At 60.7% G+C, this 70342-nt stretch overlaps 1 protein-coding gene across 1 annotated transcript; it reads left to right on the top strand.

The window, feature by feature from the left end:
* The first annotated feature begins 42067 nt into the window (after positions 1-42067).
* Positions 42068-66571, top strand: ADGRA1 (adhesion G protein-coupled receptor A1). The gene is made up of 5 exons (XM_028119894.1): positions 42068-42189; positions 43530-43653; positions 47917-48062; positions 64692-64790; positions 65374-66571. The coding sequence occupies exons 1-5, from the start codon at positions 42140-42142 to the stop codon at positions 66569-66571; spliced, it is 1617 nt and encodes a 538-aa protein (XP_027975695.1). The 5' UTR covers positions 42068-42139.
* Positions 66572-70342: the final 3771 nt, after the last annotated feature.

The following is a 70342-nucleotide window of genomic DNA, read 5'->3' as shown; positions in this document are numbered from 1 at the left end:
GATCCTGTCTCTGTGCAGCGCACCCCTCCGAAGGCATCACTGCCCAAGGGTCGCCACAGAGTGCACTTGAATCATGTGGTTCTTGTCCCACTGAGAGGGAGATGCACGTAGAGGGTGATAAACGACTGTCCAGGGACTTGGGGGCACACATTCTGAGCTACAAGGGTCTGTGGAGGCAGAACGTGCCCAGTGGGAGCTCTGACCGAGGGAAGGCCAAGGCCCAGGCTGTCACCCCCAAACCTAGTTTGGTCCCCACCACTTGCTGGCTCCTGCATTGACAGCAGAAATCCCTCCTTGGCTGTGCATCCCGAAGACATTTCTCTCCGGGCCTCACGGATGGGTCGTGGAGGCGCTGACCCCAGGTCGCACCGCACCCCAGCATAGAGGTGCCCACGCCGTGGCGCTCCCACAGTCCACAGCCTGAGGTCCCCTTGAGCCTGTGGGGACCCCATCAGGACCCCTCGGCCGAGGGTCCCGGAAGAGCAGCTGGGACTGAGGGCAGGTATGAAGTCAGGGCCAGGCTGGGGGCGTGTTTTCAGTTTGAGGTGAGGCGTCCAACACAAACATCCCCCGCACTCAGTAGACTGAAACCACCACCATGTCCATGGCCCATGGTTCCGGGGGGCTCGGCTGGAGGCTCTCCTGTCTCTGCCGGGCTCACAGGGGCTCCTGTGTCCAGCCTCAGCTGGGACAGCTCGTGCCCACCACGCAGGCTCCCATCCCCTGGGGACCGACTCAGCTGAGCTCCCACGGAGTCCCAGGCTCCAGACAGCGGGCCGGAGCTGCATGGCACCGAGAGGCCCAGGCCAGAACAGGTAGCACATCGCCACCGCCACAGCCCATTGGCCAAAGCTGGCCACAGAGGAGCACAGAGTCAAGGGCAGGAGAAAGCAGAGCCGAGGCAGAGACACACGGACCAGGGAGTGACCGGCCTGTTTCCACAAACAACCCACCACAGCGGGCGAGGGGTGGAGAGGTCGATCCTGTGCCGGAGCCCTGGGCAGGGAGCCTCTGTGGACTGGCGGCCTGAACGGTCAGAGGAGGCCAGGGGCACCTGGAGCCCGTCCATCTCTAGGGATGGGGCCTCTGCCAACCTTTGTCCCTCCCATCAGCATTCAGACCAACAGCCTCCAACACTTTCAACACAGTTGCCCTTGACCCCATATGCCCTGCAGCCACCCCTCCCTTCCTCCCACGGCCAGGCCCCGCAATCTCTGAGGCCAGGTCCCACTGGCCTACGTGGGACAAGGCACCGTGGCAGAGAGGTGTCCAAAATCCACCTCAGCTTTCTGAAACCACTCTCGTCTGGACAGCCACCAGAGCCCCAGTGGGTTTCAGCAGCCAGCCTTGCCCTGCCGTGGACACGTGGGGCCACGTCCTGTTCCCACGCAGTGTGTGGTCTGGCCCCTGCTCAAGCAGGTGGCAGGTGCGGGGTTCACAGGGCACCTGTCCTATCAGAGATGAGAACATGGGCCGTCCGGTTATGAACAAAGTGTGGCTACAGGACTCAAGGCAGGAGCTCCTGGGGCAGCTGGACCCGGGGATGGGGTGGAGGGAGTGTGGGCGAGACCTGCGCAGCCCCACTTTGTGCTCAAGCCCGCGTGACCAGAGGCCAAGCTTCTCCAGGCCTGGCTCGGGCATCTGGGCCGAGGGCTGGGAGGCCGGCCACCCGAGTCAGGCTCTGGGCCCTGGGAGGCTGACGGGTCCGTGGGAGACCAGGAAAAGCTCAAATACCGTGCCCGTGAGGGAGGGGAGCAGGGGCTTGGGGGCGCAGCACTGTCTGCTGAAACCGTGGGTCTTTTCATCTGAAACAACTGTCCTGGCCCTTGATTTGGTGGATCATCAGGAATTCTGCGTGCACACCTCAAGTCCTGAATAATGAATCAAACCATCCTGTGTGATGGATTTTTTAAATGAGCCATTTGCATATTGTGATTAATCACACTGTCCCTTGGGGCTGGAGCTAGAGGAGCGCTCCTGTCAGAGGCTCCGTGTCCTCCGTCCACCCCTGGGGTCAAGGAAGCAAACATGCCCCCAGGGCAGCTGCCCGGCCCAGGGCCCTAGGGACGGGGCGGACGCACGTGGAGAGCCAGGGCATGGCCACGAAGCCTTCCCGCTGTGCTGCCATTCCTGCCTCTGGACGTCCCTGCCGTGGGGACAGATGTCCAAGGCCTCTCAGGGCCCCAGCAGCTCCTAGAAGAAAGCCTCCACTCTCTTCCCGGCCCCAGGCTGGCACTGGTCTCCAGGCCCTCAGCCCAGCTGCCGTCGAGGCATCTCCCAAGAAGTTCACGGGACCCCAAGACAGACATGGCTCCAGGCGGCTGAGCTGATGGCACCTACACTCATCAGGAGTCCCCCCGGCCTAGGAAGCCTGGAGGCCACGTCAACCTTCAAGCGGCTGATGCTGGACAGCTGTCCCCAAGACATGGACCAAGGCCAAACACTCGGGACAGGAAGGAGCCAGGGCCCGGCCACAAGTGGGGGCAAGTATTAGGGAAAGAGGGCCCAGTCAGTGCTGCGAGAACCTTGCTCCCGGACCCAGCTCCCCCTCATGCCTCCAACCCATGGGTTGGAGTTCTAGCAGAGTGTGGCCACCAGGAAGGGGCCTCCTTCACAGCAGCCCCGCCCCGCCCCGGTCCTGCTCACCTGGGGCCCTAGGTCACGTCCTGTGGGTGAAATCGCACCACAGTGTCCCCACGTGGGCGGGTGCAGGGCCAGGCCTCTCCCCTGGGCGGGTTTCCACAGACACACGGGGTCCCAGCACCCACCCCCGGCTCAGGGCCCATGGTGGCATCGGTGCAGAGGTGTGGGTGGGAATCAGGTGGCTCAGGAGATGTGCGTGAGCCTGAAAAGCCCCATAGCAAAGACACCCAAATAGACATATTGGCACATTTAAAAAACATTTATCAAAGCAAAACACTGAAAAATACCCGGGAAGTCTAATTTTCCCTTCCACTGAGCACGTCATTAATCCTAAGCCTCACAGTGGAAGCTGGGTCACACCCAAGAGACCCTGATTTAAGGGACGTTGGCCTGGAGATGCCCAGCTCACATGTTCCAGGGGCGACTGGAGGGCCTCCTGCATCCTGGGAGAAGCTCTCGGGGCCTGTGGCTCAGCGGGAGCACTCTGGGGCCAAAGGGACATTTCTGCATGCAGAGCCCGGACACCAGTTGAGAGACCAGCCTGGACGCTGCCCTCGGGGGTGCCGCACAGCCTGTGTGAGGACAGCGCAGGATTGCGGGGTGTCAGTCGTGGGCATGTCTGCGGGGTCCTGACAGTCGGTGCCGGGGGCTCTGGCCCCGAGCCAGGAGGGTGCTTTGAAGAGGCCTCTGGGCTCAGGCTTTGCTGGTAAGTCTGCAACCAGCTCCCAGGTCCTGAGCTCAGGAGCTCAGGGGACAATGGTCTCCTTCACACACATTTGCCGAGTGTGTCCTGGGAGCGGGTGAGGCCCCTGGCCCACCTGCAGGGTCTCCCATAGTGGGAAACAAATAGAAAGGTGGGGCACATGCAGCTAAGGGAGGGGTGGGCTGTGCTGGAGAACCAAGGGGTCTGAGGGCCGAGAGCTGCAGACGTGCATGGGGTGGCAGAGACAGGATGTCCTTGGGAACATGGTGGAGTAGAGAGGGCCCCCAAGCCTCCCCTCGCTAGGCTTCGGGGGCAGCAGGACTCACCCCCTCACCCCCTGTCGCTGTGTCCACCCATTGCAGGTCACTCAGCCATGCCACAGCCTCGGTGACTCCTGTCACCAGCTGCAAGGTGGAGGCCTTGTCCAACTGCGTGGGGATGTGACTACACAGGAGCTGGATGGGCTCAAAGGTCTCCTCTGCAGGCCACGGTGGGCTCAGTCTGGGACCAGGGCCCATGATCCCTGCCCACCACCATCCAGGACACAGTTTCAATGGACCCCCGTCCCCTGGCCATCATGTTGTCTTTCCCTGGACTCCGCCCCCCCGACTCCAGGGCCAGGGGGTCTCATGGACCCCCGAATGACAGGGTGGTCTTGGACCCAGGAGAGCAGGCTGTGGCCCAGCCACCTGCTTGTGCTGGCTGCCTGGGGCACAGAAGCTCACCTGAGCCAGCCGAGACTCCTAATGGACGACACTCCCCGCCCCTGACTCTTCGGCCCTTTGCCTTGGGACGTTCTCAGGTTTACTCATGAGATATTTTAGGAGCCGTAGCATCTCAGAGGCTGCGGAGTGCTCGCCATCACCTGGTCCAGCACCAGAGGTTGGAACCAGGACGCCTGAGATGGGACCGCGGCCCAACTGCCCGCTCCGGCCCGCTCCTCGGTGCTGACCTGAGATTCGCATTTGTCATGAGCGAGTCATAGATGGGCCTGTTTCTAGAACTTCTCTCCCTTCCGTGATGCGTCCTCTCATCCACAGGTCGAGCACATGGCTCTGATCGATGTCACCTGAACGTGCCTGGGTCTGGCCTGCCCAGCGGCCGTCACCCCACTCCTACCATCTGCCCCCCAACTTCTCACGCAGGCTGTGACGAGCACACAACTTTGGGGTCAAGTCAGGGTTCAAATGTCGTCCTCCCCCTGCCCACTGAGTGATCCTGTACTGAGTCAGTGAACTTCTTTAGGCCTCAAAAATGTGGGGGAAACCCCAGCATCAGCTGTGACGCGGGGGTGACACCCAGACGCCGCGGATGCAGACACCACATGCCTGTCCTGGCCTCGGGGCCACCCCTGGCGTCCCCACCACATCCACCTCCTTTGCAGCTCCAGGTCACTTGCCTGCGGCCTCGCCCAACCCGCAGCACGCCAGACCCACCTGCACACCGAGCAGAAGCCCGCAGTGATGCACCGTGATGCCCTTCAAATCATGAAGCCGTGCCTGCTCTCCAGCCCCTGGAACGAGCTCCAAACTCTGACAACGCCACCATCGGAAGCCACTTACGCCAGGTGTGGTCTAGGCTCTGGCCCTGGTGGGTTCCTACAGAAGGGCTTCCAGGAGCCACGACCCCTTTACAGGCGAGGATAACGTCGGCGAGGCCCCCAAACCGGGGGCTTCTTGAGTGTTGTCGACCACATGACTTGGTCGCCGGGACTGCAGCTCCCAGGCGCACCTGACGCAACCGGGCAGGCGCAGCGTCCTCCTTGTGGGGAAGGGGACGGGAGCCAAGCCCAGCAGGGGCAGAATCTCCGGCTCCAGTGACCACCGCTGGCTGAACGGAGCCACCCAGCTTTGAAAGAGTCAGGAGGGCTGAAGCGTTCCTGGTGCTCGCGGGAGGCCGGCGTTTCTCAGGAGCACTGAAGGATGGGAGGGCAAACGCGTGGCGGCTCCTGTCCCCCTCCCCACCCCCGCAGAGTGCTGCTGTGGCTGAGCCTGTCTGCACACCCGGCCCCCTGGCCACGCTGGCTGTCCAGATAGGCTTGCTAATGCCAGAGGGCACTCGCGGCGGCGAAGCGGGACACGGTGCCCATAGGTCTCCTCCCGCGGGCCTCACACAGGTACACCTGGGGACAGCGCTGTGACCCCACGGCCTGGTGCACACTGGCAGCTGCAGTGAGGCCCTCGATTCCCCTGAGCCTTGTCCCTCGCCCGCGGGGAGAGGCCTCCAGAACTGCTGAAAGCGGTTAATGGAATCTGCTGCAAAACCACTAGTTAAATGTGCGCTGATTAAATCTCCATCCACACACGGAGACGGGGCTCTGTTGGGACCCCTGCAGGGGGTCTGGCTGTGTCCCCCGGAGGGCTGCTTGCCCCCCGTTCCCTTCGGCTCACCCGCCAGATGTGCCAGCCTCGCCACAAGCGTATTCACGTCACACAGACAAATTTAGCCTTTTTTCTTTTTTTGGTTTTGCTTTTTTGATGAGAAGAGAGCATCTTCAAATGAAAACGGCTTTAGCAAATTAAGTACAAATCAAGGGGAAAAACTTGAAATTAATTTTTTAAAGTCTTCTCTGTATTGTTGTTCAGTACCCAGACTAATGGGATTTGCAGTGACGCAGTCGGGCTCACTGATGACCACGGGTGCGTGGACAAGCCAGCAGGAAGGAGCGCTGTGCCAGCCGGCCTCAGACAGACCCACCTCGGGGACCAAGCACACACGTGATGTCCAAGGACGCGGTCACAACAGAGAGCCAGCCCTTCTTGTGTCAGAGCACAAAGGTGGTTTTCTCCTTGGGAGTTCAGTCCAGACGGGTCTGGGCAGAGCTCTCTGGGCAGCATTGAGCTGCCCTTGAGGAAAGTCAGTTTACCCCTGGGAGCCCCCCTGCAGGAGCCCCCCCGGTGACCCCCAGGTAGCCCTCTCCAGGAGCACGCTTCTCCACACTCCATCTGATTGACGTTCTTCCCACCAGCTCTGTCTGGACCAGCCGGTACATTCCTGTGGTCCGAGAGCCATGGCCAGATGCCCGCTGGTCGGCCTCCGCCTGGGCTCCTGCAGCTCCCCAAGCTTCCCGCACAAGTGGAGCCTGCCCTGTGGACAGTGCTCTGCTGTCAGAGTTGGGGTGGTGCCCCTGACCAGCCCAATGCTCCAGACGCTGGACACACCCCGGGCCTGCACGAGGTGAGGCTTACGTTTACTTACATGCCCCACCAACAGATTGCTGGATAACTTCCTTCACACCAAAGACCGACTGTGTTCTGGTTCCACCACTGCCCACTGGGCCACGGCCTCGGTCACGTGGTGCCTCAGCCTCATTTATGCTAATGGTTTCTCTGGGATTTGTGCTCAGACCTCTCTGAGTGCGCTGAATGTGTGGCTTATCTGTGTGCGTGAAAAATATTCTGGAGAGATTGTGACAAGAATGTTGGTAGTCGTTGACAGAGCTGCTCACCAGCAGCATGTTGTGATTTTCGGGCTGTGTGTCTCAGGTCCCCAGGGTCAGCCCGCTCCTCCTGCCTTCCCCACGCAGCTGCACGGGGCTTGCCACGTCGCCCGGGCCGCCGGCTCTGTCCAGAGTTTTCTCGTTTCAGGGAAACAACGTAGAGGCCACTGGGTTGGCAGGAGAGAGAAAGTGCGGTCCATCAGGTCAGGGCTGTGCATTTTCTTACCCGACCTCTGTAAGTGATGCCAAACCAAACGCTCCGGGCCACTCACAGTGCAGGGCACACACACAGCAGTGCTGTGTCTCAGCACTCCAGCCGCGTACGGCTCGGAGCCCGGCCCTTCTCTGCTAAAATCCATCAGGCCCCCAGGTGCTCTGGGCAGGTGGTCAGGAGCCGCACCATGCCCAGCACCCCACACCCAGCATCCCACACCCAGCACCCCACACCCAGCATCCCAAACTCAGCATCCCACACCCAGCACCCCACATCCAGCATTCCAAACCCCCACCTAGGACCCCTCAAACCGAACGTGGCACCCCATACCCAGCACCCCAACCCCAAGACCCCACACCCCATGCCCCACACCCCATGCCCTACGGCCCCCATCCTACCTCCCTGTGCCCCCCAGAAGTGCCTCTGAGGGTTCCTGGGCTCTGAGGCGAGGGCCCCACTCACAGCGCAGCCCTGCCACCAAGAGTGTGGCCCCTCCCGTTGGCCCTCCCTGCCTCCATCAGCTGCTTTTTCTCTTTGTCCCTGGTCACGTTTGGAGTCGCCCAACCATGGCTCTGCTGCTGATACTCCCATCTTCACTCTGAAAAACATTTATTAGCCTGTTTTCCGTTCACTAATGTGCTCTTCTCCTGCCTGAAGGCCCAGGAGGGACCCCTCCCTGGGGTGTCCTACCTCCCAGTGCGCAGCTCCCCCCGCCACGCCCAGAACAGCAGGGCTCTGGGAGGCGGGGGACAGCAGGGGACAGCCCGTCAGAGGGGCACCTGGCTTTCACAGCCGTGAGGTCAGCTCGGGTGGGGACGGCAGGCGAGGGGGCCAGACGGTGCCTGGGACAGATGCACACCCACTGGGCTCGCCCCACAGACCCTGCCGTGCCCTGACCCGGCCTCTCCACAGCCTGACTCCTGCTGCAACCATGCCTCAGAGGACCTCCGTCAGAACCCGCCACAGCCTGGCCCCCAACACCCTGCCCACAGGGCTCGACCACTCAGGACCCGACAACAGACCCGACAACGTCTCCCGGTGTCCTCAAGCCTGGAGGCCATCCTCAGGGGCTGGTGGGGCAGCTGGTGGGGCAGCATGGAGAGCAGGCGTCCTGCCCTGGGGGCCACAGGGAGCGCGGGCTCAAGGGACCCGCCACCGCCCATGCCCAGGGGAGCAAGCCCTCACTGGGGGGGGGGTCGAGCTCCAGGTGGTGAGGCCCAGCCCAGCGAGCACAACAGGGACCACCTCAGGCCAGCTCGTGAGGGTCTCTGGCTCACTGACCCTTGTCGGGGACATTCAGGCCCAACCCACTCCGCCTATTAACTGAGAAGTCACGAACTTACAACCGGCCTTCGAGTGTCCACCAGCTGTTGGCAGTGAATGACGGATGCATGGGCAAAAGCAGCCTGCCATCTGTCTAAATTTGGTCTCTGTCCACAGAGAACAGGACCTGCTGAACTGTGATTTGTGGCCGTGGTGTGGAGGTGGGGACAGGGGTGGGGTGGGCCCCTGGGAGGCGGCAGCCCCCTTGGGCGGGAGGGCAGGGGTGGCCCGGCCAGGCTGGCCTCTGCACCACCACGTCCACACTGAGCTGGCACCCAGGGCTCCGGGCCCCTCCCGTGGGCCTGAGCCAGGGCCGGTTGTGCCAGTACAAACATGAGGTCAGAGGTCACTTCCCGAAAGCTTTAAGGACTGTGTCTCCACCCCAAGCGCCTGATTGTGCTTCCTCAGTTTATGGAGAAGTGATGGACGTGCATCACCGTGTGTGTTTCAGGGGAAAAGCACGGGGTGTGACGTACACCGGCCATGACACGACCTGGTAGGCCCAGAGACAGGACAGGGGGACGGGAGAGGACCGTCTCCCGTGAGTGACGCTTGGGATCTGCCAGCTGGGGGCCACTCCCGTCAGGACCTTCCAGATCCTCCATGCGCTGATGCAAAATGCACAAGCATTTTGGAATCTCAGGAGCCCTCTTTGCACCCGGGTGAGGACAGCTGGGAGCACGGTCCTCGCAGAGCGCTCCGGAGAGTGAGCACTTCTGCAGGGTTATGTGCTTTCTCGTGTCAAACGTTCCAGATTAGCACGTGGGCAGGAATCACAGGTTTTGCGGTGAAGGCGTGCGAGGAGGGGAAGGACGGGTCTCCTACAGGCCACTCACTCACAGAGCAGGGGCACCTCGCAGGCCCAGCTTCGGGCTTGAACAAAGTTGACACTGTCATGCTGACGAAAATGGTTTCCCTCACATCTCAGGCCTTCAGAGAGATTTTCTCCCACCGTGTGTCCCAGTGGGGGGCGTACTGACCCGCCAGCCCCTCATCCGCCGCCCTCCCCACCCTGTGGACCCTGCCTGGGTCCTGCTGGCCCTCCCAGACTCACCACCGCTCCCCCACCCAGAGGGGCAGAGATGACCATGGGGCCCCTCTCCTGGCCTGCGTGGAGGCAAGGACCCTCTGGGGAAGCCTTGTCCTCACCTCCACCCCAAGCCTGCTGGGAAGGGGGCAGGATGAGGCCTCCACCGGCCCCCTGAGCTCAGACCTGACCCCTCCCAGCCCTGAAGACCATGCATCCCAAGACCTGGAGGGCTGCTGGTGGGCTCACTGCCCCCAGGAGCCAGGATGAAGCTTTGTGAAACACATGGGAAAGGTGAACATCCCTGGTCTTGGCTCAAAGCCCACCCCTACCCCCAGGAGATACACCTGCACAGCTGGAGACCCCCGGGAGAGGGCTCAGGAGGGCCGCAGGGCTCCCTGTGGGAAGACAGGTGGGGGTGCAGGCAGGCCAGCTGGGCAGTGCTGCACCCCCTACCCCACACTGGACAGGGTCTGTCGCCCGCCCATCTGGAAGCCCTCCCACCGCTGGTGGGGACACAGGGAGGGCCTGGGTGACCCGGTCTGTGTCACACAGCCCCGTGTCTACAGATTCCTGAAATGGCCCTAGCAGGGCATGTGGCTCCATGGTAGAGATTGGTAGAGCTCCCGCCCAGAGCACGCTTGCCATTCTGGGCACGCGGACCGCCACTCAGTTCCGCAGCGGGTTTTCACAGCCCGCTGGGGAAGATGCCCCCGCAGTCTGGTCGCTGTGTAAGCCAGTGGGCTCGGACCACTCGGACACATGTCCCAGCAGGAGTGTCCCAGTTGGGGCAGAGACTGCGCCTGTCACAGTCCCCGCTCTGCCCGCATGGCCGACTCCAGCACCAAGGTCAGGATAAGTTCCATCTTCGTTGAAATGCAGTTTTGGGATGGAAACCAGGGCTTGGCCTGCCTTGGGGATGTCTGCCCTGCCTCATCTCCCCACTGCAGGACCACTGGCCTAGAGCTCCCCTGTGAGGAGCAGCTGTCGTGAGCGGAGCAGGAACGGGACCCGACCAGGGTGAGGCGGACGTGGCACGGAGCCCGAGGGGGCCAGACCGCCAGGCCCTGTGCCTGCCGGGACCTGAACCAGCACCATGTTCCCTGAGCAGCCTGGTAACGGGCTCACACCATCCTCCGTGTTGGTGGCACCTACTGGGACCATTGCCCTGGTGAGGAGCGTCCACCATGAACCTCCTCAGGGACCACAGATTTCCTGTGGCCAACATGGCTGAGCAACCGGAGGCGTGAACAGGACACTTGGCTACCAACACTTGTGATGGGGGTGGCCGGTGCCTGTCATGGCAGAAGCTTGAGGAAGGGCCCAGGGCGATCCGCCTGGACTCCTCCACCGTGTAGATCCTCTGGAAGGACCACAGCTGCATCCCCGTCCTGCCTCCCGAGACCTCACAGCACAGAGGGCCAGTGACTCTCGGCAGCATCCCTGGCATCAGCACAAGAGGCTAACGCAGGAAACAAAACCACGTGTGTCACCCGAGTGGAGGGCGGCCCACATGCAGCGGGGACACAATCCCAGCATGACTGACCCACTGTGTCCACTTACACGGCAGGGCTGAAACACCGCGCCGGGCTGTGACGCGGCCCCGCCTCCTCATGTCCTGTGCTCGGGCTTGTTTATGGACCCACTTTCCTAAGGGGGACACCCATAAAATTTTCTGTTGCTTTGTTTCAGAAAAACCATGGGAATTAGGGGCTTATGCTTAGTGTTCGACCCCAGCCAGGACCACAGTCTGAGTGGTGTCCCAGCCCGGCATCACTGGGGTCCAGCCAAGGCCAGAGGTCTCCCCAGGCATGTCGCAACAGACAAGCCACCTGAGTGACCCTTGGGCCTCGTGGGCTGGTGGCCATGGGGACCAGAGACCAGACCACATCTGGGTCCAGCTGAAGCAGCTGGAGGCCGGGGAAGGGCTGGGGTGCAGACCAGCTGACACTATACAGAGGGGACCCCACCGAGGCTCTCCACGCTGTCCCAGGGACCCCAAGTGCAGCCCACAAACTGTTGACATGACCGCACAGAACAAGACACATGCCCTGGGAACAGCAGGCGCACCTCCCGCCTCCCCACCGACCTCACCGAGAGCAGACCGCCCATGTCCAGGGAGTGGCTGGGCCCCCAGAGATCATCTCGCTCTCGCCTCCCAGCACGTCTCCCTCCTGAACAGGAAATTCCACAGGACCCGGTAACACGAACCCATCTGGGGACGAGCCAGGATCTGGGCAGGAGGGAGAGCCAGACAAAGGGAATCACCGCAGGGAAAGCCGAAGGAACCCCATGGGGGCGGCCATCTGCGAGGTACATCCCCAGGGGGTTGCCCTCAGGATCCCACGCCCTGAGACCACACCAGCGTGGCCACCGTGGCAAACACGACTGAGGTGAAGACGCTATGTTGGTGAGGGTGCCAGGCGTGCGGCACCCCAGGGAGCAGGCCCCAGGCCCCGGCCCTGCAGCTGTGTGCCCACCCGGAGGGCTGGAGTGTCGGGTGAGGGCTCATGGAGCACCTGAGGGCACGGTTCTCTGCTGATCACCTCACCAAGACGGGAGAGAGGCCGCCCTCAGAGCCCCGTCCCCAGGCCACAGCCCACAGCCTTGGATGGCTGGGTCTGACGCCCCTGGATTCAGAATGGGGTGCTGGCACGGCGGAGGGCTGCACTCCACCTGAGTCCTGACTTTGTTCTGTCCCCTTCTTTGTCCCTAATTTGTCCCCAAAACAGGTGCTCATGTCTGCATTTGCCATCTGTCCATCCCTGCAGGATTTCTGTGGGCATCGCTCCTTGCAGAACGAGGCCATCGCGGACACACAGACAGGGCTTCTGCCAGGACGACCCCGTCACCCAAGAAACAGACAAACCTGCTGGCAACGGTGGGCTGAGTGCCACGGGCGCTGCCACCCGGGGGCAGAGGGGCGTGAGTCCAGAGTCACGTCATTCTGCCAAGACATTAGAGAGAAGGATGGAGGGTACCCAGGATGGTTGCTTCCGTGGCTGGGTGGGCTCAGCACTGCCGAGCCTACGGCAGCCAAGCACAAAAGGGAGCAAGGCCCGGCCCTCCACACCAGGCCCCTTCCAGAAGGTCTCCGGGACCCTGCCCCAGGAAGCATCTCTGAACAGCGATGAGCAAAAGGTCTCACAGGAGGAGGACCAGAGGGACTCTGGCTTCCATGGCAAAAGCCACGAGAGGGCCCCTCTAGGGTCATGCTGTGGCCTTCCCAACCTTTCCAGGGCCTCGGGAGGGGCTACAGGCCGAGTGTGGCACAGGGCTTGGTCAGAGGTAAGGAGTGCTGGGCACTGCCCCGGGCTCGCAGACCAGACGGGGTCCCTCAGGCACGGGTGCCCAGCACGGGCTGGGCGAGCTCTGTCCCCACACAGCTGCTCCAAGTCAGAGCCGAGACCAGGCCAAACACCGGCCCCCACACAGGCCGGGCTCGCTCAGAGCTGGCTGGGCATCCCCTAGGAGGATGGGGCTGCAGTGGACTCACTGTGCACACGGGGCCGTCCGCCGCACACCGGCGTCCACACTAGAGGAGACCGAGCAAGGGCAGCCTGCAGGGGTGGCAGGAGCGGGTGGGGATAATGCCCGAGCACAGAGCCCATCAGAGTCCCAGACCACGGCTCCCGGGCCATCCTTGCAGAGGCTTTCAGGGAAGAGGGCTAATTTAGAAAGAATAAAATAAAGGACACCAGCCTTGGGGAAAACCTTACACAGAATAACCTTCCCGGCTCATGGCCCTGGGGGATCCTGGGGCCTGTGGGGAGAGCAGGGCCACTTCCGGCAGAGGTCCGTCCGTCTGTCACAGGCTCCGTGCAGCTGTTTGGGGGACAGCACAGGGAGCAGATTCACGGAGCAGGTGGGACGAGCGCTCCCTGTCTCCCAACGGCCGCGTCATCACACGGGGTGGATCTCGGCCCTCGGTCACCATGCGTTCCCTGTGCCCAGCAGGCCTGATGGGTGCCAGCAGGGGTGGGGGTTGGAGGAGGGCCGGACAGGAAGCCGGGTGGGGGGCAGCCCCCCGAGCCAGTGAGGAGCCCGCCCTGAAGGAAGGGAGGCAGCGGACACAGACGGGGGTGCTGTGCCTCCCACCGGAACAGGGCTCCTGCAGGTGTGGCCAGTGCTGGGGGCTGCCCCTTCTCACCTGCAGCGTCAGGCGGGGCAGGGAGACGGTGCTGCCCCTCCAGACAAGGCTCCCTGGCTCCAGCCCCCAAGTTATCTAAGTTCCCGGTGCCAAGACGCTCAGGTGGAATATTTGAAAGGTCCAGTTCAGCGGCCAGCTCCCGGCAGGTCCCCAAGGTGGGGCGGAGGGTTGTGGTGCACAGCAGGTGCTGAGGCCCCGCATGAACCTCCCAGGGGAGGAGGCCGGGGCAGGCCTGACCTCCGCTGCCCCCCGTGGTGGTGAGCGGGTTTCCCTGGACCACACTCCTGTACCCTCAGAGATGCACGTTTCCTCCCATCCGTTGCTGACACCTGCTCTGTTTCTGAGGGTTTGCTCCCTGTGGGGTGCCCCAGTCAGACGTGCATGTCCTGAGCTGTCCGGGGGGTGGTCCCCCCCAGTGGGCCACCAGCCACTGGGATTCAGGCCGTAGCGTCACGACCAGCCGCCCGTCCTCGGCGGTCCTGGCTGACCAGGACCTACATCACCGGAAGACACAGAGCGTTTTCTCCGGGAAGAGTCCCCTCATGGGATGGTGGGGCAGCCCTCTGTGGGCTGGGCCCTCGGGCACTGCGCAGCCAGACGAGGAGCGCCAGCCTGGCAGGAGTCCTCTGCCCGCCCGGGCTTGTGCCTTCCCTCTGCCCTGGCCCAGTCCCCAAGGACAGTCAAGGACAAAGCAAGGGAGGTAACGGGTGACAGAATGGAGGCGGCCCTGGGCCTCAGCAGCCCATCCGCCTGTGCTTCCTGTGGAGCCTGCGGCTGACCAGGACAGGCTCCCTGGGGCTCCCGGCCCAGCGGGTAGCACAGACGGCCCCACAGCTGCCCATCCTCCTGCTGCCCAAGGCCGGGACCCCTGCAGGCCCCACCTGTGGCCTCTGCACATCCCACGCACCTTCCCGTGGCCCCCGGGACCTGCACTGCACGCCTGTGGCCTCGGCGGGGACTGTCCCAGCACAGTGAGCAGGGAGCTAACTGGAGCCCCAGAGTCCGGGGACTGTCTCTGGCCCGCGGGAACGCCCCCAGCGCTGCCGAGGCTGCGCGTCACACCAGGGAGAAGCAGCCAGCCTTTGAAAGTCACCTCACAGCCCTGCATCGCGTGCAGACACGCCCCGAGCGGCCAATGGTTTCTAAAGGTTAAATATGATGGCACTTCTAAAATAATTCTGCGGTTTAAATTTAGGGCACCGAGAAAAGCTCAGCCGAAGAAGGCTCTCTGGCTCCAGGCGGTAACGTTTCCCCCCCACAATGAGTCAGACGCTCTGTGTCACCTCCGGCCTCAAGGTGCTGGCGCAGGGACCTGGCTTCCACGTCGCCCCCCCGGCCAGCGCAGCCCATGACCACATCTGCCTGCCAGGAGTGCTGACCACCTCCCCGCCTCATGGCACATCTCCTCCTTCTCACGGGAGGGGTGCTCTCTCCTCCAGGAACCCATCTGGAGGGGTGGGTGGGCCCTGACTTGGGGGGTAACACACCCACGATGATGTTCCATCTCCAGGGTGTGACCCAGGGCGTGCAGGGGCGTAAGCACCGCCTGTGGACACATCCCGGTCAGGCCTGCCTTGGGGATGCCCTTGAACCCACAAATGGAAGTGTCTGCTGACTTCCTGTCCACGGTGAGATGCCTCGGGGGGCCCACCCACACCCCCTTTTAGTGTGGTACCTCCTGTGAACACACCACAACATAGCCGTTCCCCCACCGGTGAGCATTTAGGTTGCTTCCGATTCAGGTATTATGAGCAAGAGCACAAGGAGCATCCTGTGCTTTAAGACGCAGTGCTCATTTTTCTGGGTAATTCCCAAGATCAGTGTGCTGGGTCACAGGGCATTCGCAGCTGAGCTTCAGCGAGCACTGCTGTCTGCCCTGCCTCACCCTCTGCTGGCCCAGGGGACAAGGAGGTGACTCGGGTGGAAGCGGGAAGGCAAAGGATGCTGCAGGGCCCAGGGCCACCTCACAACACGTCATGTTGAGCAGAGCCAGGAGACACGGGCATGTGGCAGAATGGGACGCGTCTGTCAGGCTTTCCTTGAGGAGTGATTCATTCCAGGGGCCCTGGCAGCCCCAGCGCCTGAAGACACTGGTGGGGAGTGGCTAACTGGTTACAGGTGACGGCTGGATCCCAGAGCAGAGGTGAGGACCACGGTTCTGGGACCTGAGTGGCCAGGGTGTGCACACCACCTGGCTGTGGACAGGCAGAGGGGAAACGCCTTGGGAGCAGCTATTCCCTGCGGGGGGTGGGGAGGGGTGCTGTCTGACCCCCGAGGCCTCACAGGTCTGTTGGGGGTGTTCTGTCCCCCAGGAGGGGGCCGGAGGTCACTGGAGGTCTTCATCAGACAAAACAGCCACGTGACAGGTGCCATCTGCCTGAGGTTGGAGTCCTCACGAGAGGAGCTGCCGTGTGGACCCTGGGAGGGAGGGGTACGCCATGGGGTTCTGTAGAAATTCAGCGTGTAAAGGGCACTGCGAGCACACGGCATGGGGCGAGGGAGGGGCTCAGACTCAGCACCTGCCAATGCTCCAGCCTGGACTTTTGGCCGGTGCATGGCCTTGGGCCTCAGTTTCTCCCCTGGGGTCAGGGATGTCCAGGTGAGACTTTTCCTGAAATGTCAGGATTCAGCCAATGCGTGGCCAGTAGGAGATACCAAGAGGCTTAGTAGAAGGAGTTCCTCACGTCGTGAGGAGGGCTGACTGATAGGTCTTGGACAGGACAAACTGGAGCAATGTCTTCTTCCCAACGGGTGTGGGGAGCACTGGGCGGCGCACGAGGTGGAGGTGGGGCAGGGGCTTGAGCAGGTGGGAGGTGGTCCAGAACATCATGTGTGAGAGAGCCAGGCTCAGGGCTGCCCTGGAGGGGAGTGCTCCTGACCCCAAACCAAGGCAAGTTTGCCTTCTGTTGGAGGGGCTCTGCCAAAAGCCCAGCAGGTCTTGTCTCCCTCCCTCTGCTCAACAGGAGCAGACCCCTGGGTCTCCAGGAGGCGGTCCCCTGACCCCCACCCCAGGCTGAGGTTGTCAGCTTTCACTATCCCCTGGGAACAGCCTGAGGGGATTTTGTCCCAGATTACCTGCGGGCATCTGTCAAGTGCTAACTTAGGCCACAGAGCTCCCCACAGGGCCTTGCCCATCACCACGCCAGGATATGCGGGTGGCCTCAGGAAGAAGGACACTGTCTAGGGGCTAGGGGCAACCTGGACCTCACTGTCCTGGAAGTGGTGACCCCCTATCACTCTAGACACCAGAGATGGGGCGTACCCTGCAAGGTCAGACCATTAGAGAAGGCTCTTCTCAGCATATGGGAGCCAAATCCTGCCCCATCCCCCTAGGCCCTGTTCCCATAGTCCCACCCCAATAGCTCTCCACACAATCCCCTCCACCAAGACAATCCACACAGGCCCTCCACACAGACCACATACCCTACACCCAGACCAACCACATAGACCCCTCCACACAGACCCTCCACACAGACCCTCCACACACACCCCCCACACAGACCCTCCACACAGAACCCTCCACACAGACCCACCACACACACCCCCCACACAGACCCTCCACACAGAACCCTCCACACAGAACCCTCCACACAGACCCACCACACACACCCCCCACATAGACCCTCCACACAGAACCCTCCACACAGACCCACCACACAGAACCCTCCACACAGACCCTCCACACAGACCCTCCACACAGAACCCTCCACACAGAACCCTCCACACAGATCCTCCACACAGAACCCTCCACACAGACCCTCCACACAGAACCCTCCACACAGACCCTCCACACAGAACCCTCCACACAGACCCACCACACAGAACCCTCCACACAGACCCTCCACACAGACCCTCCACACAGAACCCTCCACACAGACCCACCACACAGAACCCTCCACACAGACCCTCCACACAGAACCCTCCACACAGACCCTCCACACAGAACCCTCCACACAGACCCACCACACAGAACCCTCCACACAGACCCTCCACACACACCCCCCACACAGACCCTCCACACAGAACCCTCCACACAGACCCACCACACACACCCCCCACACAGACCCTCCACACAGAACCCTCCACACAGAACCCTCCACACAGACCCACCACACACACCCCCCACATAGACCCTCCACACAGAACCCTCCACACAGACCCTCCACACAGACCCTCCACACAGAACCCTCCACACAGAACCCTCCACACAGAACCCTCCACACAGACCCTCCACACAGAACCCTCCACACAGACCCTCCACACAGACCCTCCACACAGACCCACCACACAGAACCCTCCACACAGAACCCTCCACACAGAACCCTCCACACAGAACCCTCCACACAGACCCTCCACACAGAACCCTCCACACAGACCCTCCACACAGAACCCTCCACACAGAACCCTCCACACAGAACCCTCCACACAGACCCCCCACACAGAACCCTCCACACAGACCCTCCACACAGACCCTCCACACAGAACCCTCCACACAGACCCACCACACAGAACCCTCCACACAGACCCTCCACACAGAACCCTCCACACAGACCCACCACACAGAACCCTCCACACAGACCCACCACACAGAACCCTCCACACAGACCCTCCACACACACCCCCCACACAGACCCTCCACACAGAACCCTCCACACAGACCCACCACACACACCCCCCACACAGACCCTCCACACAGAACCCTCCACACAGAACCCTCCACACAGACCCACTACACACACCCCCCACATAGACCCTCCACACAGAACCCTCCACACAGACCCACCACACAGAACCCTCCACACAGACCCTCCACACAGAACCCTCCACACAGACCCACCACACAGAACCCTCCACACAGACCCTCCACACAGACCCTCCACACAGAACCCTCCACACAGAACCCTCCACACAGATCCTCCACACAGAACCCTCCACACAGACCCTCCACACAGAACCCTCCACACAGACCCACCACACAGAACCCTCCACACAGACCCTCCACACACACCCCCCACACAGACCCTCCACACAGAACCCTCCACACAGACCCACCACACACACCCCCCACACAGACCCTCCACACAGAACCCTCCACACAGAACCCTCCACACAGACCCACTACACACACCCCCCACATAGACCCTCCACACAGAACCCTCCACACAGACCCACCACACAGAACCCTCCACACAGACCCTCCACACAGAACCCTCCACACAGACCCACCACACAGAACCCTCCACACAGACCCTCCACACAGACCCTCCACACAGAACCCTCCACACAGAACCCTCCACACAGATCCTCCACACAGAACCCTCCACACAGACCCTCCACACAGACCCACCACACAGAACCCTCCACACAGACCCTCCACACAGAACCCTCCACACAGACCCACCACACAGAACCCTCCACACAGACCCTCCACACAGACCCTCCACACAGAACCCTCCACACAGAACCCTCCACACAGATCCTCCACACAGAACCCTCCACACAGACCCTCCACACAGAACCCTCCACACAGACCCTCCACACAGACCCTCCACACAGAACCCTCCACACAGAACCCTCCACACAGACCCACCACACAGAACCCTCCACACAGACCCACCACACAGAACCCTCCACACAGACCCTCCACACAGAACCCTCCACACAGACCCACCACACAGAACCCTCCACACAGACCCTCCACACAGACCCTCCACACAGAACCCTCCACACAGAACCCTCCACACAGACCCACCACACAGAACCCTCCACACAGACCCTCCACACAGACCCTCCACACAGAACCCTCCACACAGAACCCTCCACACAGACCCTCCACACAGAACCCTCCACACAGACCCTCCACACAGAACCCTCCACACAGACCCTCCACACAGAACCCTCCACACAGACCCACCACACAGAACCCTCCACACAGACCCACCACACAGAACCCTCCACACAGAACCCTCCACACAGATCCCTCCACACAGACCCCTCCGTACAGACCCCTCCATATAGGCCCCCTCCACACAGACCCCTCCACAGAGACCCTCCACACAGACCCTCCACACAGAACCCTCCACACAGAACCCTCCACACAGACCCTCCACACAGAACCCTCCACACAGACCCTCCACACAGAACCCTCCACACAGACCCACCACACAGAACCCTCCACACAGAACCCTCCACACAGACCCACCACACACACCCCCCACATAGACCCTCCACACAGAACCCTCCACACAGACCCACCACACAGAACCCTCCACACAGACCCTCCACACAGAACCCTCCACACAGAACCCTCCACACAGAACCCTCCACACAGATCCTCCACACACAACCCTCCACACTGACCCTCCACACAGAACCCTCCACACAGACCCTCCACACAGACCCTCCACACAGAACCCTCCACACAGAACCCTCCACACAGACCCACCACACAGAACCCTCCACACAGACCCACCACACAGAACCCTCCACACAGACCCTCCACACAGAACCCTCCACACAGACCCTCCACACAGAACCCTCCACACAGACCCACCACACAGAACCCTCCACACAGACCCTCCACACAGAACCCTCCACACAGACCCACCACACACACCCCCCACACAGACCCTCCACACAGAACCCTCCACACAGAACCCTCCACACAGACCCACCACACACACCCCCCACATAGACCCTCCACACAGAACCCTCCACACAGACCCACCACACAGAACCCTCCACACAGACCCTCCACACAGAACCCTCCACACAGACCCACCACACAGAACCCTCCACACAGACCCTCCACACAGACCCTCCACACAGAACCCTCCACACAGACCCTCCACACAGAACCCTCCACACAGACCCACCACACAGAACCCTCCACACAGACCCTCCACACAGAACCCTCCACACAGACCCACCACACACACCCCCCACACAGACCCTCCACACAGAACCCTCCACACAGAACCCTCCACACAGACCCACCACACACACCCCCCACATAGACCCTCCACACAGAACCCTCCACACAGACCCACCACACAGAACCCTCCACACAGACCCTCCACACAGAACCCTCCACACAGAACCCTCCACACAGAACCCTCCACACAGATCCTCCACACACAACCCTCCACACTGACCCTCCACACAGAACCCTCCACACAGACCCTCCACACAGACCCTCCACACAGAACCCTCCACACAGAACCCTCCACACAGACCCACCACACAGAACCCTCCACACAGACCCACCACACAGAACCCTCCACACAGACCCTCCACACAGAACCCTCCACACAGACCCACCACACAGAACCCTCCACACAGACCCTCCACACAGAACCCTCCACACAGACCCACCACACACACCCCCCACACAGACCCTCCACACAGAACCCTCCACACAGAACCCTCCACACAGACCCACCACACACACCCCCCACATAGACCCTCCACACAGAACCCTCCACACAGACCCACCACACAGAACCCTCCACACAGACCCTCCACACAGAACCCTCCACACAGACCCACCACACAGAACCCTCCACACAGACCCTCCACACAGAACCCTCCACACAGAACCCTCCACACAGAACCCTCCACACAGATCCTCCACACAGAACCCTCCACACTGACCCTCCACACAGAACCCTCCACACAGACCCTCCACACAGACCCTCCACACAGAACCCTCCACACAGAACCCTCCACACAGACCCACCACACAGAACCCTCCACACAGACCCTCCACACAGAACCCTCCACACAGACCCACCACACAGAACCTTCCACACAGACCCTCCACACAGACCCTCCACACAGGACCCTCCACACAGAACCCTCCACACAGACCCACCACACAGAACCCTCCACACAGACCCTCCACACAGACCCTCCACAGAGAACCCTCCACACAGAACCCTCCACACAGACCCACCACACAGAACCCTCCACACAGAACCCTCCACACAGACCCACCACACAGAACCCTCCACACAGACCCTCCACACAGACCCTCCACACAGAACCCTCCACACAGAACCCTCCACACAGACCCACCACACAGAACCCTCCACACAGATCCTCCACACAGAACCCTCCACACAGACCCACCACACAGAACCCTCCACACAGACCCTCCACACAGACCCTCCATACAGAACCCTCCACACAGAACCCTCCACACAGACCCACCACACAGAACCCTCCACACAGACCCACCACACAGAACCCTCCACACAGATCCCTCCACACAGACCCCTCCGTACAGACCCCTCCATATAGGCCCCCTCCACACAGACCCCTCCACCCAAACTCCTCCACACAGACCCCTCCACACAGATGCATCCATACAGGCCCCATCCACACAGACCCCTCCACGTAATCCCTCAGTGGGGCTATTTCCGTGTTTCCATATGCTTCAGTTTCCAGGTGCTTTGCTCTTTTAATTAACACACACAAATTCTCTGAAGTCTGTTTTGGGGCTCCAGCGGGAGATGGGGGAGGTTCCTCATTGTGGGAGCAATCTCTCGAATGGCACCTCTGGCCAGCTTGACTGGTGTTTAATTACTACAAACTCCCCAGTGACTTCTCATCTACTCAGACCAAAACCAATAAACAAGTTCATTGATGTCTCAGTGATTGGGCCCGAAGGGCTCCAGGCCCCCTGAGGCAGGGAGACTCTGGGAAGATCAGCCTCGTCCTTCACAGGCCCAACCCCTGGCAGGGCTACGTTCTTGTGCAGAGAAGGTGTGGTGGCCCTCGGGACCGGGACCGGGGCTGAAGCCAGCTCCTACCTGCTGCTAGCCCCACCCCAGCTCGTTTGGCCCCAAAGCCTGCGAGAAGGGCGGTGAGGCGGCCAGCAGGCTGTCCTGGAATGTCTGAGGCAGGGACTCCCACGGACCCACACCCACCCTGGGTCTAGCCCCCCGCCGGCCGCCTGAGCCCTCCACAGACGTTTACTGAACCCCAAATGAAGGAATGGAAAAGGATCCAATGTTTACTTCAGAACGTACCTAATGGTTTTAACTGTGTTTGCCTAAGAGCATTTAAGTCATCCCAGAGCAGAGTGTGAAAATCTGCCCCTGTGGATTAGGGTTCAAGCCTCGACAGCACAAGCCGCTGTGGGGTGCAGTCTGGGAGCCAAGGCAGAAAGCACTTGTTCTGGGCCCTTCCTGCCGACCCTCGCTGTGCAGTTCTGGGGAAGCCTGGTCGTTAGGAGCAGAGCTCTGTGAAGATGGGTGGGGGGGGGCTGGGGTAAGGGAGGAGCAACCTGGGCCCTGGGCCCACTAGGGCGCACCCTGGAGGAAGGGCTCCTCTGCCTGAGATGTAGGCCGCTTCCTGTTGCCTCTGAGGACATTCCGCCAGTCAGGCCTGCTTCCAGCCGCTGACATAGTCTCTCCCCACTCGGTGGGCTCCTATTCATCCCTCAAGGCACAGCTCAGAGGCTGCCTCCTCCAGGAAGCCATGCCTGCTTGGTCCTCCTGGATAGTCAGATTGGCCGGCCCTTTGATTCAGGCTCAATGCTGTCCCTTGCACCATAAATGGCAGCCATTTCCTCCAGACCCAAGCGGAGGACCCCCCCCACCCCATCTCTCAGGGCAGCCTGCCCTCTCCACAGGGGGGACCACCTGCCAGGAGGGTTGCTTCACCATGGAAACCATTTACCATGAACCAGAGGCTTGCTGCCAAGCAAACACACTGCACATGAGTTCTTGTCACTGAGAGCACGTGACTTGACAGTTGCCTGGGCAGCAGGGACACAGGCCAGCACACACAGTGGGGACACCCAGGGACAGACAGACAGTGCCTCCCGGGAGCCACCCAGACAAGCACAGCGGTGTCAGCTCATCCAGAGCTGTTTCTGAGAGACCCAAGCCCAGGGCCCCTGAGCGCAGCTGTGACACCAGCCAGCCACCAAGGGGCAGGAAGGGGGTCAGCACAAAGGCGGCTTCTCTGACCCTCTTTCCAACTGCCCCCAGACCCACCCGGGGCGCAACCTCCCCAAGAGGTTTCCATCCCACGGGGCTCCTCCTCCAGGGGTTGGCCCTTCTCTCCATGTTTCTCCCCCTTTGTCCCTCTGTCTCTCTGTCCCCCTGTCTCGCTGCCTCTCTGTGTCTCTGTGCCCGTCTCTCTGTCCCCCGTCTCTCTGTCCCCCTGTCTCGCTGCCTCTCTGTCTCTCTGTCCCCCATCTCTCTGTCCCCCTGTCTCTCTGTCCCCCTGTCTCTCTGTCCCTCTGTCTCTCTGTCCCCCTGTCTCGCTGCCTCTCTGTCTCTCTGTGCCCGTCTCTCTGTCCCCCTGTCTCTCTGTCCCTCTGTGTCTCTGTGCCTCTCTCTCTGTGTCTCTCTCGTGACCAGTGGGGCCTTTGCCTGTGAGTCTCTGGCAGGGTCTGGCCTGGGCCTGGCCTCAGGAATCACAGCAAGAGAGGAGGGAGGACGGTGGCCTTGGTCCTGGCCCCCAACTTCCCTCGGAGGCCCGAGAGGAGAGAGTGGGCGTCGTGGGGGCCAGGACAGCCGGCAAAGTGGGGCACCTGGGGAGTGGAGCCCGTGGTCAGGAGAGCCAGGAGAGGTGGCCGGCGGGAACGTGGTCTGTGGGAGAATTAAGGTCAGCCCCCACCCCAGGTGTCTGCAGGTTTGACCTGGGAGCTTGGCACCTCTGACATGGCCACGTGGGAGGGGAGGCAGGACCCCGAGCAGCTGGTCGAGGCCAGGTGGGAGTGGTGAAGGGGCAGCCACTGGCCTTCGCCCTGGGAAGTGACATGCTCCTGAAAGCAGGCCTCCTCCCCATCTCCAAGCCTGGGTCAGTTCCTGCCTCAGAGGCATCTGGGCCGGCCTCCCTCAGAGGACGCCTCCCGCGGTGGGACGTCCCGGTGCAGCAGGTCGGGTCTCAGGCAGGACAGGTTTAGGACCGGCCAATGAGGCCCTTGCAGAGGAGGCCGGTGACCCGAGCACTCGGCGAGGGAAGTTTACAGGTGGGCACTGGGGGTCCCAGCAACCTAGAGACGCAGAGTGCGCGCGAGCCTCCTCACTGAGGGGAGCTGGTCTCGGTGAGTCAGTCTGGGCAGCAGCGGCTGATGCAGCTGGGCGGGGAACGCCACCAGGAGGGGCAGCCGTGCGCCAGGTGGCAGCGCCTGTAGGGCTGTGAGCAGCCGGCCCAGGAGCCAGCAACTCACACGCAGCAGACGAGCCCAACGTTGAGTCTGGGGCTCCAGGCAGAGGCCTGGGGCCCCCGTCCCGCCTGCCAGGGACGCCGGGGCCCTGGGTGCCACTGCCCTCGTGGAGGCTCCTCACGGGCTTCCCTGCAAAGTGTCAGATTCACACATGTTTATTATGCCTCATGGAGAACTTAAGAGCACTAGTCTCTCATTTACAGGATTTGAACATCAAGCTTTTCAAATTCATTTCCAATTTAGCATCCTCTGTGCAGAATGTCCCTCCTACCACAGTCTACCAAGTTCAGCACGGATGCTCAGAGACTTCCAGCAGGACACCGGTTCTGCAGCAGACGGGGGTCCCAGCACGTGGGTGTGCAGACCGCCCAGAGGGCCGCCCAGCAGCTGCGAAGACGGAAACGCTTGATGCTCAGAAAACAGAGCATCTGTACTTTTCCTGAGTTTTCTAAGCAACAAATAGCCAGGGGCCAACCACTCGCCAGGAAGGTGATTCTGGGCACAGTGTTGTTTTTACCTCTGTCTGTATCCCTCACCTCCCCACCGCCAGTCCCTGGAGACACCAACAACACCAAGTCAGGGAGTGGCTACGTGCGTCTGTGGGAGCGGCCAGGAGCGGGGGCTCTGCGGCTGCCAGGGTGGGGTCAGAGGCGGCGGTCCCTGTTTCTGCCCACACCCAGCAGGGCACAGCTAGCCACCTGTGGGGTCCCACCGGAGCCCCTGGTCAGGAAATGCCACCAGCTGACACGGGCCGGCCTCTCCCAGGCACAAAGCACCTTGTCCTTTTGCAGCAGTGAGCTATGGCGGGGCAGGGGTTGGGTCCGGGAGCAGCCTGTAGGCTGCCAAGTCCCTGGGCCTGTCCTTCCCCCACAGATGCCATGCACCCAGCGCCCGGGATCTGGGTGCTCCGGGCTGTGGGGAGGTGTGCGTGCATGGGTGCCTGCGCTCACGATGATGCTGTGGACGCCAGAACCGAAGAGGTGGGGTGGACGCAGAGGGAGGGTTCTGGAAGTCATCTTGAAAGCCTGACTTGACAGATCCGGCTGTGTCCAAACTGCATTTGGAGAAAACTACTTAATCGAAAATCTTTTATTAAACCCAGGATTAAGAAGGCTTGTTTTATCAGTGTTTCAGAAGCGACAGGATTAAAGCAGAGAGATTCCAAGTAGGAGACGGGACCTCTCTGCAAAGCTGGGCTCTCACGCTCCAGTGGGGCACCAGGGTCCCAGGGCTCGTAGGCCTTGGCCAGATTCCCTGTGGGGCGATCTACCCAGGAAGACGGTCAGGCCGGGCCTCGGGGCCTGCGCAGCCCTTTCCCCACCCAGTGTGGGTCTGCACTCGTACTTGAACATCATTTCCCGGGACCACCAGCTGCAGGCGGGCTCCATGTGGTCAGGCCGGGGATGAGGGGGAGAGGGGCATGGCCCCTGACTCCTGGGAGGCCCAGGCCCTCCTCCCGCACACTCTGTCCCTACAGGTGGCACCAGGGAGCCGGGGTGTCCCACCTTGAGGCCTGGCCAAGGAGGCCGTGCCCGTGAGAGGGCAGCACGCACTCGCTTCCCCACAGCCCCGCATGCGCAGGCCCGGACATCTTGCTCTCTGCAGTGGGGCTTGACCACCTGAACAGGGGCGAAGCATGCGGGCCACCCCACAGACCACTTCTGCCCGCTTGAGAGAAGGCTGACAGCAGCCTGGTCAGCAGGGATGCCCACTGGGCCATCCTCGGCGTCTCAGGGAAACTCTGAGGAGGCCGGGCAGGGGCTGGGGCGGGTCCAGGCAGCCTGGCAGGGGCAGCTCGAGGGGTTAGGAGGCAAGACGCGGCGCGGGGCTGTGAGCCCCACCTGGGGAGGGTGGGGAGGGCAGGGAGGACCACGGGCCAGGCGGCACCTGGGTCCCACAACAGAACGGTGGGTTCAGGGTAGCGGGGAGCTGGAGGCGGTGCTGGTGGCTCGCGTGAGGCGCCCCCGGGTCCTCCTGCCACAGACGGCCGTGCGTTCCTGACGCTTCCCTGGCCCCTCTGTCCACCTCCCACTCACCTACATTCCTTATTTCTCCTTCGCCTGTTGCTCTCGTGGGAAAAAGCTGTGGAACATATGGGCATACGGGTCAAATATTTGGAGTCTGCGAACTGTGTTTTGAAATTAATGAGGATCTTAGCTTTTATAGACTTCCAAGAGAGATAAGCACACCAGCGTGGAAGAGAAGGATTCAAAGTTTGGGGGGAACCAGCTCTGCATGGCAGCACGGCCAGAGCCGTGGACAGGGGCGTGGCAAGCACCAGTGTGACCCGGGGCTCGGCGTTGACTCTGTGGCTCGGTCTCCGAAAGGATGTGGCTCCCACGAAGCCTCAAGTTTCCAGCGAGGCCGCCTGTGCTCCCGTCCTCACGGCGGGGTCCTGCACACGGTCGGTGTGGTGCTTGTGTCCCACGAGGCCCCGAGGGTGGTGGCTCCGAGAGCATCCGCTGAGGCTTCTGGTGTCGGGTAAACGCGCACTCGTGTTCACGAGTTCTTCCTCAGCATGCAGCGCTCGCCCACTTCTGTTTCTGCCGTACCCCAGTGTTTGCCTTTTCCTTAGTTCTTGATTTTCTTGGTTTGTAATTAATTTTAGTTATCTTTCCCATCCTGCTTTGTGATCCAGGCAAACAGCAGAGCAAACTGAAGAAGCACAACTAAGGAGTTAATGGAAAAAACCTAAATGTCACCACTATGAAAACATCATTTGTTTTTTATTGTTTAAGCTGATTTTACTGGGTTTTTTTTTTTCACCAAAAAAAACCTTATATAGTCAAGAAAGTAATATCTGAAAATATAGACACAAAAGCATCAGGTGCCCAACATGCACCGTCCTGCCCAGCTGTGGGCACCAACACTGCTCCCTAGGGCCCCTCTCAGGCCATCCCCCTGCTCACGCACGCTCTTGCACACACGTGCATGCCAGCACACACACACCGTCGGCTCACTGGGAGGCCCTGTGCCGACCATCCCCCACTCGAGTATCTAGATCGTTCCAAACCACTGCTATTCCAGCATCTCAACACAGACATAAACGGCTGACAAACTGTTAGAAATTAAAGATGATTTTGTATGCCTAAGGATATTTTAAAAGGAAAAGAGCTGTTTCAAGATGTCAAGCACTGGACCATCCTGTGGTCTGCCGACACTGTTTGATACCAGAAAACCAGTGACTTGGGAAACCATTATTCTAACAGAACTGCCAGGTGGAGAGACTTGCTCTTGACCTCATCTAATCTGGTAAAATTTCTTTGGCTCAAGGGCCAGAAGCCTTGGCAGGAAGCATCCAGGCCGAGGCCGAGTTGGAATGGCAGCCCTGGCTGGGCCACGTGCCCCGGGACCCAGGCAGACCGAGCCGGTCAGACGGAGGAGCAAGAGGCTGTAGCTGGGTGGAGGGCTCCAGAGCGGCTGGTCTCCTGGGCGGGTCACCAGGGAGGGGTTACACGCGGCGCCGTCCAGAGATCTGGGCCTTCACAGACGAGGTCAGGGGAGGTGCTGAGTGAATATCAGGGAGTAGCAAGGGATGGCAGGGCCAGCTGAGGGCCCTGAGGGTGGGTGTGTGCGAGGGGGCAGGATTCTCTGGCCGCCTGCCTCCCCCGCTGAGCAGGACCCCAAGCGCCGTGGCGTGGGCTGGGACCAGCTCTGCCTGTATCCACCACCCTGGATGGGGCTGCAGGGCAGGTGTCCAGCCCTGACCAACAGGGACGGGCAGAGATCGGCCCCCACAGAAGGGGAATTCCCGGAGCCACAGCGCCCACGGGGGCCCCACCTGGGAACCCGGCCCCAGGACACTGGTTACCATCCCAGCAGGCCCAAAGCCTTCAGGAAACATCAACTTTTGGTTAGTTGTTCAGGTCTGGAAACTGGACTAGTCCTGAGGTAAAACCATCGAACACTGGGCGCTCATGCTTCCGTCTCGATCAGAGCACAACCTCACTGCCCGCTGGGCGAGAAGCAGGGGTGCGACCAAGGTCAAGCAGAAGGCCCTGGTTAAGAGAGCTCGTGCTGACCACCTTCCAAGTACTCACATTAACTGTCGGGTCTGGAAGAAATTGTGTGCAGGAGATGCACCCCTCTCATCTCCAGAAGCCAGCGCGTGCTCTGCTGTCCCCCCGGTGGACGCCGGCCGCAAGAGGGGCCGCATTCACCCCAACGAAGATGCGGTCCCGTGTGGCGTGCCCACAGCAGAGTGTATGCCTGTGCCTCGCCCCATCTGTGGCTGGGGGTCCAGGCCACCTTTCAGCCCCGGGATGTGTGGGTGGGCCGTGTTTGGGAGTCACCTTGACTCCCTCACTGCCTGGTCACTAACTGCACCCCGGGTGCTGCCCAGCATGGCCGCTGCGCGGGGGGCTGCACCTCGACTGTGTGCTCTGCCCCGGGCACTGATGGGTGCCTGTGGTTTGTTGAACCCAACTCCACGTGGGGCATCCAGCCTCACCATGCCAGCCCAGGAGTGACCGTGTGCATGTCTGTGTGGCCCAGGGCCCTTGGGGGTGACAGTGCATGGCTGGGGCCACCGGTCACAGAGAACCTGTGGAGAGCAGATTGCATGCTGGTCTGTGGCTTGAAACTGTTTACAGGTCCCGAGGGAAGCTCAGTCCTTCTCTGACGGGCTAGTGGATGGACCGTGTGGGCTGGTGGTGCACGGAGGTCAGCAGAGCCAGGTGGGAGGGCCTCAGAGGAGCTGAGACGCAGCAACTCTGCCCCAGGAGTGGGAGCAAAGTCCCGACATACCCAGCATTCCTGTGCAGCTAAGGGCTGCTCTCTCCCCCTGACACCCACCATGACTCCCCAGTGCCATAGACCCAGCAAGACTTCCTCACACACCTGCCCTCCGCACCTGGTCCCAAATAGCATCCCAGACGTTCTTCCTCCGTGTATGAGCCTCCTCCAGGCAAACTGGCGCCCGCATGCCCCCAGCAGGGACAGAGCTTCCCCCCATGCCCCCTCTCCTGAGTGGGCCATCTGCCCACCGGCACTCAGACGCCAAGGGCTCCACTCACCCGTGGCCCGAAGAGCCCTAGGTGGGCCTGCTCAGGCTGCCCCCAATCCTGGAGCGCAGACGCACATGGACTCAAACCCTCAGGACACCTTTCAGAGCTGAAACTCGCCTAAGGCCTCATTCTTCCAGAGCCTGCCGACGACAAATGCCCCACGGCCTCCCCATGGCCTTGGACAGCGGCCTGGGTCCTCCTGGGGGCCCGACAAGTTTGTTAATTTTATTGTTTGGTCTCAGACTAGGCTTCACTTCAGGGCAGAATGAATCAGTTGAGGCAAATCTTTGTTAGAAACGGTCTGCACAAATTCAAACTGATGCCTGGGGGTGGGGGCTGGTTGCCACGGCAACAGGAGAGCCGGTTTTAATTCCGCTCTGTGAGCCTGGGAGGCTAAGTGCACTGAGAGAGGGGGCTGAAGGCATGTCCCGCGCCCTCCAGGGTCAGGCTGCGCTCGTGCCCAGAAATGCTGTCCCCCCAGGGTCCCGGGGCCTCCGCCTGTGCCCTCCCAGGGCCCCTGCTCTGAGGAGAGGCGAGTCTGGCCTGAGACATCAGCCCCGGAGCCATTCTCATCCCAGAGACCTCATATTTTTAGCAAGCGTCAGTGTGGGGGCTGGACGCTCACTACGGAGGGAGGGAAGGCGGCCCCTGCGTTCCCTGAGCCCCATTGTGCCGGCTCTGTTGCCGCTGACCTCCCCAGGCCACCACCGGTCAGGCCTTTGATTCCAGCCACTCTGAGACTGACCTGGAGGCCGTGCCACAACCCGCCCCCGGACTGTTTCCTCTTCTCCCACGAATGCTTGTGGGCTCCCAGCAGGTGCAGAGAAACCCTGAAGCCCAAACATGCGCCCTGGGGGGTTCCCAGGACACTGGCCATTCAGCATATGGCAGGAGCAGTGAGCCAGCTCATTCTGAGCAGCAGGGTGGGCTCGGCCCCCGCAGGCCTACCTCCCCAACAAGGCAGACCCACGCTGCAAGCCCCATGCAGCACCTGAGCAGGCTGTCCGGCCGCCCCGTGCAGAAAGCACCAGCCACCCACCTCTGCGTCAGAAGCAACTTTCCCCAGAGGGAAGAAACCACGCTCAGTTGAATGAATTGCTCAGACATCTGATAGGAGGTCAGGGCTGGATGTCCAGAGGTCAACGTAGCCTCCCCCATGGACGGAGGGCAGACCCACGCCTGCAGTGTGAGCCCTTCAGTGCGGAGGCCTAAACGCAGGATGTGCCAGAAGAGTGGCCTTCCTGCAGGAAGCGGAGACTCGGTGCTGGAGGGGTCCCCACCTACAGAGAGACTCGTCCTGGACTGAACTGAGACACCCCACAGCAGGTGAGGGGCATGAGTTCTCGGCACGGTCAGAGGGCCCGCATCCAGAGATGACTTGTTTCATTCAGAAGACGAGACTTTGGTGCACTGGGAGGGACGAGGGGTATGGGACAACCGTCTCTTGTGGCCAGCCCCAAACTCCGCTCAGCCACGAGAGCAGGCTCAGGGTGAAGGGACCTGAGGCTCACCTGGGCAAAGTCACCCCGAGGCCATGGGCACAATGTGAGGGCATGTCCCCCTACAAAGCACAGCGCCCGTGACTTCCAGAGTACAGTCATATCGAGTGGGGTCCCTCCAGGTTCTCCAAGCTGAAGACATTGTCTCGTTAGAGAGAAGATCTGAGGCCCTCCACGATGGCCGGTCACACTGAGCCCTGGACCCATCCCATCCGCAGCTCTCCAGGTGGGACCAGGCAGGCGCCACAGCCCGGCAGCCAAGGGCGCCCGACTGCTCACACCTCTGTTTCCCCATCTCACAGGTGTTCGGCTCTGTGCGGCGTGCAGAGTGTTGCCGGCCATGTGCAAGGGGACAGCGACAGGTCTGTAGCAGATGCCCTTCCGTGGGCAGCCACGAGGCCAGGGCACCTGGGAGGCTGCAGGCGCATTGGCAGGGTGGCTGTGGGTGGGCAGGGGCAGCCCCACCTTCACCGGGGTCAACACTGGGATTCTGGGTGCAGCCCCCACTGGGTCCAGACCACAGAGTTCAGGTTCTGGATGTGCCTCTCCAGGGCCCCCGAAGCACCCAGGGTGCTGGCTAGAGGGGCTCCTCCAGGACCTCCAGGGCCAGGCCGGCCCCCACCCTCTGCCTCCCAGTAACATCTCCTGTAAGTTCTCCCAGAAGCCATCTTTTCGGGATTCAAGAAGCCCCGGTTCGGGCCCTACAACCCCTGCTTTGAAGCCAGGGCAGATCACAGGCTCTTTGGGACACCACACAAGGTTGTGCACAGAGCGAGAGACCGCTGGTGACTGGTGGGGGCCACCAGCAAACCCCCTCCTCCGTGCCTTCCCACCACCCTGGGCACCTGTCCTTCTGTCATCTCCGGGCTGGGAGCCCCCAGAGGGTGGCAAGGACCTGACCTATGTTCACGTGGAGTCTTTATGGAGGGAACTGCAAATGGACAAGCCCCCTGGGGCCACCCCAGCTTGGAGGAGTCTGGGCAGAACCCCGAGCTCACAGTGGGCCTTCCTCCTTGCCGTACTCATCCAAACCACCAGCCAGGGCCCTCTCCCCTGGGGGAGCAATCCCAGGAAGCCAGAGTGAGTTGGGGCCTGAGGGAAGATGCCAACTGACACTCACTCTCTGGGCAATCAGAAGATCACTCCACCCTCTGGTTTCACGGCCCCTGCCTAAAGCCCAGGGCTCCTCACAGCAGCCCCCAGAAAAGCACCAGGAACACCCGTCTCAGAGGCAAGGTGCCACGCGGGTGAGAAAGCCAGGCCTGCAGAACGCCCCCCATTAATGCTCCATTCTTAATGATGCCCCCCAGAGTCCAGGCCCAGACCCTCCAGAATCTGGAGACTCTCCGAAGCAGGCACCCATGCTACGACCTTCCAGCCCAGAGGGAAGAGCATGGGTCTCCCCCGGGGGCTCAGAGTGCTGAACATGGTCCCCAGGTCCCCCAGCCACACCTGCCTGGGGGCACAGAGCTAGAAGTCCTGGCAGGGGTCCTGCTGGCCGGGCAGCCCACCCCCGTCCCTGGGTCCCTGCCTGCCCTTCACCCCTCGCCTCCCTTCTCAGCACCTGGCCCGTCACCAGGCTGGGGCCGGGACCCTGGATTGGGGCAGGGGCTCTCTCTGCGTGGCTGCAGCCCATCCCCACCCGCAGGATCTCCCTGCTGGCTCACGCTGGGACAGACGCATGTGGGCTCCCCTTGGGGTGGGCAATTTGCATTTAAGAATATTGTACTATAATGCCCATGAAAATTCCTCTGAAATCAATTTTCTTGCTCCCATTTCTGTGCCTGGAGCCCTCAACAGACACACATTTCCTTTAAAAATAAATAAAATAAAACCATCGGTCCTCCTTCCGCCTCCTTTCAGGGAGATGTTTTAATGTGAGTTGTCTGATTCTGTTGGAAGCGAAGGCGAAACCTGGTCGGTTGTCTCTTTAAATCGGCTCTGCGGTGTGCCAGGCGGCTGGCCGGCTGGCTGGGAAGAACCATTCCCGCCCTGCCGCAGGGAGCCGGGCCCCAGCGCCCGCCCGCCGCCACCATCAGCGCCTCCCCCATCCCCATGGTTACGGCTCCTGCTTCCCGGCCCGGTCCTCGGCCCCCGGCTGTCGCCCGCCCTCCAAGCAGGCGCAGAGGCGCCTCGCAGTCCCCACGCCGAGTTCGGGAAGCCGCCTGCTGAGGATCGCATCGAATGTCTGCCGGTCCTGGCTCTGACTCATCCCCTCTGGTGCGGAGCCCGCGTCGCCACGGCCCGGCTGCGGTCCTGCAATCTGTTGATAACTCCACTTGCTAGCTCCAGCCCGCTGCCTCTCGGCATGGAAACCCATCCCCGAGGCCGGACAACGCGCCACAGCTGGTCGGCACCGCGGACCACGGCGCTGCCGCTCCCGCAGCTTTTGCCAAAATAGGTGAGAAGTTGAGCTGCATCTCTCCGGGGCCGTGCGGTGGGTGGGCCCCGGTGGGGAGCCGCAGGATGTGGCAGGCAAGGTGGGAGCCCGCTGGCCCCAGGGTCCGTCCGTGCCCCAGCCGCTGCTCAGCCTGGGTGCCAGCCTGGCTGGGGCGGTTCCTGCTGCCCCGGGTGCTGTTCCGGATGCAGATGCTGAATAACTTTGGGCTCCACGGGGGGCATGCAGCTACAGCCCGAGGTGGGCGTCTGGGGGGCCACGGCGGCCCCCGCATCTGCCGGCCCCGCTTGGGCTGCTTGTTAGGAGGGGGATCCAAGGTCTGCTCAGTGCTCCTGACGGAACCTGACAGACATGTTGCGGGGCTCTGAGCAGCCAGAACGCTGGGCTGAGCTGCTCGCACCGGGCGGCCAGTGGGGAGAAGGCAGTGCTCCCAGGAGGGCAGCGTCAGGCTCTGCACGTCCGGCTTGAGGTTCCCAGGCCAGCACACAGCCTCTGTGTGCCCCGGGGCGACCAAGCCCCGAGCCAGACGCTCCAACAGGCTGGCCGGCTGGGATGGCCGCGTGGGGTCAGCCCCGGGCTGAGGCCAGGGAACCTTCCACCCTGCCCTGACCCTGCCCTGTCTTCACAGATGGGGACAGACTCTTGACCCTCACCTGCCTCACCGTCACCCTGAGGCACCTGGCCCACGGCTCAACCCCACAGCCGCTGTGTGGGACCTTGACCTTCGGGATGGCCATGGAGGCCAGCGGGGAAGAGGGTGCCACATAATCGGCTCGGCGGCGACCCCACTCCGTCAGGCACTCACGCTGCAGGAGCTTGGCAGGGCTCATGGTGAGTACGTGCCCCCAGCGGGCAGCAGGGCCCAGCCACGCTGAGGGCAGCCACCCCTGTTCATGGGGTGACCGCGTGGTCAGTTAGCAGCATTGGGCCCCTGGTCTCCAGGGCTGCCGGCTGGCAGCTCGGCTGAGGATCATACTAATTAGCAGGAGTGCCGCAATGTGGAGCCATGTAATCAGGGGAGGAGACGCTGTCCTGCATCCCTCCCCCAGGGCTCAGGTCCAGGACCCGTGAGACCTCCTCCGGCCCCTGGCGGGGGTCCCCGCCCCTCTGGTCTGAGGTAGTCATGTGGCCTTCCCACTGCAGCCCCACCAGCCCCTTCCCCTCAGAAAGTTGGCTGAACAGCAGGGAGACGTGGGGGGCTTCGGCAGCACGTACGGCAGTCGGGGAGGACAGTTCTCTCGCCAGAAGAGGGGGCACGGCGGCTGTCAGCGGCAAGCCGTCCCTAACGGGGACTTGGTGTGAAGGCTCGTGCAGCTTCGGCGTGGTTGCTGCCAGCTTGGATTCCGGGAAGGCTGGTGGCCGAGTAAATAATGCATTGTGTGTGTTTGTGAAGCAGCGGAGGGCCCGGAGCGCGTGCAGGGAATGCCAATGGCCCCGGGACACGTGGCCGGCAGCGGCCGTGGCTCGGACGCCAGCAATGAGTCAAATGCACACCCGATCGTCTGCTTCCTAAGGGGGGGTCTGTCTGAGTCACTTGTTGGTTTCCTTCCTGTTCTGTTCGAGACGCCCAAACAAGGTCGGTGCTTGTTGCCAAGACTCAGCATCGTCCACACCGCTGCTCCAAGCCTCACTGGCCGGGAGGATGCCAGACACCCTAGAGGTTGTGCATTCAGGCAGCTCCTCGGGAGGCCGCCAGCCTGGACAGGTCCCTGGCTTCTTAAGGGACCGCCTGTGGCCCCGAGGTGTCTTGCCCGACATGCCTGGGGCCTCTAGGTCGGCCTGTTTCTCAGGTTTTCATCCTCAGGTTAGAGCCTTATTTGCAGAAGGGAACCTGTTGTCAGCAGACAGAGGGTGAACCAGGAGGCTGGGGGCAGGGGCGGGACCCCTGTGCCTAAGCCGGCAGCCCGGGTGCCTCTTCCTACCTGACCCCGGCCCTTCCAAGCAGGTCTGCCCTGCATCCCATCCCTGACCACTGCGTCCACGTGCAGTGCTGCCCTCAGTCCCAGCCACTGGACACTGGCCCAGTCCAGGACCGTGAAGACTGGTGGGTTAGGCTGCGTGGAGGGTTTAGAATCTCAGCAGTTTGTTGGTTTTTTATTCTTAACAAATAACATGTTCACTGGAGAGTCTCCAAAAGAAATGTAGACCTAGCCCCCTCTGGGGCGGCTCTGGGGCAAGCACTTCTCCTCGTGCATCCCTGAGTCTGCCATGTAGACGCCTGGGTGTCTTCACCCCAGGGGCCCAGGCGATGCGAGGACAAAGACCAGAGACTGTGGCCAGCAGGTGGCCCGAACCTGCCCACCCCACACTGCTACACTCACACCACCTGCGAGGCACCTGCCATTGGCTGGCGGTCGGCTTCCCTGACACCTGAGGTCGGCAATCAGCCTTATGGCTCCAGAGTGTGATGATACACGGTCTCCTGGAGGCACCTCTGGGGCCATGCTGACACTCGCGTTGCACTGAGGGCCCTGTCCTCCCTTCTGGATGTGCGCCCCACCTGTCCTCGGCACTCTGACCATGAATGCACACAGAGCCGGATACTCCCCTGCGGGGCCTGCAGAACCCAGGCCACCATCACTGCTGTTAGCAAACAAAAGTGGACGTGTATGTGCGGTGGCCTGTTAGTGTTCGAATTCAAGCAGCGACCAAAATGTGTGTTCGTTTGCACTCCGTGATCTTCTGGGATCTTCACACTTACCTCCCCAAGGGAACACAGTGACAGGCATTGGAAGAGAGTAAGAAGTTGTCCAAAGTTGTGCAGATTCTCCCTGTTTCCTTTCAGAGCGTAGGTCTAGTGGTTTGCCTGAGGAGCAGTGTGGTCACTGTGAGGGAGGCCATGTTCATTCTGCACAAGTGCTATCTTCCCAGCCACAGCTCCCGTGGCTGATGAGGTGTGGCAGGACTCCTCTGATCATTGGGACATCAAGTGGATCTGAGAGGAAAAGACTGCCCGCTCGCTAATGTTGAAACTGAGAGGGAGAGACCCCACTTTGGTGGCTTCTCTTTGATGTGGCCCAGACCCAGCAGGTGCCAGCAGCAGCCGAGAACCCTGCAGAGCCCCCACTCGCTCTGAACTCGGGGCTGACCTCAGTGTCAGTGAAGACTATCCTTTGCCACGTCCAGCAGGGGTTGGAAGCTGGGACAGGGTAAAAAGCAAGGCCTACCCCGTTGTGCTTGGAGTGCAGGATCCCCAAAGACACAGCATGCTCAGGACACCCCTTTTCTGCACATAAGCATCCCACATTAAAAAGGCAACAATGGAATTAAAACCCCTGAAAAGAATAGGGGTAGATGCAGGGTGGAGATGTGGAAACCTGGTGGTGCCTGCTGCCCTGCTGAGCAGGCAGGGGTCAGGGAGGTCGCACCTGAGCCGGTCAGGACCCAGCCTGACCTGTGTGCATGCCACAGCTCATCTAGGCTGCACCCTAACAACCCCAGCAGGCCACACAAGGTGTCTGTGGCTCCTGCAAGCACCTGCACACACCTGCACGCACCTACACACACCTGCAAGCACCTGCACGCACCTGCACTCACCTGCACACACCTGCAAGCACCTGCATGCACCTGCACTCACCTGCACGCACCTGCACTCACCTGCACGCACCTGCAAGCACCTGCATGCACCTGCACTCACCTGCACGCACCTACAAGCACCTGCAAGCGCCTGCACGCACCTGCATGCTCCTGAACGCACTGTACGCACCTGCACGCACCTACAAGCACCTGCACGCACTGCATGCACCTGCACACAGCTGCAAGGATTTGCACACATCTGTAGGCACCTGCACGAACCTGCACACGCCCAGAACCCCACCAATTCTCCCCTGTGCCACTCTTCATTCAGCCTCATACTTAAATTTCTACAAATTTACGAGCTTACCTTCATCCCAGAAATGGAGACTGTGTCACCCCCAATGCTCCCCTGAATGTTAACCCCTGAGGCCGGTAACCCTAGGTCAGCAGGAGTCCCTGTGCTATTTCCCGCACACCCTGCCAAGAGAAAAATGTAACAAACTGTACAAATGTGATGTCCAATTAGGGTAATTTGTGCTCCGAATGAATAAATTACTTACCTTTTGCCTCTGCCTTTCCCCTGGGACACTTTCACAGAAGGCTGACAGATCGATGAGATGCAATGATCATTAAAAACACAGACAAGGGACGTCGGGGACTAATAATGAGATCCGTCTCAGTCGGTACAGAACAGAGGCGGAGGGGGACGCCAAGGACCATCTGCATCTCCCGGGTGGAAGAGGCCACTTTCCTACGCGCCCCCTTCTGGCAAAATGGCCCGTCTTGATCAAACCACTGACACCTGACATAATACCACCTTGCTCTTTCTTCTTGTCTCTCTCTCTTAACATCCAAGTTGATTTATTTGTAGAACATACCAAAGAGGATACATCCAACTAAAATAATAATGAAACATAAGAGGAAGGTAAGCCTCAAGAAAAGGGAAAATACAAGCAAACCACAGGCGAGCGCGCCCAGCCTCCAGGCTCCACGGAGAACCCAGGCCAGCCCGTGGAAGATGGAAGCCCGGATTTCCCAGCAGGAGAGACATCTTCTTGAGGGTAGGGCAGAGCAGTGAGCGGCGATCGCGGGCTGGGGGCCACAGCAGCAGGATGGGCTCTTGGCTGAGCCCAGCCTCTCCGATGTGAGGTCCATGCTGGTCCCAAGGCACTTGAGGGACCGGTCCCGGGGAGGCAGCCCCACATGTCACAAGGATCTTATCTGTGGGACGCTTGCAGATTCCTCCAGGAGGAACTCGTACACGTGTGAACTTTAAAATATAGAATAATATCTCCCTTTTGCATTACCTACTTTGAATTTTAAATGTCACCTCTAAAAATGTAGAAAGGCACAGTTGATAACTAACTTGGAGGAAAAAAATAGGAGGCCGAATGGATTTGAAGCTCTGTTTCTTATAAAATGCACATTGTTGGTGCAACTACTCCAGAGCTCAGAAATCCTGCCCCCCCCCCGCCGCTGCCTCAAAACCAGGCCCTCAGATGAGAAAGCGCCCCTGAAGTGGGGTGACCTCAGCGATGTGTGCTGGCCTGGGCACCGTTCTCAGGAAACACTGCGTCTTGAGCTGACAGCCTGATGCACTTGCCTGTGGCAGGAACGAGGTCTGATTTCCCACTGGCTTGGCAGAAAGCGGTTGGGGTGTGTGGATAAGACTTGGCAGATAGGATGCCCTTAGGCGTGAGTTCTCTGGTGCAGGTCCTGGGCGCCAGGCACACTGCTCCAACCCTGGGATGCTGCGTGGGGACACGGGGCACCAGGCATCACGGCAGACTCTGCTTTAGGATGCGCGGGCTGTCATTCCCAGCCCCTCTCTACCTGCCACCCCTGCCCCTGCCCCCAACAGGAAGGTGCGGGCCTTTGGGGCAGTGGTGACAACACCCCAAGAAAGGCCATGAAAGGCCTGGGAGTCCCACCTCAGGCCTCAACCCGAGTCGGGCTCCGCACACGGGAACGCTGTCCCAGCAGCCAGGGGGCTCCAGGTCAAGAGCATCAGAGTTTTCAGACCCCAGGTTAAAAGCCATTGTCTCTGGGAGAAGAACAAATGACACACACGAGGCCTGGGCCATCTCTGGGGCGCTGACTTCCTACAGTCGGCCGGGCCGCTCTCCACCTGTCAGCAGCAGACAGTTCCAGAAGAAACGGTGGTGAGAAGTTAATTACATATCAGGACTTGACCAGGAAAACTTGTTTTCCTAGACTTTTGCCATGATTTACAATTGTCAGGACGCTGGTGCCGGCTGATGGTGAGCTCTCCGGCAGCACAGGGAGCGCTCCAGAAGTCGGGGCGGCAGGGAAGGGTGCGTGAACGCTTCCAGCAGCCGGCACATCCTGGGGAGCCGAGCGAGCCCCAGGGAGACAGACAAGCTGGGCTGTGACTTCCTGGCTCTCAGCAACAGATAGCTGTGTCCCGCGTCACGGAAACCTGTCCTTGCGTTGCAGGATGGAGAGCCCGGCAGGCACCTGCCACGGCCACAAAGGCCCCGGGCGACGTGCGTGCCCTGGGGCGACGCCTCCGTTGGGTGTGGGTGTAGAGACTGGGACGGGCCCAGCTGTGTCCACTAGTCCCGGGGGGCCTGCGGCCGTGGCGTCCCTGTCACCTTGAAGCCGGCATCCTCTGGCTGTCTGCGCTCCTGAGCTCAGGATTTCGTGGGAATTGGGGCCGCGTGTGCAGCGTGGGTCCTGCTGAAACCCCCGTCATCTGGATGGGAGTCGTTGGTGCTCTGTGCACGTCCACACCTGCCCTCAGGCTTCCTGGCCCGTGGACAGTCAGGACGGTATAGGGGCCCCCATAGGGTCCAGCCTACAGCCTACCACGAGACACGGTGCTCCTCCTTTGGTTACATCTGGCCAGCTGCTGGGTCAGGGGTGATACTTCCGGCTTTGACAGTCAGCTAGTCCTTCAGCAGTGACACTGGGAGGAGTGCACCTTTCCCTTGGTGACAGGATTCCATCTGCTGTTGCCATGACAGCAGAGAGGTCTCCTTGGGAAGTCCCTGGGCAGAGCAAGAGCAGGGTGCAGAGGCCACGGCTGGACACCAGGGTGGCCCTTGGCTGTCCCTGGAAGTCCCTCTGAGGACTCTGACCTTCCCTGACTGGCCAGGGCCTCGTCTTTGCTGACAAGAACTGATCCACCAAGAAAGGAAGCAGCTCGAGCTCTTGGACACACTGCCTTCCCAGCCGTGGCGAGGCCAAGGGCCCTTCAAGGGCATTTCTGTCCTTTTCCCGCATGACTCAGTCTGGGCACCATCCTGGAGGAGCACCGGCTGCTTCCTGCTGTCCCAACCGCCCAGGGAGGAGCCCATCGCACACCCAGAGCCCGTGTTAGCGCGGGTGGTGGTGCATCCGCCTTGGGCACTGCTGGCAAGGCTGCAGACCCACCAGCCTGGTGTCACAGCAGGGCAGCTCAGTGAGGTCTCACAGGGGACGCCCAGGCAGCCCTCTGTGGGCACTAGCCCCCATCTGCCCTCCCCAAGCCGGGCAGGTCCTGGCGGCCATGGGAGCAGAGCGTGTGGCTCAGAGCATGAGATGAGAGGTCAAGAAAGGGTTTCACCCTCTGACCTGGAAAGTGGGAACAACAGCAGTCACCTAATGGGGTGTATCCATCAGCTATGGTGACCACAACCAGTACCCGGGGTGGGGGGTGGCTGGAACCAGCACCTGGGGGCAGGGGGTGGAGAGAGGCTGGAACCAGCACCCGGGAGCGGGTTGGGGGAAGAGGGGGCCGTAACCAGCACCCCAGGGTGCAGGGCAGCCATAACCAGCGCCCCAGGCAGAGCAGGTTAAAATACAGAACTGTCTGTCAGTCCTGGAGCCTGGAAGCCCAAGGTCAAGGTGTCACAGGATTGTTTCTCCTGAAGACACCCTCCTGGACGTGTGGACAGCCGCCTGCTCACCGTGTCCTCCAGTGACTCTCCCTCTGGGCAGGTTGTGCCCTGGTCTCCCTCTTATGAGGAGGTGGGTCCTATTGAACCGGGCCTCACCCTATGACCTCTCATGACCTTAGTCACCCCCATAAAGGCCCGCCCCACTGCAGTCACGTGGGGTATGAGGACTCCAACCCCCGAATCGTAGGGATAGGTTTCAGTCCACAGCAGGGTTTCCCTGTGACTCGGTGAGTTACAACACATGAAGGGTCTGGAACATTGCTCAGTGCATGTCAGAGGTCAGAGGTCTGAGGTGCATGAGGCCAGGGCTCCCGTCGGCGCCTCCACAGCCCGCACAGCAGGGGAGGGTCTGTACCCTTGGGGCCCTCTCCTCCAGCACGCAGAAATCACCAGACTTGGTTGCTGGGTGCCTTGCGGGCTGTGCGAGGCCAGCCCGCATGGCGCTGGGCTCTGCTGCCGCGTTTTCTGTTGGCGGCTCGGGAACCTGGTCCCGGGGCAGGTGAATCTCGGGCCTGCCTATGCCGACACCATGGGAGCTCCCGTCACCAGTCTGATGGACAAAAAGACAAACCTCCCTCAGTTCACATGTCCAGCCAGGAGTCTTGCCCCTCAGCTTCACGTCCCTGTGGGAAACGCGTTCCCCCTTGACCTCTGGCCTTTGCCCCTGGGCTGCAATGCTCTCCAGAGGGCCTCGGGGCCACACCATCCCATCAGAGCAACTGCTCTTTCTGCAGGACTGGAGTTGGCTCCAGGGGCATGACCCGGAATTCTCCTGGGAGATACTGTAGAGCAGAATCTCAGTGTGCCTGAGGCTGGGAAGTGGGGCTGGGGGCATTTGCTATGGTCGCTGGCTCTCTGCACAGCTCTGTACAGACCCTCATGGCGTCTGCGGCCCTCAGATAGGTGCATTCCCAGGAAGTAGGGCACCCGTCACAGACCTCTGCTCGACTCCACAGACACCCCAGTGGCTTACAGGGGAGGGGCCAGACATGGGGCTCCAGGCAGCTCTGCCAGGTGCGTAGTTCCTGCTCACACGGTCTGCTGTGTTCTTCCCAGGATTTGAAGACTGTCCTCTCCCTGCCCCAGTACCCGGGGGAGTTCCTGCACCCCGTGGTATACGCTTGCACCGCCGTCATGCTGCTTTGCCTCCTCACCTCTGTCGTCACCTACATCGTGCACCAGAAGTAAGGCCCCACTTTGCCTCAAGATCGCACGCTTTCACTGTCAGACGCCAACCCCACAGTGAGACCGACCCTCACGTAGCAGGAAGTCCCCGGAAGGCAGTTCATAGATCACCTGCCTAGCACCAGGGTGGCCCTGGCTGCAGCCGAGGGTGGCCGAGGGCTCAGGGACCGCCGTGCCCTGCCACTCTAGGCCTCCATCAGGGTCTTCTCACAGTGGCCTCTGTGTTCTTATCCATCAGGTAAAATAGGTTCTTCCTCCAATGGCCCAGCGTCAGTTCAGGTGCTCCAAGAGCCCACATCTTTGGGAAGTTAACAGTAGCTGCCAGAACCCTCACACACCTTCGCATTATGCCTTTTAATCTGGTGGGGGAGGGGGGCCTCGTTGTTTTTCTTCTGAGCTTGTTTCCTAGCCACCTCTACCTGCAAGGGGGGGATGACCTGGGTGTGTCTGCATCACTTGCAAATGCACTGGGAAATGTGAGGAGGGGTCTCTGTCCTGGTCAGGGTCAAGCCCAGAATCAAAGTCATGAGCAAAGCCTAGACTGTGGCCGTAACCACAGTGATAACAAGAGGCTTGGGCCTGTCCAAGGCCACGGTCATGGGGTGAGGCTTGGGCATGTCCAAGGCCACGGTCATGGGGTGAGGCTTGGGCATGTCCAAGGCCAGGGTCATGGGGTGAGGCTTGGGCATGTCCAAGGCCACGGTCATGGGGTGAGGCTTGGGCGTGTCCAAGACTACAGTCATGGGGAGGGGGTTTGGGCGTGTCCAAGGCCATGGCCATGGGGAGGGGCTGAGCAATCCTTGTCATGGCGATAGCCAGAGTGAGGCCTGGTCGTGGAGACGGTCACAGCTGCAGACAACATCCTAGTCCAGGAACAAACTTGGCTATAGCAGTCTTGCTCACAGTCAGCCACAGTCATGCCCTCTTCTTGAAGTACCAGACATCTGCACAGAGAGGGAAGAACTCTGTCCTGGGAACCAGGAGGTGTGGCGGGGGGTCCCTCCCACCCTCTGTCTCTGTGACCAGACAAGCCACAGAGTCTCAGGGCTTCAACGTCAGCATCTGGCCAATGACCAGGTTCAAGACTTCTCAAAACCCTTCCAGTCAGAGCATTCCAGATTGATTTAACACAAAACATCCAACAGCCACACACTAAGGGTGGATTCAGCATGCCCCTATGTCTTTCCCTCCACCTGGTCCTTTGGGTGTGCTCCCCCAAACCCCCCTCAGTCACACCTTGGTGGTCTTCAGCTCAGTCCCCGGGTGGACAGAGCATGGATTTGGCTAAGGGGGCTCACCTGCACGCCAGGTCCTGAGGGGAAATCTCCATTTCCCATAGCACCATCCGGATCAGCCGGAAAGGCCGGCACACGCTCCTGAATTTCTGCTTCCACGCGGCTCTGACCTTCACAGTGTTTGCCGGCGGCATCAACCGCACCAAGTACCCGATCCTGTGCCAGGCGGTGAGTGCTGCCCGTGTCCTCGTTTTGTTACAAGATGTGAAGTGTTTATCTGCCCTGCTTCCAAAGGGGAAATCTGTGATCATTGTCTTGTTTATGAAATAACACCGGAGTATTTGTCCCGATGCATCTCCCAGAGGGAACCATTCAACGTCCTGGGCGCCTATATCATGGCCTCTCCCTCATGTGAGGCCCATTGTTTTGCTCAGCACTGGATCCTGTCAGAGAATTTGTTTTCCACTTGACCAGCTAACTGGACGTTCACTGTCCGGCAAACGGTGCTGGTCCCGGGAATAGGGGTGGGAGCTGCCCTCCCACAGAGACTGGTAGGGCAGGAGCATGGAGATGGGGCCACCTGCTGCCCCACCCCTGGCCAGGTAAGAATCCACAGATGCGGATGCCAAGGCTCTGGCACCAGCAAGTGGCCAGGGAGTCCTGGCCACAGAGGCCCAGCCCCCACGTGGAACCGCGGCAGACCTCACGACCTCACTCTGGAAGGTTCTGCTCCCCTCTCAGGTAAAAGAGGGGCTTCAGAGCATCGCAGCATTGAGAACAAGTCACCAAAGGGTCTTCTTCCCTCCCTGTGGCCTCACCTGGCTTTTCTTTAAAAAGGGGGAACTACCCATTGGTTCTGACAGAGCTCAGAAGAGGCCATTCCCCCAGTGGTCAGCCTGGTTCCCTGTTTTACCGAGTGTGGCCCAGGCCCAGGAGAGGAGGCTCCAAACCCAAGTTTCTCCATGCACTCCTCCAGCTCCTTGCCCAGCCCCCCTGCTCATTCATGGCCCCAGCTCAGCCCAGGTGGACAGTGACCTCTATGTGAACAGTGACGTCCAGGTAGAGTTTCCTCCAATGCAAACAGTGGCCTCCAGGGTGGACAGTCTCCTCCAGATGGACAGTGACCCCCAGGTGAATAGTCCCCTCCAGATAGACAGTGACCTCCAAGGTGGACAGTCCCCTCCAGATGGACAGTGACTTCCAGAGTTGACAGTGATCTCCAGGCAAACGGTCCCTTCCAGATGGACAGTGACCTCCAGGTGAATGGTCCCCTCTAGATGGACAGTGACCTTCAGGTGCACGGTCCCCTCCAGTGCCCAGGCAGGAGCTGGATAGGGGCTGCCCCATGGACTGAAGAGCATCTTACCAAGGACTCACCTCTTGGGTTTCTGCCATTGGGGGCGTGTGACTGCCTGGGCCACATGGAGTGAGGCTCTTGACCTGGCGTCCACGAGCTGTCATGTTGCTCCCTTACAGCCTTTGTTCTGTGAATTCAACATTTATTGATGGCTGTGGGAGCCGCCGGGGCCTAATTACCTGACACTCGGGGGCACCAGCACTGACCTTGATTACAAGATGACCTGTCTCCTGCACAGATGGCGGACGACTCCCCCCGGGTGAGAGGCTGCTCCTGCAGGGGGGCCCTCAGGAAGAACCGGGCAGTGAGATCCTGCTCCGGAGCCCTGGCACCGGCAGGCTGGCATGCTTGCCCTAAAAACCGGGAACTTTCCCCGTGCTCCAGCCCCGATGGGGACTCCTGGAGGCCGGGTGTCCTCACAGCATCTGAGGCCCAGCCGGTTAGCCGGGTAGACACCCTAGCAACGGCACAGGCCTGGGCAGGTCCAGAGAGGCAAGGTCTATAGAGATGACATTAGTATGAGAAATGGTTGATTGTCTTGTGGTGACAACCCTCAGGCCCCCCGTTGGAGGGGCCAGTCGATGAGCTCTGGAGTAGGTGCCACCCTGACCTCCCAACTACATTTCCACAAGGTGGCAGGGGCATGACTCCTTCACTCATTCATTTGCAAGCATGCATCGGGCCCTGACCCACCTTAGGGAGCAAAGCCACTCGAGCCCTGGCTGGGCTGTCCTGCTCTCCAGCGGGCAAGGAGGGACAGAGGACCGCATGTGCATTCAAGAGGACAGAGCTGAGGCCCAGGTGAGGGAATGGGGGGCCGGCCAGCCCTCAGGGTCACTCTCCCTGGGACTCCCCCGACGTTTTTGGAATGCAGGCGTGTGCTTTGCAGACACTGACAGAGCGTCGGTTACTATTACGGAGGCTACTCCTAGCTCACCCAGCATGCCCGGCTCTGCCCACTACTCGCTGGAGAGGAGTCAGGCCCGAGGAGGTGCAGCTGGACCACCAGGGCATCATAAGAAGGGATAGTGAGCTTTAATGTGTTGATGTGACTGGTCATGGGGCCAACATCTGGTCAGACATCACTCTGGGTGCGTGTGTGCTGGTGCCCTCCCCATTGTGGGGCTCGTCCACTCCCCTGGGGGCCTAGGGACAATGGCAGAGGAGGGAGGGATGCTCTCTGCCTGTCCAGGATGGGACATCAGTGTCCAGCCCCTGGACTCAGCTCTCCTGGGCTTCCGGCTTACCCACCACAGATATCAGACATCTCAGCTCCCACATCTCTGTGAGCCAATTCATCCTAGCAAACGTGGTTTTCCCCTGGTGGGCAACTAGGCCTGCCCCGCCCTGACAAGGGACAACTCACCAACACCCTGGCGCCTGAACACGGGATGCCCTGGACCACTTCCCCTGTCCAAGTGTGGCTCGGACTCAGGGTAAGATGATGCACAGCACGTGGCCCGAAGGTCTGGTCGGCTGGAGAACAGATGGTTGCTGTGGCAACAAGATGACCGGGAGTCTCATTAAGGTCCTAAGTGACATCATGAACACAAAGAGCCGGCCACTGGTGGTCCCCCATGATAATGTGAGGCAGCGGCAGCGCTGGCCCTGGGTCGGCTGTGTGACGGCCAGTGGCTGCCTCCTTCCCAGGATGGCCGCAGTGTGGTCTGGCAGCCAGGACGGGGTCCCTATGACCTCTCCCTGTGTCCAGCCTAGAGGGGGTGTCTAGGAGGCAGAGCACCATCCGGGAGAGGCTCCGAGCAGCCGGACAGCCGCGGAACCAGCGCCCCCACCCCGACCCCGAAGTTCCTCTGAGGACTTCCGACTGTTCCTGTTCTTCGGTGACGGCAGCCACACTGCTGTCCCTGAACAGAGAGACTGACCACCGTTCCATCGAGGGCCAGGCAGACGTGGCCCCTTTCTCTCTCTGGTTCAGGTGCAGAGGGTGCTCACCCCCCAGTTCCCCGGCCAGGCTGAGGAAAATGTTGGGCTTGCCACGTGCATGCAGCGAGCCCACCTGAAACCACAGACAGCTCTGGGGTTCCCACCCCACCCACCCGTTCTCATCGATTATTCTTTTTTTTTAAGATTTTATTTATTTATTTGAGAGAGAGAATGAGATAGAGAGAGCATGAGAAGGGGGAGGGTCAGAGGGAGAAGCAGACTCCCTGCTGAGCAGGGAGCCCGATGTGGGACTCGATCCCGGGACTCCAGGATCATGACCTGAGCCGAAGGCAGTCGCTTAACCAACTGAGCCACCCAGGCGCCCCTCATCGATTATTCTAGAGCTTTCTAAGAAGTGAAAATTGAACTCTGGATTTGATAAATCATTATAATGCAATGTTAGCTTTATTCAGAGAATCTCTGTATTCCTTAAACATCTATGCCTTTTCCAATTACAGCCGTAATTTACTTGTCTTTGTGAAATGTCAGGTTATTGCTTCATAGGTAACCAGGTGGAGACCAAGGAGGGGAAAGCATCATTAGCTAAGGAAGTAAGTGCAGCCAGGGACCAACTTGGGCAGCTGCTGATAGCAATGAGCAACTCGGCCTTGTGGGGAGTGGACTTCAGCCTCTGATCCTGAAAGTATTTTATGTCATACACACCCCCCAACACCAGCCTAGTGGGGAGACCCCACTGCAGGACCGCCCTGCCCTTCACTTGGTGACAACTGTGTGGGGCCGAGCCCAGAGGAAGTCCTCCCTGGAGCCCTTAGGTCCCACGTCTGGGCCACGCTGACCCTAGGTCCATGTGCACAGGCCCATGTGTAGGCACGGTGTGCATGCTGCTGAGGGGCACGTATATGGTCAGCCTCACGTGGACTGCCCCAGGGCTATTGTGTGCACAGGCCCATGTGCTCCCCGGCACCATCCCTCCAGAGGACAGCAAAGCCAACCAGTGCCAGAGCCTTTGCTGCCTACATACCTCCCTGTGAAGGGGGACATCTGCCCTGAGTGGGGACCCCACATGCCCTCCTGCTGGTCTCATTCCCTGTCACTATCGAGCTGCCTCCTGAAAAAGCAAAGGGACAGGGAGGGCTCAGACCCAGGCCTTGGGGAACTCGCAGGGTCCAAGGGCAGCACACCGGGGGAGATGGCCCGTGGAGGTGTAGCTGAGCAGCTTCTCCCCGCAGGTGGGCATCCTGCTGCACTACTCCACACTGACCACCATGCTGTGGATCGGGGTGACCGCCAGGAGCATCTACAAGCAGGTGACCAAGAAGGCCCCACCGTGCCCGAGCGCAGACCAACCGCCATACCCCAAGCAGCCCCTGCTCAGGTACCCGAGCACACGCGTGCCTGGCCACCCGTCCACCACACCGGTTCTGGGCTACCTTCCGGGGGTCTCACCAAACTGGTTCACAGGGAAACTTGGGGTCCAAGGACGAGCCAACCTGCACAGGTGGCCAGGGTTGGGGCGGGGCACTGAGGGCAGGGTGGGGTGCCAGAGATGGGATGTCGGGGTGCTGGGGTAGAGCGGTGTGCTGGGGGCTGGAGCCACAGGTGAGGGGGCCAGTGTGCCCCTCTGCCTGCTGGGCGCGCCTCTGTGTGACTGAGCTCCACACCACAAGGGGCTACAGTGGAGACAGCTCTGGGCGGTGGATCCGTGCTCCGGCCTTGGCTGCGGTTCATTCGTGGGTCTCACTGAGCTGAGGCACCTGCTCATTAGCTGGGAGAAACTGAGGCGGCTCAGTCACCAATCCCAAGGTGGCCGCGTGGCCTGGGCCTTTCAAGGCTGGGTGGCAGGTGGGTTTGGAGACTGTTACTTGGTCAAGCTGGGAGGGTTCAGGGTGAGCAGGTGGTCCCTGTGAGGGGCAGATGATGCCACTGTTAGGCTGTGGCCTGGGCCCTGGGTCATGGACACGCAGGCCCTTGGACTGAACTCTGTCCAGGTCCAAATTTGAAGGGCCATCAGGGAATACCTCAGTGCACCTAAAACTCATCAGAAGAACTCATTTTGAGGCAGATAAAACAATGCCCTGTGTTGTTTAATAAATAAGGTGACCTCCACCAGAGGTATTTCTGACCCTGAGTTTCTGGAGCTAGCAGACCCGTTGCCACACACCTAGCAGGGCCCATGGCACTCTGCTGACATGGGCCAGGGAGGCGGGGTGTCCATACCTCGTTCTTCTTGCCAGGGAGGCCCTGTTCCCTAGGGTTTAAGAATCACTCTCAGAATGAATGTCCTGGTCTGTAATTGGTTGAAAAGTTGCCTGGCTTTTTGAAGAATGACATGGCGGCTGCAGAATATTCTGGAGCCTTTTTCCCTGATGGTGTCACATGCGCATAATGAACCAGACTCCCAGGTGCCTCAGGGAGCAGTGGGCCCCGGGCCTCAGAGGGCATGTGTCCCAAGGGCTATGGGCTCTGTGGGCATGTGCCCCATGGGCTGTAGGCTCCATGGACATGTGCCCCATGGGCTGAAGCCCAATGGGCATGTGCCCCATGGGCTGTGGGCTCCAGGCTCCATGGGCCTGTGTCCCGTGGGCTCCGTGGGCATGTGTCCTGTGGGCTGTGGGCTCCATGGGCATGTGCCCCGTGGGCTTTGGGCTCCATGGGCGTGTGTCCCTTGGGCTGTGGGCTCCATGGGCATGTGCACCTAAAACTCGTCAGTGGGCTGTGGCCTCCAGGCTCCGTGGGTCTGTGTCCTGTGGGCTGTGGGCTCCATGAGCATGTGTCCTGTGGGCTGTGGGCTCTGTGGGCATGTGCCCCGTGGGCTGTGTGCCCCGTGGACATGTGCCCCGTGGGCTGTGGCCTCATGGGCATGTGTTCCTTGGGGTGTGGTCTCCAGGCTCCGTAGGTATGTGTTCCGTGGGCTGTGGCTTCATGGGCATGTGTCCTGTGGGCTCCATGGGTATGTGTTCCATGGGCTATGGGCTCTGTGGGCATGTGTCCCTTAGGCTGTGGGCTCCATGGGCATATGCACCTAAAACTCATCAGTGGCTGTCCTGTGGGCTGTGGGCTCCAAGCTCCATGGGCCTGTGTCCTGTGGGCTGTGGGCTCTATGGGCATGTGTCCCATGGGCTGTGGGCTCCATGGGCATGTGTCCTGTGGGCTCCGTGGGCATGTGTCCTGCGGGCTCTGTGGGCATGTATCCCGTGGCCTCTGTGGGCTTGTATCCCGTAGCCTCTGTGGGCATGTGTCCCATGGGCTGTGGGCTTCATGGGCATGTGTCCTGCAGGCTCTGTGGGCATGTGTCCTGTGGGCTCCATGGACATGTATCCTGCGGGCTCTGTGGGCATGTGTCCTGCGGGCTCTGTGGGCATGTGTCCCGTGGGCTGTGGGCTCTGTGGGCATGTGGCCTGCGGGCTCTGTGGGCATGTGTCCCGTGGGCTGTGGGCTCTGTGGGCATGTGGCCTGCGGGCTCTGTGGGCATGTGTCCTTGGGCTCTGTGGGCATGTGTCCCGTGGGCTGTGGGCTCTGTGGACATGTGTCCTGCGGGCTCTGTGGGCATGTGTCCCGTGGGCTCTGTGGGCATGTGTCCCGTGGGCTGTGGGCTCAGGTGGCCCAGGACTAGAGGAGCATGGGCTCGGTGGCTGTGCATTAAGCTGGCTGTGTCACACTTGCCGGTCACTCTGGGACCTGTGCTGTTCCTGTCTGAATACCACTGTCACCTCTCCCTCCGTGTCCTCTTCTTTGGTACAGAAGCTTGACCTTGGGGGGCGGGGGGGAGTGTGATGTGATTCCAGCAGCTCCCTAGGTGACGACCGCTCTGGCAGGATGAGGCTCAGGAGAGTGAGGACACTGGCTCTGGGCTCTGCTGAGGGCCTGCCCTCCTCCACTACCTTCTCTGGCCAGGCCTGGCGTTGGGGGGGGGGAACCCTGAAGGCTGGGGACCAGAGTCTTTCCTCCCAGACCCCCCTGGACTTGCCATCTGCCCTCCTTACCAGCGATGCTCTTCCGACTGGCCCCCAGTAGGCACCCTTGTATCTGCGTCCCTGACCCCACTCCCAGCACGGGACGTAGCTCCTGAGTCTTCCAGGGAGGGGAGAGCCCCCAGGCTTCGTGCTGCCAGGCCTTGCCCTACGCTAAGCAGAGCAGTACACCAGGTCCCGCTGACCTGCGGCAGGGCCCAGAGCTGGGTACACGGCCGGCAGGCAGGCAGGCAGGCCTGTGTCCTCCCTGCTCTGCAGTTTTCCAATGAGAAATAAAAAGAAAGTAGCTGTGGGTTCGGACCTTCTGTGTGAACTCAGAGCAGTTTTTTGAGAAACAAGAGGGCGATTGTCTCACTTCTCACATTGACCTCGCTGCCAGGTGCCCGCAGAGATGCGGCAAGGGGTCTGCCGTAGCGGAGCTTTCCCTGCGGCCCACACCAGGGTCTGCCTCCTCTCTCCACAGGCCCACTCTGCGCCACTTTGGGGAAAACCAGGACCGTTTAGAGGTTTCAAGGCAACCACATTCATGTAAAGTTTTACAGGACTCTGGAGAGGAAGAACATTTTGGGCCTGACTCTCCCTCCCGCCTGAGCCCTGGGGGCGGTCCCCACTCAGCAGAGGGACCGCCAGGGCTGAGACCCCAAGTCCGGGCGTCAGATGCGCTGCCTTCGAGTCAGGGCCGGCTCAGGGAGCAGAGGGGACAGAGGGCTCTCGTGTTTCAAGATTGTTTTATCTATTCAGGGTCCCTTGCAATTCCATATGAACATTAGGATCTGTTTTTCCATCTCTGCAAAAGTGGCCACTGGAGTTCTGGTGGAGTTTGCCTGGACCCTACAGATCCCTTCAAGAAGAGTCGTTGACATGGTAACATTAACAGCATCCGATCCGTAAACACAGACGGCTCTCTGTGTCCGCGGGTCTGTGTGATCTCTGCTGGCAGCATCAGCTTCCAGTGCACACGTCCTGCCCCACCGGGTTAGATTTCTTTCCTAAGACTTGCTTTTATGCTATTGTAACGGGACTGTCTCCTTCATCTTCGGGTTGATGGTTGCTTACATGCAGAAACGCAACTGAATTTTGTGTGTGGGTCTTGTGTCCTGAAGATTTGCTGAATTTGTTCACGAGCTCTGGGAGCTTTCCTGTGGATTCCTTAGGATCATGTGTCTGTGGTCCCGTCATCGGCATATGGAGACCTGTCCAGTCTGGACCGCTTTTAAGTTTAATTCTTCCTGCATGATCACTCTGGCCAGGACGTCCAGCATAATAGGAGCCGTTCATCCATTTCCTGTGTGGTTTTCCTCTTCTCTATTTTACGACCTCTGCCCCAGTCTGCACCGCTCCCGTCCACCTGCTAGCTGGGAATTCACTTTGCTTATGTTCTTTCTAGCTAGTCCCTACGGTGGAAAGTTAGACTAGTCTGAGGTCTTTCTGCCTTTTTCGTACACGGTCACAGCTACGGATTTCCCTTGAGGCGATGCTATTGCAGTGTCCCATGATTCGGGCATGTTTTGTCATTCATTTTAATATTTTCTGATTTTCCTGTGATTGTTTTCCATGGCCCATGGGATGTGTAGCACACTGTTTAATTTCCATAGACAGTTAGGTTTCAGGGCGGGGGCCTTTCGAGACCTGTGCCAGCTTCAGTGGCGAGCTGAAGGAAGGAAAGTCCAGCTCCACCAAAGTGGCCCATGGCTTGGGGTGGACGTCTCCATTACTGTGATGGGAAGCACAGAGTCCCTCATTCCTGCCCGGGGCTCAGGTATGGCTGTCAGCTGAGTGTGAATCCCGTCCCTGTCCCTCAGCCCCGACTCGGCGCCTCCTGCCGGGTGTCACTGCCTGCAACCAAGGGATGAGGTCTTTGACACTAAAGTGCTGCCCTAGGCCTTGGAGGTGTGGCTTGGGACAGGATACTCAGAGCCTCAGCTTAGGGTGCAGGTCTCGGCCGGATGCTCTGTCTTTCTCAGGCAGGAGGGCGAGGTCCTCGGGCAAGGCCAGTGCTGGGAAGTGCAGGATGCATTTTGGAGGATGATGACCTTGGGGGGAGGGCGTGAGAGGGTCGGCCCAAGAGAGGAGCTGCTCTGCAGGGGCAGGACTGGGTGACAGACTCAGGAAGACTGCCAGCCCCAGCAACCCGCCACCAGGGCCTCTCTGAGGCAAGGACACTGCATCTTGCCCATCACATGGACTCTCTCTCAAGACACCCCAAGGGTCTCTGCGGCCAGACCCAGCCCCACCCCACTGGGGCCACGCCAGTGCCCACACGCTCCTGGATCCAGACCTTCATATGCCATGGAGGCTGATGCCTCTCCCTGGGGCTCCTGACAAAACCAACCAGTGCGTCCACGAGGAAGGAACCCATCCCCACGTCCCCAGTTCAGCATCCCATCATCCATGTCAGAAAGCTAGCATTGCTCCAGATTATTCTTGTCCCCCTGCCCAAATCAGGGAGCCCCCAGGCCCTGACTCTGCCCCCCAGCACTGCACCTCTCCATCCCCCACAGGCCTCTGGCTCCTTTCTTGGTGGCCGTGGGTCCCACCACCACCGGGCAGAATTTCCCTTCTGAGGGGGAGGCCTGGCTGTGCACTCCCTTTCCCCAAGCACGCAGGGCCGTCCGCTGCTGCCCGGCCTGGCCCCGGCCTCCAGCCGGCTTCTCCACCACGCCAGCCAGAGCCCCCACGACCAGATGCTCAGACCCCACCTGCCCTCTTCCCGCCCCCGCATGACCTCAGTGCATGACCCTGGAGCTTTTGCAGCACCCTCCCCGGGCCCGAGGAAAGGGCTGTGTCCTCAGACCCTGGCACCTACACGCTCAATGGGGAAATGATAGGGATTCAATAAATATTTTTTAAATTGGCCTTGAATGAATAACCTTAGTTTAAATATTCCATTTTACTCACAGGACTGAGTCTGGAAGAACCCAGGCCCAAGGATGATAAATGCTCCCTTCTGGCCGGAGGGCAGGTCCCGCGAGCGCAGCTGTGGGGTCAGGCGTGAAGCCGTGTCCCATGGTAGGAGCCAAGAACGAGGTTTCCAAGGGGCAAGTTCACTTAACTCACTGAGAGGGGGCGGCTCTGTGCCACGCAGGCCCACGCAGGCACAACCAGGGACGCTCACCTCAGCAGGAGGGGGCAGGTGCCCTCTTAGGGGCCCGGCTGGGGTCCACCATCAGCCCCGGCAATTCCACCGGGTGGTCGGAAAGTAGGTCAGGCACACAGGCAGGGGTCCAGGATTTGGCTTTGCCACCCAGGGTTTCAGCCGCTTTGAGTGTGGTTCCTCCTCAGGATGGTGAGGACGGTGTTGAATCAGCAAAGGTGAACTCCAGGTGGACGGTCCACACAGAACCTCCCTCCTCCGGTAACGGAACACACACGGGGTTTCCGCCCTGGAAGCCGGCTTGTGACTCAGTCAGTTTCCTCTGGGGACTGCCTGCTCGGCCGCCCCAGTACTGACCCTACAGACCCCAGAGCAAGGCAGACGTTCCTAAGACCCAGCCCATCACAAAGGGCGACTTACCCGTCAGGTGTATAGGAAACACCCAGAGAGCCAGGCTCCCCGACACGCCTTCTGGGGAGCAGGCCGGGCCACCGGGTGCAGCCAGCATCCTCCAGACAAGGCTGCCGCCTCCCTGCTCGCTTCCAACCCCAGGCTGAGAGAAGAAAGACAAGCTGAGGGACAGATTGGCTCAGAAACGCTGGAAGAAAAAGAACAGGGCTGCTTTTGCGGACTCTGAGCTCACCTTGTCCACAGAACGGGGTCATGGCCAGCCCCCGCCTCCGAGAGGTCGCGTGGTGCTGCGGACTCCAGACCAGAGTGGCCCATCGGGTGTTTCCTCGGATTGCTTTCACGGCTGCTCACACGTCTTCTCTTCCTGTCTCACCCCCATGGGCGACACTACAGGCAATGTAAGGATCACGGCCCCCAGCACACCGTGGAGACTTCCAGCCACGCTGCTCAGCCCCCTTGGGCAAGGGCTCTCAGCAGACACACCTTCCCAGGCTTCCCCTCCCTCCATTAGGGTCTCCATCCATGCCAGCTGCCTTAACAAAATGCCACTGGCTGGGGCTTATGAACAGCAGAAATGTGTCTCCCAGTCTGGAGGCTGAACGCCTGAGGTCAGGGACCAGTGGGCTCGGTTCTGGTGGGAGCAGACTTCTTACCGTGTCCTCGCGGGCGGAAGGGGCAGGGGGCTCTCCAGGGTCTCTTTTGTAAGAGCACTGACCATGTTCGCAAGGGCTCCATGCTTACCCACTGCGGGAAGCCCACTGCCTCCCACACCCTCCCCTTGGGGTGGGGCTTCCCGGTATGAATCTGGGGACACACTGTCTCAGACCGGAGCAGCTAGCCGAGGGACGTGCCTCACTGTCAAACAGACCCCCCTGCTGTGATTCTCTAGATGCTCAGGCCCGGTTCCCAAGTTAGCTGCATGTGATCACACCCTAATTTCACAACCCCTCCTGGCCTTCCTGATAAAGTGCACCTAAGTCGTTCCCTATTATTTAAGGTCCATTGATGGTGCTTCCTCTTGAAACATGCAGCTGCCTCCTAAGACCCAGGTGCTCACGTCTGGACGCAGTGAGCTCTGTGGTGAAGGGCACTTGCCCACCATTCACCAATGTGTAGCTGGTGCCAAACTGGCTGGCCCTGCCCAGCGGAGGGATGTTCCCCAGGGCTCCCTCTTGCAGGAGCCCCTTCTGGGACGGCAGGGAATCCTGGGAAAGCAGGACTTGGCACCTGCTCTTCATACAGCCCCCCCGAAGCGGCCGCAGGAGCCCCCAGGAGCCCGTGCAGCACCCAGGTGGGAGGCTGCCCTGCATAGCGGTGGGGGCTCCAGGGCCCTCGGTGAACAGAGCATGACCCACCCAGGCTGATGCCCATGACCTCCCATGACCCCACAAGGCCACCCCTGGGGGCAGAGGTCCTGGTTCCCAAACCTGGCTTTGGAACTTTGGAGCCCTTTTCAGGCAGAAGGGGTCGTGCAGCCCCACAGCCTGGCACCTGCCAGAGTGAATCACGGTACTGCAGAGTTTCAGTATGTCCCCGTCATCCCGGGGCACCCGGTTCCATGCCCAGTGCTCAGCACAGGCATGGCTCTCATTCTCTGCGTGACCCCCAAGGTCTTGTGAACAGCTGTTCTCCAAACCTGTGTGGCTACTGCGGATCGGAGTGCTGTGCACCTCCGAGCACCTTGGGCACTTAGACGAGTATGAAAGGGCCTCTTCGGTCTCGGCTGAAACCATCAGCCTGATTTCTTGGAATTCGGAAGTCCTGACCAGCACAAAGGATGCTAACTGGACCCGGAGTTGAGCGCCTGTCAGACGGATCCTACGTGGGGTGCAGTGCCTAGGGCAGGTTCCCACAGCCCCCACAGCCACACGCATGACCTTCGTGCTCTTCAAGCTCGCTTGTGCTGCGTCACCTCGTGTCCACACCTGGCCCGGACGGCTTCCCGGTGACCAACGGTCCCAGCACGTCGCTGGTGCTCTCCATGAGTGGGGACACTGGCAGGACAGCACCCGGGCTGAGGAGTCCTGGGGGACACTCTTTAAGAGAGGAGGTGCCTTCTGGCGGTGCGTGGCTTAATCGGGGTCCAGAGGCCAGAATGGTCAGTCTCTAGAAGGGCTTCTGGCCCTCTTTCTATCACCTGAGTGAGGCCGCACCAGCCTGCAGCCCGGGGACCGCATTCCTGAGTGCCCTTCCCACCCCCTTGCCTCCCGGGCCTGGGTGAACATGCCCGTGCGCAGGGTCCACCTGGGTGGTCAGTAGCAGGCCACAGGACAGACTCCAGAGGAGACAGAAACAGCCAAGGGCTCTGAGTCTGCGGAAGCTGGGCCCCAAATCCGGACTCAGCCAGATCTTGGGCCCCTTGCAGACGGTGCAAGCAGGGCGGCGGTCTCTGACCCGTCTGACGACGCACTCGGCGGGCAGCCTCCTCTGTGAAGACTTGCTGCAAGTCAAGGGAGGAAACACACTAAGAGCCACCGAGGAAAGGCACGGAGGGGTGTGCAGTGAAGATGCCTCCAAGACAGGCCATGGAGGTGGAAAGCCTACCACTCTGGGCACGCGGCGCTGTGAGCTGGAGTCGTGGCGGCAGATGCACAGGGTTGGGAGAGCTGTCTGGGCGCCCCACCCAAGGGCCTCTGGGGCTCCCTGCCAGGGCCGCCTCCCAAAGGCTGCAGGCCACCCCCCGCCCATCAAATCCGGTCCTTCCCACCGCCGGCTACCCCTCCCCCGAGACTGGCCCCGCTCCTCCCTCAGGACACGGGGGGACCCCGCTGAGAATCCCGTGTCCTCGCCGGCCCCTTCCCTGTGTCTCGCCCGCAGAGACTGTCACACCGGACAGCAGCTCCTCGGGCTGACCTGGGGGAGGGGGCGCGTCTGGAGTGCGGCTGGCCGGCGGACAGAACCCTCCGGGAGGGCGAGGTGGGCTCCCTGCCCCCGCCGGGCGGTTGGACCCCATGGTGGGCCCCCCGCTGTCTCTGACACCTGGCCCGGCAGCCGAGGGGAAGCCGTCTGCTATGCCCCGTTACAGGGGTTTCTCTCTTGTTACAGGAGTTTTGTTCCCTTAGTGCCCGGGGTCTTGGCCGCGCCGCTTCGAGGAAGGAAGAGGTAGACCAGATGAAGAGCGCTGGGCAGCAGGGCAGAGTACAAAGCTCCCCGAGAGGGCTGCCGGGTTCCCATTCATACTTGGGGGTTCTTATAAGCTCTCTCCAGGACCTTGAGAGTGGGGCCCCTGTGGATTCGCTGCCAAGGTGTTGCCAGTCAGGGCTTGGATCACGCCCCCGTCTCCCGTGCTGATGGGTCTTGTGGGCTGACATCCGGAGACTAAGTGCCTCAGCTTGTGACAGCGACCAGTGTTTCGTGGTTAGTGGCTTTGTTTCGGGTCGTGCTGCAAAGGTCACCCCTGCAGAGGCTGCTAGACAGGATGCCATCGTGGTCTTGTCTGAGCGGTCAAACGGGACGCTAGCGTGGTTCTGTCTGAGCTGTCCCGGCTCCCTGCTTTCCTGTTGGGGACCCCAGCCCTGATGATTTACGTGTCCGATGAACTCCTAACATGGAGACCCCTCAGACGCACACCCACCGTTGCTCACAGGTGACCACACATGAGGAGAGGCGTGGCCAACAGGTGGCAGGAGGCAGATGCTTGGATTTTAAGGTCCAGTTTCCGGCAGCTCTGGGGGACTTGCTAGTTGCTGGCTGTATGCTCACAAAGTGGGATTTCTTAAACGGCCCGTTTACACCATCAAAGCCAGCCCAGAAGAGCCTGTGGCTGGAAAGTCTGCGTCTGGCAAACCATCACTGCCACTACAGTGCTGGTGAGTGGCCGGCCGTGCCCTGCGGGGGACGCATCCTCCTGGGCCCATCCCTCTTTCTGATGGACACGGTGCCACAGAGTCCCTGCTCCACCAGCGTCCACAGCTGCCTGTCCTCGGAGAGGCAGACGCCAAGGTGACGGGTCCCGTGGGCCCACAGCTGCCAGTACCGGCGCCGACCCCTCCCCCCCGCTCCCCCGCGGCTGACACCTGCTCATTTGGTGGCAGAGAGCCAGGGCTGTGTGGGAATAAACGGGGAGGGATCTCAGCAGGGGTTGGAGGGCGCCCCAGCCCCCACGCTGCGGACCCTGGCCAGCCCTGATGCAGGCTTCCAGATGGTTCTCTGGTCTCCACCTCCAGAACCCCCGGGTTCTCACTAAAGGGAGGCTCCCAGGAGGCCTCCCGCTTGGACACAGGGCCCATCTTCGTGCATCCCCGGTGCAGTACATCTGTCACATTCAGCGCCCGGCCCCGCGTGGGCCCTCTGCGGGTGTGTGCGTGGGCATGTGCATACGCTGCACACTCCCTGAGCTGAGCCGCACAGGAACAGGGCGTGTGGTGTGGACGGTGCCCCTGACCTTCCAGTGGGGCTAAGACCAGGCCGTGTCCCGTGTGCTGGGAGTTGGCAGGTGCGTGGCAGCAGAAGTGTGGCCTGGTCTCCTGGGTGTCAGGAGCTGCCAGAGGGCCCTGTGCCCACTGCCTGGAGTTCCGCCGGGTCCCAGGAGCTGGTCTGTTCCCGCTGCACGCCTGGTTCCAGTCGGCCTCAGGCGCGTGTGCAACTTGAGGTTGTTCCAAGGCCCAGCACAGTGGACGCTCGGGTGCACCACAGGCTCAGGGAGAGATCTGCTCCTTTCTCTTCTTGGTTGTTTTGTTTTGTTTTTTTAAATAGAACATTGACCCCCCAAAATGCCTAAAACATCAGTGCATGCTTACAAAACTTGTCCTGTGCCCTTCAGGGGAAGAAATGGAAGCCTGCCCTGCCGGAAGCATCCGGGGTCGTGCCCACACCCAGCCCCCACCCCTGTCCTGTCTCTTGGGAGTTTCATGGCCTCTTTTTACAGTTTCACCACCCAAGGATGGGTCCCCAGACACTCGTTCTGTCTGCACTGATCACAAGCTGTGTGTACAGGTGGACCCACTCGACTTACACTGTTTAGATCTGGTTCTTTCACTGTGTATGGCTTTCTTCAGACCCGTCCATGTGGGTTGCATCTGGCCAGCTGAGCTGGGCTCAGGACAGGCGCTCCTGTGGGCAGGATGCCGTGGCCCGGATGCCCCGCTTCTCCCGAGTGCTCACCCACACAGGCCCCCCAGCTGCCGGCCCGCAATCCACGCAGCCGCCGTGCTCCCCGGCCGCGGCCTGCACCCTGCAAGCACCACGCTCCTGCGAGCATTGGGCTTTCTCTCAGTGGAGCGCCCGTTCAAGTCTCGTTCCCATTGTCCTTCCGGTCATCTGTCTGTCTTGCTGATTTGTTGGAGCTCCTTGTGTGCTCCTCACACGAGCATGTGGCCACGTGGGTCACAAATAGCTTTTCCTACTCACGGCTGCTAGAGGTGCACTTGCGCTTCCTCAAGTGTGACCCTCCCCAGCCCACGTCCACATCCAGCTCCGACCCACGTGACGCTGTGGGGACATTAAGAGCCAGGTATGGCTCGGGATCATATTCCTTTCCTGCTCCTGATGTAACAAACCACCACAAACTTATTGACTTAAAATGGCACATATATTTTCTTACGGTCCTGGCAGGCAGAAACCTAAAATCGGTCTCCTGGGCTACATCCAGGTGTGGCCAGGTAGGCTCACCTGAGGCTCCAGGGGAGAGACAGTTTCTTGCCTCTTCTGGAGGCACCCACGCTCCTTGTGGGCCTCCCTCTGACTCCCAGCCAGCCCTGCAGCGACCTCCCTCCCGTCTGACCTCCACCTCCCTTGCTAGGACCCCTGCGACATCAGGCCACCCAGGCCGCCCCGGACCATCCCGGGTCCCTGCATCTGCCGCTCAGTCACATCCACAGGGTCCCTCCACAGCACAGGGTCAGCACACCCCGGCTCTGGGGGCCATCATCAGCCCACAGCAGGGGCGGAGTTCACGTTCCTGAACATGCATATCCCATACCCACTCCACTTACTCTTCGGACCACCTGACCCTAAATGCTGCTTTGCTCTGCTCTTGGGCCATCGCTGGGCTCTCCCACCTGCCCCACACCACTGTCCCCATGCTCTCAGGGAGCCCAGCCAGGACCCCACCCCCCTTTCCTCCCCAGCTGCCTATGGCCCTGCCCTGTGTGCATCCTAGGGTCTGGTGTAGTGTCAAGGGGCAGTGGCTGGAGTTTCCTCGGGGTCCTGGTTCACACTTCTTTCTAGAAACGTTCCCCTAAAGGAAGAAGCTGGTCTGGCCCGGGGAGCCAGGTGAGCTCCCAGACCTCCGGCAGACCTGCCCTGGGTGGTCTGTGTGGGGACCGGGGAACACAGAGCCATGAGTGGTCCTAGATGGGCCAGTGTCTTCTGGGGCTGTGCAGGGGGCCGATCCAGTGGACGGGATTTCAATGTCACAAGAGACGTGGGTCAGTGACTACAGCAGGACGGGATGCCCAGGAGGAAACAACAGGAGCCCCCCAAGGGAGAGGGTGTGTCTTGGGTCGACAGGTGACGGGGCCAAAGGGGACCCCAGCCACAGGGCGCGCTGAGGCTGGTGCAGAAGTCGGCATGGGGGACGGGACAGGCCCTGCAGATGTCCTATATGTCGACCATGCTGAATGCCCAGCAGCTGCCTCAAGAACAGCCATCTCAGGTGGGGGCACCTGCTGCGGCCTGCAGCGCCCTCTGCCGACAGAGCCCGTGTCCCACCAGGAGCCGAGCTCGGCTGCCCATCCAGGGGCTTGGCAACTTACGGCTGACGCAGCTCAGGGAGAGGCAGGGGCAGCCCCCGGCCATGGAAGAGGCACCCACTGGCTTGAGAGTCCTGGCCAGAGGCAGGGGAAGGGGCTGTAGCCGCCTCACCCTGCAGGATACGCGCGGCCGGGGGGCTTGGAGGACGCGGTCCCCGAGAGCCAGGGGCCCTAGGGCCCTGGCTGCCTCTGGGCCTCCACTCACTGGAGGACCTGTCCGGTCCCCTGGGAACGGTGCACAGCCCCTGGGACTGGCCAGGAATCGAGGGAGGCTGCGTCGCGTGGGGGCACCCACAGGGGGCCTCACCCCAGGTGCTGAACGCTTAGCCATGCCGCCCCTTTGTCTTCCCCGGGACACCAGAGGGACCAGCTCAGATGCTGCTGAGCCTGCTGGAGCAGAGCAAGCCTCATGCCGTTCCCGTCACAGCGCCCCTGCCTCTGTGCCACCTCGTGAGTTAAAGGGACCTCGTGGCGGGAACCCCAGGGTCTTTGTCTGACTTGAGGGTGGAGGCATGGCTCGGGGGAAAGTGGCTTTCTGCAGGTTCTGAAGGGCTTCGGGCCTGGTCAGCGCTGGGAGCAGAACCACAGACGGCTGTGGGCCAGGACCATGCCAGGCCAGGTCCCCAAGCACACACTCAGCTGGGGCATTCTCCTCCAGCCATTAAAGCAAGGGGATGTTTTCCCTACAGTTTTGTCTGGCTTGGCTCACTGCCCCACTTTGCGTGCTAGGCTGGACCCCTGAAGGGCTCCTCCACTCCCCTCTGTACACGTCAGCAGGAACAAGCCCCCTCGCTCAGGCCGCCAGGCCAGGCTCGCCGTCCCATCCCTGCCCCGGCAACCCCGTCCTTCTTACGCCTGCTGGGGGCTGGCTTCGTGGGACGCAAGCCCTGCTCGGAGCCCCGGCGCCCCAGGGACAGCACACAAGCCTTTGCCGTCGATGTGGCTCAGCAGATCAAGGAGAGTCTATCTGTGCCTAGTTTGCTGAGATTTCTTATGACAAATGTGTATTAAATTCTGTCAAGTGTTTTGACTGCGTCTATAAAATAATCACATGGAGTCTCTTTATTGCATTTCCATGAGAAGCTACTTCCATTTTATGAGTAACACGCTTTGCATTTCTGCGATAAATCTTACCTGTCGTGATGTTTTCTCCTGTTGGTAAAGTCCTTGATTCTGTCGGCTGATCCGCTGTTAGAGGGACGGGGGTCTGTGCTCACCGGCGTTCACATGTCTCCGCTGGTTTTCGGACCAGCTTCCACTGTCCCTCAAACGGAGTCAGGAAGTGCCCCTCCTTCATTTTCTGGAAAAGCCCATAGAAGATGGATTCGTGTCATCTCGTCCTTAGACGTGGGACCAGATTCCCCAGTGACACCTGAGGGGCCTGGAAGTTTCTCTGTTAGATGTTTGTGGATATTGGAATCAACCTTTTTACCAGATAGAGAGTATTCAGATTTCCTAATTCTTACCTCGATTTTGCTAATTTATCTTTTTCTCAGGGAATTTATGACCTTCATCTAAGCTGCTGAGGTGTTGGCAACGGCTCGTCCTTGCCCTGGGGAGGCAGGGGGTCTGCATCCCCCTCTTCTCCGTCCCGTGAGGTGTGAGTGCAGGGCTGTCCATCTGCTGCAGACGTCCACTCTGGGCTGGGGGGCTTTCTGCACTGCTTGTGGTCTGCTCTCCTTCCGTCTGGGGGCTCTGCGCTTACTTGGCTCTCTTCTGCCTTGGCGCGTGGAGCCCGGGCCACGAACACCGGGCCTCCCTGCTCATCCCACAGAAACATTCGCCGTGGTCAATGTCCCTCCGAGCCCTGCTTTAGCTGCCTCCCAGAAATACGTTGTTTTCCTTTCTCGTTTTGTTTAAAATATTTTCTAAATTCCCTTACAACTTCTTCTTCGACCGGTGAATTATTTAAGAAGTGTGTCGTTTCGCTTCCAAGTATTTGTGCTTTTCCCAGTTACCTTGTTGTTACTGATGAATTGGACTCCATGGAGGTCAGACCGTATGCGCTGTGTGATCACAACCCTGGTAACGCGACCCAGGCTCGTTCCATGGCACACATGTCATCCGCCACGGCGAGCAGACCACGCGCACATGGCGGGAACGACTGCCGCCAGTTACTGGGCGTGATGTTCCAGGAAGAGCTTTGGGGCAAAGGGAGTCGTATTGTTGCTCAAATCTTCTGTGTCTTTACCACCAAGAGAGGGCGTCCGGATTGCGGACGGTGATTTTGATTGTCTGCTCCAACCTGTGATTCTGTCCTCGCTTGCTTCACGTAGTTTGAGTCTCTGGCCCCATGCGCACACGGCCGCTGTGTCCTCCTGTGGGCTCTGCTGACTCCGACAAAAATGAGCTCTTTATCTCCTTCTCCGGAAGTCCGTCCTCCGGTGTCAGTGTGCCCACACAGCCTCTCTGCGTCCCCTCCGCGGACCAGCAGCGGCCCACCTCTGCCCGCACCAGGGCCTCCGGTCCAGGACGTCGGATGGACTTAGGTCTCCGTTTTAACCACCTGTCCACCTGGTTTCTGGTTTTACTTCTTCTTTTCCTTCTGCTCCTCCTTTCCTGTCTTATTTTTTTTCTTTTGGATTATTTTAATATTTTTCTACATTTCATTTTAATTATCTATTAGCCCTTTGCCTATTAATTTTTCATGTTGCCTTAGGGATCAAAGTCCACGGACTCTCCCCCATATCTTTGGTGTGAGAGTCACACTAGTTCATATAAAGTGTGCGCAGAAGTCTCACCTGTGGGGCCATCTCCCCCCACCATCTTGGTGCCAAAGATGCGGCATCTATCGGTCAACATGTGTTAGTAACTCCACTAGGCAGCATTAGAATTTTTTCTTCAAGCAATCATATATATATTTTTTTTTTTAATTAAGAGAAAACAAAATGTTCTATGTTTGCCCTAATAGAGTTCCGATGCTCTCCATTCTTTGGGGTTTCTATCTGGTGCAATAGCTCTTCAGCATGAAGGAGAAAACTGAACATTTCTTGAAGGTCAGCTGTTGACAAATTCGCTCAGTTTTATTTTTGTCAGAAAATGTCTGTGTTTGTCTTGTTCTGAAGGACATGTTCTCTGCATATAGAATTCTGGGAGGCACAAAGTCCCCAGGGGTCACCCTGCTCCCGTCCATGGACCCGGGACCGTGGCATTCCCCTCGTCAGGGACAAAGAGCCCATCGGCCCATTAGGGTGTTTGGGGCATCCAGGAGGGTGGCACCCCCTCCCGGTGATCATCTGCAAGCCGGCCCCTCGGCCACTGCGACCCTCACTCGTTCGGACCAGCATGCTCTGCGGCCAGACACCCAGGGCAGGTGTCTGTGGCCTGTGTGCTTGGCCGTTCCTCACATTCCTGAGATCCGGCCTCAGCGGGTCAGACACTAGACACTGGAATGCCCTCAGATGGAGCTGCCGGCTGAGGCCCTGCTGGCAAGAAGGTCAGGTCACGCCCAGAGTGGGTGCCGACTCCCGTCCAGACTGCTCGCTGTCCTAGGGCGGGGGAGTCAGAGGTCAGATGTGTCCCAAGCAGCTGAGAAGCCAGGCTGCCAGGCAGTGCGCAAAGCTGTGAGGGGGTGGGGAGGGAGGGGGGATGGGTTGGGGGACAGGAGAGGAGGGAAGGGTCGGGGAGGGGTGGGGGAGGGGTCGGATGGGGGAGGGGAGAGGAGGGGAAGGGAGGGGTTAGGCCGGGGGAGGGGGAGGCCCGGCTCTGGCAGGAGCCCCTCAGGGGGGTTTGTGCTGTCAGGACACGGGTCCCCCCCTTTGCCCAAGCTGCTGGAGGCCAACCTTGAGGGCCCAGGTGGGCTTCTCAGGCACCGAGTGGGCCTTCTGCACTCACAGGTTCTACCTGATCAGCGGAGGGGTTCCCTTCATCATCTGCGGGGTCACGGCCGCCACGAACATCAGGAATTACGGGATGGAGAGTGAGGACATGCCCTAGTGAGTACAGGGCACCAAGCGGGTGGAGGCTCCTTCCCAGTGCCCTGTGCCTCCCCATGCCCGGGCCACCTGCTGCGGGGGTGCCCCGTGAGACTGCCCTCCCCCCCAGCAGACCCCTTCTCACCAAGCCCCCCTCCCTGGGCGCTATGGGCTGCTGCTCGTGAGATGGCTGCACCCCAGGACCAGCTCAGGGTATACACAGCCACACCCAGCGCCCAGTGCCCCAGCCCCTCCGGTCATGCCCCCCACGCCAGCGCCCTCCCGGCCCACCCGCCCCAGGCTTCTTCTCCTCGGTTGTCCCCAAAAGGCCAAGACCGTGGGACACACTGGCTCTGCTCCCTCGGGGCTCCAGCACTGGGGACACTGAGGCAGGGAGGAAAGGCAGAGGGGTGCGCAGCCAGCCCCCCAGAGCCCAGACACCCACCCACGCTGTCCTGGCCCCAACAGGATGGGTGGGCGTGTCTGCGTCTGTCTCCTCACCACGACTAAACTCACGCACCGTAGAGAACGTCCTCCCGTGACCCCAGGACAACCAGGTGCTCGGCCCCAGCGCGACCCCTCACTGACCCCCTTCTTCCTGCAGCTGCTGGATGGCCTGGGAGCCCAGCCTGGGCGCATTCTACGGGCCGGTGGCCTTCATCACCCTGGTCACCTGCGTGTACTTCCTGGGCACCTACGTCCAGCTGCGGCGCCACCCGGAGCGCAGGTACGAGCTGAGGGTGCGGCCAGAGGAGCACCAGCGGCTGGCTGGGCCCGAGGCCAGCCACAACCCCGGGGCCCGGCCAGGCTCGCTGGCCGCCTCGCTGCTGCAGAACGAGCACTCGCTCAAGGCCCAGCTGCGGGCCGCGGCCTTCACGCTGTTCCTGTTCACGGCCACCTGGACCTTTGGGGCGCTGGCCGTGTCTCAGGGCCACTTCCTGGACATGGTCTTCAGCTGCCTGTACGGCACCTGCTGCGTGACCCTGGGGCTTTTTGTGCTCATCCACCACTGTGCCAAGCGGGATGACGTGTGGCACTGCTGGTGGTCCTGCTGCCCCTCCCGCGGGGATGCCCACTCCACAAAGCTCTCTGCCTGCCCCGCGCTCGACACCAACGGGGATGCACTGGCGCGCGTGGCCTGCCTGCAGGACGCACCGTGTCCAGCCAAGCCGCGGGGCTTCGGCCATGCCCCTGCTGGCCATTGCAAGGTGACCAACCTGCAGGCTGCCCAGAGTCACGTCAGCTGCCTGTCCCCGGCCACGCCGTGCTGCGCCAAGATGCACTGTGAGCAGCTGATGGAGGACACGGCCCACGTCCACATGCACGAGGGGGACGCCTTTGGGCAAGACCCACACCTGCACAGGTGTCTCCAGGGCAGAACTAAGCCTCCCTACTTCAGCCGGCACCGGGCAGCCTCGGTGGAGCAGGGGTACGCCTACCACATCCCGTCCAGCCTGGACGGCAGCCCCCGCAGCTCACGCACAGACAGCCCTCCCAGCTCGCTCGAGGGCCCAGTGGGGGCACACACGCTGGCCTGCTATGCCCAGGGTGAGCCCTGCCCCTTGGTCAGCCAGCCCGAGGGCAGCGACACCAGCCCGGTGCTCTACAGCTGCCCCCTGCGGCCAGGCAGGGAGTCCGCCCACGGCCCAGGGCACTTCGAGATGCTCCGGAGGACACAGTCCCTGCCCTTCGGTGGACCCGGCCAGAACGGGCTGCTCAAGGGAGACATGTGTGAAGTCTCGTCCTTCAATGGCATGGGCAACATCCGGACAGGGCCGTGGAAGAACGAGACCACTGTGTAGCTGGGCCGGGGACTCACGTCACCCAGCCCTGACGGACGAGCTTCAGAGCAGGGCAGGGTCCTGCCACGTGAGGCCGGCGGGGGTTCACCTTTCAGAAGCGGCCAGCACCCCCACTGACCCTTCGCTGTGAAGGACCCAAGCGGGAAGATGCTTTGGGCCACGTCTGCTTCTGCTAATCCTGAGGTCAGACGGGCCGTCCGTGTCCCAGTCACCGGCTTTCTGACCCATAGTCCCCAGTCCCCACGCAGCCCAGGAACAGAGCAGGGGTTCTATCAGGAAAACACCCTCCGTGCCCAGCATGGGCCATAGGGAGACCTGGGGTGCATCCTGTCTGCCCCGCCGCTCTGGCCACAGCAGAGGTGCCACCCACTTTTTCTAGCGTCTAGTGTGTGTCTCATGAAGTTTTATTCCAAGTCACGGGCAGGATGCCGGTCGGGACAGGGGGCTCTGGACCTGGGCTGTCACCGCTGGCCCCTCTGCCGACCCGTGTCCGAGTCAGGGGGCCCGCGTCGCCACCTCCACCTTCAGCGGCCGCCCTGGGCGCAGCCCCCACAGGCCTGAGAGCGTCACGGACCCTGGGGCCTGTGCCTGTAATCCAGGTGCACGTGAGAAGAGAAGCAGCCTGTGACATTCCTCCGGGGCGCCAGCCGGGCTCTTTGAGGGGCCTCATGCCTTCAGAAATGCCCAAATGTCCTTCAACAGACTCGACTGTCAAAGCCAGCCACTGTCGGGACCGTACCCCACCCCAACACGGTCATCTGGGGCTCTAACATCCCAGCCCTGAGAAGGGAGGGCTGGCACTCCCAGGAGCATCTGGGCACAAAGCCCGGACTCGGAGGACAGTTGTCCGTTAGAGTGAGCTGCGTATGAAGCAAGGGGTTCGTCCCGCGGGCAAGGCTCCACGGGTCCCCACGGAGGCAGAGCCCGGACATCCTGAGGAACACGTGTACAAGACTGTGCACAGCCACTCCTCCCTCCCTCCTCCCAGATCTGTGGCAAACACAAGCACACACACACCACACGTGTGTACGTGCCACATATATGCACACATGCATCGTGTGTGCCTCCATTCTTGTACACGTGTGTGCACATCATACACACACCGTGCACACACGTGTCCGTGCACACACACACGACACACCGTGCACACACAGAGCCGGCATTTTCCAGACATTCGAGCACAAGTTTCATTGCACAGATGTCATCTCTGACTCCTCAGTGTTCTCCGCTGTCTGGGGGAGGGGGCTTCACCTTCCTAACACACGCCTTGGGGGAGAAGGGGGTGCAGACCCTTCCTAACGCACGCCTCGGGGGAGAGGGGACTGCAGACCCTTTCTAACGCACGCCTTGGGGGTGAGGGTAGGTCTCGGGTGTCCCAGGGCCAACGCTCAGTATCTGAGCACAAGGAGCCTTGCTTCCCAGGATTCTTGTAAACCTGACAATGTCCTGTGCCCGCCACAAACCCTGTGTGTCCTCACAGGTCAACCCAATGGTGACCACCGGGCAGTCTCTGTCTCTGTGCAGCCTGTCCGCCTGCTCCCGTAGCCGATAGGAACCGGAGACCCGACGCTGTGCTGTGAACACCTGTAGATGCAGAACCGTCAGACAAAATACAGTATTTTGCACTGTTTGCCCTTTGTGAGGCTGATTAATGGCATCCACGTGCGTCTCTCGTCCTCGATGGGGGCAGGCCCACCTCGGTGCGTGGCTCCAGCTTCTGCACAGGGGCCCGGGTGGGGCCAGGGAGCCCAGAGAGGCTGCTCCACCCAGACACTCGGGCCCCCTGGCCCCCTAGCCCAGCGGCAGAGCAGAGCACACCTCATCATTCAAACCAAAGAAATTCAGCGCTAAATATTAAACCTCGTGTGTTTTGGTACTGATTCAGCCTCCAGAGTCCACTTGGGACAGCGTGGTGACCCCATTGCCGCTGTGTGCCGTGTTTTCAGAGCATGTTTCCCCAGCATGCACGCCACACAGACACACTGCCGGGAGGATGTGGGCTGGAGGTCGGAGCCACACCATGTCTCTGGTGCTGTGGCAAGTCAGCTCCTTCTCTGGTGTGTGTGTGTGTGTGTGTGTGTGCGCGCGCGCATGCACATGTGTGTGTTGTCTGCTTGTGTGCACATGTGTGCATGTGTACATGTGTGTGTTGTGTGTGCACATGTGTGTTGTCTGCGTGTGTATGTACATGTGTGTGTTGTGTGCATGTGCACACCTCCCATCCTACAAGCCTGGAGGCCCTCGCCTACTATAAACCTCCCTGTTCTGGGGGCCCTGAGGAAGGGAGCCAGTTCCCTCCAGGGACCCTCCAGGCATGGTCAGGCTCCTGCCGCCTGAGTGCTGCAGAGGCTGGATGGAGAGTGTGTAGCAGCTCCTCATGCCGCCAGAGGGATGTGGTTGGACACCAGGAAGAACTTCCGTCCGAGAAGCCCTGGCTGCTGGAGGGCAGGCATGAGTCCTGGTGGACCCTCTGGTCTGCAGGGCTGCTCCCAGACACAGAGCAGAGAGGGTAGAGGCTGACACCCCCAGGATCCCCCACCAATGGCACAGGCAGGCAGGGTACATCCATGTCGCCCGCCCCGCCCCACCCAGGTTGTGCAGACCCCAGCCATGGGCTACAAGGTAAGTAATCAGGGGCAAAGAGCAGACTAGGGGAAAGCCCACCGTGGTCCCTGTGTGTGGAAGGCCCCAGGGGCTTGCAGGTGCCCCGGGGGAGGGTGGGGTCCCAAGGACACTGACACCACAGGATTTGTACACATGGGTCCCCCCATACCAAACATGTCCCACTTTAGGGGGCAGAAGCGACCTCAGGCTGTTCCAAGATCCCCAGGTCTGGGGAGCAGCTCAGAACATGGCTGAGCAACAGCATGAGCCCGGAGAGTGAAGTGCGCCTCCCCGCGCCCCATGCAGACCTGGGCCACCTCCCAGTGCCGCGGTGGCCACACGTGGACGCAGAGCCAGCCCTGCACACAGGCACGATGGTTTTAGGGAACGCCGTGTGGAGCCTGCAGACACAGGAACTGCCACCGACACCTGGTTCAGAAGCCAGACCAATGGCATCCCACTAGGAGGATTCCTCACCCACATGAGCGTGGTGGGGACTTGGGGCGGCCCCCAGTAAGCCTGAGAGAACGGGGTCACAGCCTGGCTCAGCAGCTTGTCCAGGTGCGGGTACAGGGTCTGTACCAGGCACCGCGGTGACAGCTACTCGGGGACTTCATGTGGCACCGAGGGCCACGCCAGATGCAGGGCTGGAAATTCATCTGCAAGGGTTTCTGTTTCATCCAGATGAATACCTCCACCCTGTAACCGGAGTCTGTGATGGCAACACATTTGAAATAGCAAAATACCACTTCTCTGGAAGTCACTGTCTTCGTTCCCAGGGAGTATGCATCTGAGAGGCCCTGCTGCTCTGCCCCTCGTGGAAGGTCGTGCACATCTGTGTCCTGGTGTGGAGCATGCTCATGGTTCTCATCTTAAGGGGTGGTGTCCTGCCGTGGGACAGCCTGGGACAAGACTCGCAGTCCACGTCTAGAGGGGACAGTCGCCTGGTGGCATGGGCTTCCTGTGTCCAGTGACGCCTTGTGTTGGGTGACAGTGGGGTAAGTGTCTGTGTCCTCTGTCTGTGAGGCTCGTGGTCTTGGTGTGGTGACTTGGATGACATTCATGTCCTGTGTGGGGTGGGGGTCAGTGCTCTAGACCGAGCTAGGGCAACACAGTGCCTCTGAGACACATCGTCCCTGCACCATGGGAGACGGTGGGGACTCAGGT

Source organism: Eumetopias jubatus, unplaced genomic scaffold, assembly GCF_037043125.1.
Source record: "Eumetopias jubatus isolate StellerSeaLion01/CBP00866 unplaced genomic scaffold, mEumJub1_p1.0 scaffold_17, whole genome shotgun sequence".
NCBI lineage: Eukaryota > Metazoa > Chordata > Mammalia > Carnivora > Otariidae > Eumetopias > Eumetopias jubatus.
This window is presented reverse-complemented; position numbering and strand designations above follow the sequence as displayed.

What these genes read in the sequence shown, in the direction of transcription:
- ADGRA1 (XM_028119894.1), top strand. Translation starts at nt 42,140, where the DNA reads ATGCTGCTTTGCCTCCTCACCTCTGTCGTCACCTACATCGTGCACCAG. An exon ending in ACCCGATCCTGTGCCAGGCG is followed by an intron (nt 43,654 to 47,916) that starts GTGAGTGCTGCC and finishes TTCTCCCCGCAG; the next exon opens with GTGGGCATCCTGCTGCACTA. An exon ending in CCCAAGCAGCCCCTGCTCAG is followed by an intron (nt 48,063 to 64,691) that starts GTACCCGAGCAC and finishes CTGCACTCACAG; the next exon opens with GTTCTACCTGATCAGCGGAG.